The sequence below is a fragment of the Triticum urartu genome, chromosome 1 (assembly GCF_003073215.2).
Source record: "Triticum urartu cultivar G1812 chromosome 1, Tu2.1, whole genome shotgun sequence".
Taxonomy (NCBI): domain Eukaryota; kingdom Viridiplantae; phylum Streptophyta; class Magnoliopsida; order Poales; family Poaceae; genus Triticum; species Triticum urartu.
Genome location: NC_053022.1, coordinates 190,849,594 through 190,921,682, shown reverse-complemented (window position 1 = coordinate 190,921,682; position 72,089 = coordinate 190,849,594). Strand labels below are relative to the sequence as shown.

At 46.8% G+C, this 72,089-nt stretch overlaps 2 long non-coding RNA genes across 3 annotated transcripts; both read right to left on the bottom strand.

Annotated features, from left to right (window-relative positions):
* Positions 1 to 56,839: 56,839 nt before the first annotated feature.
* Positions 56,840 to 62,063, bottom strand: LOC125553751. Its single transcript, XR_007304182.1, has 3 exons — positions 60,532 to 62,063; positions 59,916 to 60,038; positions 56,840 to 59,032 (listed from the first exon to the last, which is right to left on the bottom strand). It is a non-coding gene; the product is annotated as an uncharacterized LOC125553751 (long non-coding RNA).
* A 170-nt stretch (positions 62,064 to 62,233) lies between these two features.
* LOC125522435 lies at positions 62,234 to 67,146 on the bottom strand. 2 transcript variants are annotated; one of them, XR_007289771.1, is made up of 5 exons: positions 66,639 to 67,146; positions 66,099 to 66,221; positions 65,124 to 65,220; positions 63,490 to 63,592; positions 62,234 to 62,398 (listed from the first exon to the last, which is right to left on the bottom strand). It is a non-coding gene; the product is annotated as an uncharacterized LOC125522435 (long non-coding RNA). The 2 variants fall into 2 exon arrangements; XR_007289783.1 differs by lacking the exon at positions 63,490 to 63,592.
* Positions 67,147 to 72,089: the final 4,943 nt, after the last annotated feature.

The following is a 72,089-nucleotide window of genomic DNA, read 5'->3' as shown; positions in this document are numbered from 1 at the left end:
CAAAGGCCCTGCCCATCTGTATAAGGAAGCAAGTGAAGGCAAGTTCAAAAGTAAGCATGAGAACACATGATAACTGAGCTAATATGTTCACTGACCGTTGTTTTTTAGAAGGGGATGACCCTGGCCTCTGCATAAGTGATGCACACAGCAAGTATTGACTGATGCATACCAAAACATTTTGTGGCTTCACATCCCTATGACAGACTCCAGGAACAGTAATGAATGTACACGAGCCCCCTGAATAGACACCACCAATGTAGAATTGACTTAGAATAGTTGCACAATGGAAGACACAAATTTCACATTTATTCATTGACAATTCACAAACCTGATAGGTGTAGAGCTTGATGTAGATAAGTGACATCCCCTGTTTGGCATTACTGTAGTTCTTAAGCCCGCGGTAGAGCGTCTCCGGGACATACTCCATGACAAGGTTCAGAAACAGCTCACTTCACTTGTGGTTGAGAAGAAGCAGTTCTTGAGGGAGACAACATTGGAATGGTTAATCGAACGCATAAGCTGCAGCTCCCGACAGTACCTTCTTAGTGGCCACCGTCTCCCCAGTTTCCAAGCATTTAGCCTACACATGCAACCATTTCGCTAAACATCAGGCTGGTGATGGACAACACAAACAGAGAAACAAATATTGGCTAGAGCAATCACGTGAAAGACGGCACCAAACGAACCAGTGCCCAAAATGTGCTCTGCCATGTAGCTTTTGCGTTCCATCTGGTTTCATCCTTTATAGGTCCGAATTTTGAGCAGGCAAATAAACTCGTCTCATGGAGCAACAACTGCCAAATCCACCTTCTTTTGGCACTCTGGTTTTCCATCACATGGCTTCTTTATCCAGTGATTTTCAGGAAGGTGGCAATCTCCCAACATACTTCTCATAACAACTAACAGGCAATGCCGTTCCTACCAGTGTGACCACCAGCAGAACCCATTCGGGCTTCCATGGCCTTATCCTCTATTATATATTTATATGAAGACTGGTTAGTGAAATAGGCAAAGTAGTAAAGTAACTGATTTGTGCATCATAAGTACAAATTTCTGATTACTGCGAGTAATCAGTAGTAGTAGCATCTGGGACGAAATTTCAGTTTGGACTCAACAACACATCTCACTAAGGCAATACTGGCCGTAAAACTCAGGCAAAGAGACATAAGGGAAACATAAGAGACGGACATCGCACATGTCACCGGCCTGAGCTCGACCGCATGTTGTCCTCATTTCCTCCAACTCGAGGGCGGCGTGCGGAAGCAGGGGAGGAGTCGCCGCTGGCGAGCAAGAGGGATAGGAAGAGGGCAAATCAGGCGGAGCAAAAGGGTGGAAGGAAGACCAACGAAGGCTACGACGGCGTCCTTCCCTGCCTCGTACCCTCCCCAGATCGGGCCCCGAAACAGCCGCCACCGTCTCCATTGTCTCGTGCCCGAGTGGCACCTCATCGCAGCTCGACGCCGCCACCACCGCTCCTCTCGCGCCGCCGCTGATGTATCCGCCGCTCCCCCGCCTTGAGCCAGTCCGCCGCCATGGAGCCTTAGCGGGAGGAGGAGAAACATGAAGGGGAGGAGGCGGAGGGGGTGACACGGGGCTCGAGAGCGGAGGGATTAATTGGTGGCTGGAAGACGCGAGGGGAGGCCCCAGATCGAGCGGAGCAGCGGCGATGGAGGGAGAGGAGGCCGCCGGAGTTGGGGTTTTGTGGTTGGGGCGTGTGCCCCCACCCTCTACCGCCCGTCAGCTCTGCAGGCCGCGCCCCGCGCCACCCGCGCAAGCCCGCTGCTGCTTCTGGGCGCCACCCGCGTGCGCTGCTGCTCGCCCCGCCTGACCGCCCCGTGCGCGGCTCGTTTGCGCACCGCACGCGTCGGCCACGCCCTGTCCCGCGCCCTTTAGCGCTACCCCGCGCACGCCCGGCGCTGCTCGCTTCCGCTGCGCCCTTCCGCAGCCGCCGCGGCCCGACCGCGTCTGCTTCCCTTCACCGCCCGCCTACGCCTGCCGCTGCACGCCCAGCGTTGCTTGCTTCTGCTGCGCCCTTCGGCAGCCGCCACGCCTGCCGCCGCCGCGGCCCGACCGCATCTGCCTCCCTTCATCTCCCGCCTACGCCTGCCGCTGCCTCCCGCTTCGCCGCTGCGCGCCCACAGCCGCGGCGACTACAGATGGAGGATGGGGAGGCGTCGTGGGAAGAAAGAGATGAGCGGCGATGGTGACAACGCGCTGGGCCTTCGAGAGGAGGAGGAGAGAAGTGGAGGGGAGGAGGAGGCGGCGCAGCGAGGAGGGGACGCGGAGGATTGTCCCGAGAGCGCTAGGTTTCCGGGAGAGGACTGTCCTGGCTCTTGTCGAGGATCTCGTTTTCGGGAGTGGATTGCTCTGCCTTGTTCACGCAGGCTCTAGGAAACCCTGCTTCTGCTCGATGGATCCATAGGCTCGTGACCACACCCGTCATCCTCTTTTGAAGCAGTCATGAAGGTTAAAAAAAGTGGATGGCTGACCAGACGCCAGCAGCCAAAAAATACACTGTTGCATTTCGAGCAACCCAATCTTGCGGCCGAACGCGTCGCGCGTGCGCAATGCCCCCGGATGGGCGGGTACTCTAGCAAGGTTTATATGTTCAATCTCGTTTTCGGGAGTGGATTGCTCTGCCTTGTTCACACAAGCTCTAGGAAATCCTCCCTCTGCTCGATGGACCCATAGGCTCGCGACCCCACCCGTCATCCTCTTCTGAAGCAGTCATGAAGGTTAAAAAAGTGGATGGCTGACCAGACGCCAGCAGCCAAAAAATACACTGTTGCACTTCGAGCAACCCAATCCTGCGGCCGAACGCGTCGCGCGTGCGCAATGCCCCCGGATGGGCGGGTACTCTAGCAAGGTTTATATGTTCAATGCCATGTATTCATGTTACTACAGAGTGATCCATGCTTCTTTTGAGTATGTACAGTAAGGATGATTTTGAGATATGGTTATGCTATATCCATCCATGTCCCTATTTGCATTTATGGAGTGTCCTAGCATGACTCAATCTTGCTCTACTTTTTGCTATAAAATGTTTCTGGCAGATTGTTTACGTGTTAATCAATTTTGCCAAGGTCGTTGTAGTTGATCCATGCATGCTATGAACTTGTTCTTGCTTTGGTTAGCTTCATGATCATGTCTTCTTTCTGGTAGTATGCTTATCTTGTCATGCAATGCCTAGTGTTGAGTGAATCAAGCTCCCAAACATGCCTTCATAATTCTGTTTATGCCATGTCCAGTTTTCTGCAAAGTCTGAATCTGTTAACGAAACTTGCTATGTTTACATGGGTGCTATCATATCTTCTAATCCTTTTTGGCTTATGGTCAGTAAGGGACTTTTTTTATATGCTTTGAGTAGATTCATGCCATGCCTTGTATTGCTATGTTATGTTCCTGTAGCATGTTCTTATCTTGCTCTAAACATTGCTTCCTGATGTTAATTCCTGACATGTTAGTATTTTCACTAAGTCTGTCATGCTGATATCTTTTGCCCTTTTGCCATGCTTGTTTGAACATGCTCTTGTGTGATTTAGCCGTAGCTCAGTGTTCATATTTTGTCAAGCATCTTGAGTAGATCACTGCCATGTGCTTTTTTGCTATGTTGGAGTGCAGTAGCTTAGTTTCTTGTTGCATTCTAGATGGCATTGTGTTGTTAATCGCAGAATTGTGCCATTCTTGTTTTGCTTACCATTTCCAAACCGTGCATCCGATTCCGGTGATTTTTATATCAATTTTGACCGAAATCAACTCATCTTTCCAGAGGCGCACTTGGGTTGCCAAGTTGATGCCTGGTTCAATATTTTCCTTCCGGAGCATGCATATGCATTGCATATCACATCCCGCATATCATGCCATGTTTTGCATCATGTTGCTTGCGCATTGCACCGTGGTTGATTGTGGTTCCCTTTGCTTGTGTTCTTGCCTTAGGGAGAGCCGGGAGACGAGTACGTGATCGAGGACCCATTGAGTACGTTTACGAGGATCAAGCTTTCGTCAACTCGGAGAACTTTGCAGGCAAGATGACCATACCCTCGAAATCACTTCTATCTTTGCTTGCTAGTTGCTCGCTCTTTTGCTATGTTGCGATACCTACCACTTGCTATATCATGCCTCCCATATTGCCATGTCAAACCTCTAACCCACCTTGTCCTAGCAAATCGTTGTTTGGCTATGTTACCGCTTTGCTCAGCCCCTCTTATAGCGTTGTTAGTTACAGGTGAAGATGGAGTTTGTTCCATGCTGGGACATGGATATTTGTTGGGATATCACAATATCTCTTATTTTAATTAATGCATCTATATACTTGGTAAAGGGTGGAAGGCTCGACCTTATGCCTGGTGTTTTGTTCCACTCTTGCCGCTCTAGTTTCCGTCATACCGGTGTTATGTTTCTTGGTTTTGCGTTCCTTACGCGGTTGGGTTATAATGGGAACCCCTTGACAGTTTGCTTTGAATAAAAATCCTCCAGTAAGGCCCAACCTTGGTTTTACATTTGCACTAACAACCTACCACCTTCCCTTGGGTTTTGCAGTCTCAAGGGTCATCTTTATTTTTAACCCTCCCGGGCCAGTGCTTCTCTAAGTGTTGGTCTGACCTGAGCGATGTCTAGCGCCCCCTGGGAAACCAAGGTTCTGCAGTCTCAAGGGTCATCTTTATTTTTAACCCTCCCGGGCCAGTGCTTCTCTAAGTGTTGGTCTGACCTGAGCGATGTCTAGCCCCCCCTGGGAAACCAAGGTCTATGCCAACCCGACGTCTTGCTCATCCGGTGTGCCCTTAGAACGAGATATGTGCAGCTCCTATCGGGATTTGTCGGCACATTCGGGCGGCTTTGCTAGTCTTGTTTTACCATTATCGAAATGTCTTGTAACTGGGATTCCGAGTCTGATCGGGTCTTCCTGGGAGAAGGAATATCCTTCGTTGACCGTGAGAGCTTGTGATGGGCTAAGTTGGGACACCCCTACAGGGTTTTGAACTTTCGAAAGCCGTGCCTGCGGTTATGGCGCACCAGACAGGGAGTGCGCCACTACTGAAATTTTTTTTATTCTTTTTTTTGCAAAAATACTAATGGCGCACCGCCTCACAGTGCGCCATTACTAGTTTAAACTACTAATGGCGCACCCTGTAGAAGTGCGCCCTTAGTATATATTTTGATATCATGAATATTTTTAAATTTCATGGGCACTTTTTGATATCATGAATATTTTTAAATTTCATGGGCACTTTTTGAATTCACGAATATTTTTTCAAATTTGATGATATTTTTTCATATTCAATATGATAAAATATTGAATATTCATGAGGACACTCGATCTCGATCCCCCTCCATCTTGATCTCGATTCCCCCTCCATCTCGATCTCGATCCCACCCGCGCCTCCTCTCCCCTCTTCATTTTAAAAAAATATATAATAAAAAAGTGTAGACTACAATTGTTGTTAAACAACAATTATTACTGTTTTTATAAAAAAATATTATTGTTTCATATTCATATTCATTTTCTAAAAAATTATTACATGCAACAAAAAAAATTACTTATGGCGCACCTCTGGCTGGTGTGCCATTGCTATATATAAAAAAAATTACTAATGGCGCACCTCTGCCTGGTGCGCCATTGCTATGTAAAAAAAAAGATTACTAATGGCGCACCTCTGCATGGTGCGCCATTGCTATGTAAAAAAAGATTACTAATGGCGCACCGACCGCAGGTGCGCCATTAGTAAGATTCCCCGTAGCTAATTCCCTCCCTCTCGCCAGATCTCCTTCATCCCTCTCCCTTGCCCCTAGCTAATTCCCCCCGCTGCCCCGACCCACGCCGCCGCCGCCGACCCCCCGCACCCTCCCCCGCTCCACCGCCGCCGCCGACCCCCCGCACCCTCCCCCGCTCCACCGTCACAAATGAATGCAACTAAAAATCCAAAAAAAAACAAATTTGTTTATATTTTCAAATAACAAATTTGATGATATTTTCAAATAATAAATTTGATGATATTTTTTCGATTCATAAATATTTTCAAATAACAAATTTCATGATATTTTTTTAAAAATATTACTGTTTTTATAAAAATTTATTACTGTTTCATATTCATATTCATTTTCATATTCATATTCATTTTCATATTCATATTCATATTAATTTTCTATTAAATTATTAGATGCAACAAAATAACAATAAAAAAAATCTTACTTATGGCGCACGGCTGGCTGGTGCGCCATTGCTATCTAAAAAAAGAATACTAATGGCGCACCGTCTCGGGGGTGCACCATTGCTATAAAAAAACATACTAATGGCGCACCGCCAGGGGGTGCGCCATTAGTAATATTCCCCCCTAGTCGCCCGATCCCTTCGTCCCTCCCGCTCGCCAGATTCACTCCCCCCTCGCCAGATTCATTCCCCCCTATTCCTCACCGCCGACGGCCTGCCCCGCTCCGTCCCTCCACTCCTCAATCGCCCTCTCGGTCCTCGCCGCTGACGGCCTGCCCCGCTCCTTCCCTCCACCCCGAGCGCCGCCTCCGCGCGTCACCGCGGCCACCGACCGCCCCGTCCTCCGTCGTCGTGCCTAGGAGCTGCGCCAGGAGGAACACCATCATCACCTTCATCGCCTACATCCACGGATTGGAGCCGGGTCATCAAGGATCGAGCGCATCGGCCTCTTCTTCCTCATCACCGACCACTGCTTCTCGGCGTCGATCCGCGCTGCCCCGACCACCCTCGGCCTCGCCGTCTCCTTCCCCAGCTCTGCGGTGAGCGTCTCCATCGATTCCCCTCTTTTTCTCCTTGTTTAGTCACCGTTTGTGCATGCGGGCTCGTGCTCACCGCGCCGGCCGTGCTCACCGAGCGTCTCCATACTGCTTATATTGCAAGAAAGTTTAAAATTCAATCTATGCATCACATGTTATAGTCTGAGGAAAAGTTCACTGAAATTGTTGTAGTTTAAAAAACAGTTAACTGAAACTGTTGTAGTCTGAAACTGTCAGGAGTTGGTAATTATCGGACTAAGTGATCTGGGGGTCTTGATATATAGCAATGAAGATGGCAATTTAGCATCCTGCTTGCTAATACTTGTTACTGACCTTCTGCAGATCCATTATTAGTTAGTACTGTTATAGAGTATCCGAGGGTGCTAGCCTTTAACTGTACCGATTTTATGGTGAGAAGATAACTTTTTCAACTAGTTTGTTTACTCTATTTTTGGGACAAAGGCAGACAGGCGCTCTACTGATTTCATTAAGAGAAAGGGTAGCAGGCTCAATATTTGTAGAAAATTCTTTCTCTTGCTGCTTTCTGGGTTTCAGAGTCTTGTGGACACATATCAACATGATTCGTTTTAAGTTTGATTCAAGACATAAATGACATTAATGTTTAGCTCATAGTATCTAAAGTGTTAGGAATTCTGTGTTGTTTCTAAAAGCTCTACAATATCCAGATTTTATGATATTTGTACATCCACAAGACTTAGCCTGAAATCTGTGTTGTTTCTGAATATTCGTAGTGAATAGTTTCAGTATTACTTTTTTTAAACATGTCAGTATTGCTTTGCATAATGCATAATGTTTTGTTCAAGCTTAGGTACAGCAGTACAGTCCATATGAGGCTGTTTATTCAGTTTGTTGTGCTCTGGTGATTGGTTGCAAAAAATTGCCCCTGTTCATTCAGTTTTGCTTGCATGATGGAAGGGGAAAAATGCTAAAAGTGTCCTCCAATACCCCGGTCCATGCATCAAATCCTTTTGGATGTTTTGGATGTTTTGTCTCCGACCATTGTGTCGTGATGAATTTGCAGGTACCCCGAGAGGCCCTTGAGTTTGCCGGAATGTCGATTAACTTCCGCTACGGCAAATTCGGGTACTCCATATGTCCTATTTTCAGGAAAGGTCATGCTGAAATTTTTCGTGAATTTTAGCATGACTTTGCTAAAAATAGGACATATGGAGTACTTGCGACTAATGCATGGGCCGGGGTATCTTAGTACTTAGTTAAGTAGGATCAACTGCCCCGCCATTCTTGCTGCATTAAACCATAGGTGGCAATAGAGCCAAGTGATTAGGCCCAACTTAGAATTCTCGTTAGCATCGATAAACCCTAGATGATAAACCCAACATAGGTGGCAATAGAGCCAAGTGATTAGTGCCAAGTGATTAGGCCCAACCTAGGGTGCCTCGGCATCGATAAACCTTAAATGATGAAAACTTAACTTCGCTTCTATAGGGTGCCTCGGTGTCGATGATAACCTAAATGATGTACGCTTAGGCTTTAGGGTGCCTCGGCGTCGACAAAACCTAAATGATGAAAGCTTAGGCTTTTAGGGTGCCTCGACATCGACAAACCCTAAATGATAAAACCTTGGCTTTTAGGGTGCCTCGGTGTCGACAAGAACCTAAATGATGAAAGCTTAGGCTTTTAGGGTGCCTCAGCGTCGAAAAACCCTAAATGATAAAAGCTTAGCTTTTAGGATGCCTCGGTGTCGACAAACCCTCAATCAAACTCCGCAACATTATGGTAAATACGTGCCACTAGTGCATGTGTTCAACTACGGTAACTACCATGGAGATACCCTGGTAAGATTTTTACTATTGCGACATTCGTGCATCTTTTGCATACTTCTAAAACTAGTACATCATTGCTAACTATGAAGTTATTACTATGTTTTTCAACAGATAATCCCAGAGAATTGTGTGCCTCATATGATGTATCAGAAAGGTAGTGTTAATGTGTTGAACATACAGCCAGGTCATCCTACGAATCTCAACTGTCCATACGAGATTTCTAAAAGAAGTGGAGACATGAAAATCAAAGGATGGAAAAATGTATGGACAGTCGTAAGGAGCTTCTTGGAAGCAAAAGGAAGCGAAGCGCGAGAATTGGAGACAGGATGTTCTCCATTCTCCATAATGGAGAGTCAGGGTCTATATTGTTTTATGCTATTTTAGCTTAAATAGGGTATTTAGGTCTTGCCTAATACTGATGATCATGTGCTAAGAACAATTAAGTAGGGTTGGTTCGATGACTATCAAGATGATGATCGTATGACTTGTTATGAATAACGAGTAGAAGTTGTATGATGATGATTAGTAGGACTTGTTAGGATTAGTATTACTTCCGACAAACTCGATACTCGCGGTCTCGAGACTTGTAATGTTTTATCTTTGTTCGGTCTTTTGAATTCAGAGACTAATATGATGAATTGTATTCGGAGACTAATTTTCTATTGTATTCGATGAATCTGCTGTTGCTGTGTGCTACTGTCTATATTCTGTCAAATAATATATTTTGTAACATGTGCAAAAATCAGAAAAGTAAAAAAAAAAACCTAATATTCATACTAATGGCGCATCACTACAGAGTGTGCCATTAGTATGCCAAGTATACTAATGGTGCATCCATCCGCAGTGCGCCATTAGTGTGCCAAAGCACATGGTTAAATATGGCCCCTGGGAGGCACACTAATGGCGCATGGTGTTATATACTAATGGCGCACTGGGTGGTGCGCCATTAGTATACTAGATACTAATGGCGCACCAGTGGTGCGCCATTAGTAAAAGTTACTAGTGGCGTGCTACTAATGGCGCACCAGTGATGCGCCATTAGTAGGCAAAACTGGTGCGCCATTAGTAGGCCTTTTCCTAGTAGTGCTCCCACGTGTCGGGGCATGACTTAGAGGCATAAACGCATGGTAGGCATGCCGCAAGAGGGGTAATCTTTACACATCCCATGTACTGAATAAGAAAGGGATAAAGAGTTGGCTTACAATTGCCACTTCACACAAATACAAGTTAAACATACACCATCCAGAATACAATCAAGGTCTGACTACAGAACCAAAATAAAAGAAGAAAATCCCAAATGCTAGATCCCCGATCGTCCCAACTAGGCTCCACTACTGATCAACAGGAAACGAAACAACACAACGAACACGATCTTCATCGAGCTCCCACTTGAGCTCAGTTGCGTCATATGCACTGGTATCATCGACACCTGCAACTGTTTGGAAGTATCCGTGAGCCACGAGGACTCATCAATCTCACACCCGCGAGATCAAGACTATTTAAGCTTATGGGTAGGAAAGGGATAATGAGGTGTGTAAGTGCATCTAGTGCCACCCCTAGTTGGTTTTGGAGTATTAACGACAAACCTAGTCGAGGGAGTAATGTGTTTGTGAGAATTGCAGGATAACACAGGTAGAAGTTCCTCATTGATTCGGTTTTCCTACCAGAGATGAACCCTAAAAATGTATGAAGACATTGAAGTCAAAGGTGGTATATGAAGATATTCACATTGAAGACTATGACAAGAGAAGACACCACATGAAGCCTATGGAGCTCGAAGACTTAGATCTTTCGTAGTTCTTTTTCTTTTGTGTTGAGTCATAGGAACCACCGTACTGTTAAGTGGGGTCCAAGAGAACCAGTCTGACTGACTGAAGTGATGCCTAACCAAAAACCTATGTCTTCGAGTGAAGACTATGAGAGCGAATCTTGTCCAGAGTTGGACAAGTCAGCTTTGCTTGTAGCCCAAGTAAAGTTGCCGTGTGAGTTTGAAATCTGACCGTTGGAACACGCGTCAGTTCCTTAGTGACCCAGGGTCATTTCGGACAAATCAGGTCGGGTTGCCAAGTGGCTATAAATAGCCCACCCCCTACAACCATAAATGGTTGGCTGCTCAGATTGAGAGTACGGCTTTTGTCGTTTGAGAGCAACCCACCTCGAAGCCTTTGAGAGAGAATTCCTTGCGAGGATAAAGCCCTAACCACCCAGAGCCAGAGAGAATTGGGCATCACTTAAGTCTTCTTGTCTGTGTGATCTGAAGACTTATTACACTTGAGGACTGTGCATCCTCCAGCCGGTTAGGCGTCGCGTTCTGAGCATCCAAGAGACATTGTGGATTGCCAGTGAACGAAGTCTGTGAAGGTTTGGTAGTCTACCTTGAAGACTTACCAGGGTGATTGGGCGAGGTCTGTGTGACCTTAGCTCAAGGGGAATACGGTGAGGACTGGGTGTCCTGAGCTGCGTGTTCAGGACTGGGTGTCCGGGACTGTGTGTCCTAAGATTTAAATACCTAGCCGCCCCAACCAGAAATACAGTTGTCACAGCAACTGGAACTGGTCCAACAAATCATTGTCTTCAACGAGTCACTGGTTTCATCTTCCCTTCCCTTTACTTACTGTTGCTCCTTGTGAAGTCATTGTATGTTTGCACTATCTTTTGTCTTCACTGAGTGACTGCATGCTTTGTATGGCTTCATAATATCTTCCTACCTGAGCCTTACTACATTGCTGCTATTAAGTCATTGTGCTTTCACTTCATTGAACACTTGACTATGGCTTGCCTAGTGTAGTCTACCTTCCGCTGCATGGCAATAGGTTTATTTCTATCATTTGTCTTCATAACTTCCACGTTTTGAAGACTTTCATAAAAATCGCCTATTCACCCCCCTCTAGTCGATATAACGCACTTTCAAGGTGGAGCTACAACAAGCACTAAGCATATATGGTGGCTAACATACGCAAATAAGAGCGAGAAGAGAAGCAACGCACGGTCATGAACTAGAAGTAATCAAGAAGTGATCCTGAAACTACTTACGTTCAAGCATAACACAAGAACCGTGTTCACTTCCCGGACTCTGCCAAAGGACAGTATGGCCGTGTGAGTGCTTTGAAGACATCTAAGCTGGTCTGGGACTAGCTCTCCAAGGTCAATGAAGGCATCTCAACCCAGAGAGATCATAGAATCAGTGTCCTTCGCAACCTCTTCAACCGCTTCAAGCGAAATGACAATGAGAATGTCCAGCACACTTTTGACCGACTCACTGACATCACAAATGAGCTTCAAGCCCTCGACGCTACTGAGATCACCAAACATGAAGTCGTCAAGACACTACTGAGATCACTTGATAGTTCGTTTGACATCCTAGCCCTGATGATTCAAGAACGTCCTGATTTCAAGACACTCGATCCATCTGACATACTTGAGAGGCTCAACACACATGAGTTTCAGCTTTCTGAGAAAAGAGATATCTACGGTCCAAACTATGGGCGCACTCGTGCCTTGAAGGCAAAAGTTGTCTCCTCATCTGAAGAAGAATCTGACAGCAGTTCTGATGATCCTGAAGACATTGGAAGATAACTTGCTATGCTTGTGAAGAAGTTCCAAAAATACACCAAGAAGAAAGGCTTCAGAAAGTCTTCCCGATCAAGCTCAAGGAATGATGAAGCTTCTGCTCACGACTACAAGAAGAAAACATGTCACAAGTGCAAGAAACCTAGCCACTTCATCTCTGAGTGTCCACAGTGGGACAATGAGAAAAAAAAGAAGAAGAAGAGCAAGGAATATGACTCTGACGACAAGAAGAAGAAGAAATACTCAAAGTCTTCGTCCAAGTCTTCCTCAAAGTCTTCATCACAGAAGAAGAGCTCATGTGGCAAGGCACGTGCGTTTGTTGGCAAGGAAATGGACTCAGAGGAGGAGTCCGCTTCTGAGGAGGCGGAGGTGGAGTTTGAGGAGGAGTCCGATTCAGCCGTCGCAAGTCTGGCTACAGCATACGTTGCCAAGTCCATCTTCAATACTGAAGACAATGACCTCGTCACCGACACCGATGCAATTGACAAGGACTACTCCGCTTCTACCTACTGCTTCATGGCATGCAGTGCCAAGGTAAACACATGCACTACTCACTATCAAACATCTAGTGACGATGACTCTGATTGTGATTCAAAACCCAGCTACAAAACACTTGCTAAAATTGCAACTGAACAGCAGAAAGCTATGGAACATATTCAAAAACTGTTAGACAGAAGCGATGATCTGTTAGGTGCTGAAATGACTCGATCTGAATCCTTAATTGAAGACATAAAAAATCTTCACGTTAAGTATCAGGAACTTGAAAGTCGTCATGAAACTCTCTCAACAGCTCATGAAAAGCTTTCCTATGATTATCTTCAAAGGAAGCAAGATCTTGAGAAATTGAGAGCGGTTCATGAAGATCTTCAAAAGGAAAACGAGTCACTTCACTCCAAACAGATCAGTCCCGCTTAGGAAGGATTTGAACCACCATGTCTTAAATGCATTGAGCGTGATAATGCTACTTCTGTTGCTGAATGTTCTACTGCTACTACTGTTGCAATATCTTCAACTGTTGATGTGGTAACTAACCCCTCTGCTGAGGATACCACTGCTATTGCTGTTGAGAATGCTAGGTTGAAGACATTGCTTGAAACAGGGATGTACAAAAGTCTTAAAGGGCATCGGACACTATGTGATGTCCTCAAAAAGCAAATACTGAACCGAAACCCAAGGAAAGAGGGTGTTGGGTTCGTAAGGAAAATGAATGCTGATGGCTCTTACTAGAAACCTGAGCAGTACCCCAAAACCATGTGGGTTGCTGCAAAGGAACCTTCAGCAGACCCATCCAATCTATCTGGCTTCACTTGTGCTAACCCCATTATCATTGATGAATCCTTTGATGCAAACTATATACTGTTTAAGGATCAGAATGGTGAAGTGTTTTCCAGGTACATTGGTACTAACTGCAGGAATGGACCGCCTATGAAGAAGATCTGGGTTCCGAAAAGGTGTCTGGAGAATCTTCCTGTGAATGTCATCATGACACCTCCCGTGAAGAAGACAAACCTCAGACCAAAGGCTTCATACGGTCCAAAGGCTTCATACAGACAGAGAACTCACCTGAGTCGCACTAACGCAAATGTTTTGCAGGGAAACCATACCCAGGCATATGAATATGAGAGCGGTTCATCAAACCGCCATATTCATAAGACCAAGAACTATTCTGCTTATTCTTATGAGTACTATTGTCCGCCTGCAAGACTGTTTGCTAGGGCTCCAAAGCCAAAATTCTCAGATGCTGCACTTAGACTTATTGCTTCTCAGCCACCCTTGAAGATGGGTGGCTAAGAAAGCTTAACTCTCTTTTGCAGGGAAAGGTCTCCAGCAGAAAACCAAAATCGTCTGACGCCATTGCTGGGGACCTTAAACATCTTGTAGGGCACAAGATCAAATGCCCGAATGGTCTTACTATGTACTTCGTTCCTGAATCGCTTGCTACTCTCCCTATTAGTCCTAATCTGGATCTAAGCTTTCATAACCCATTGGTTCGTCAAATGTTTTTGCTTCACAATGCTCTTGGTGAAGCCTATCCCACTAACTGCACTGTAGGGTACGACACCAGCGTCTTCAGAATGGATTATTGATAGTGGGTGTACAAATCACATGACTGGCAAAAGAAGTCTTCTTATGGACTCAACCTTACGTCCATCCGACAAGAGCCACATCACATTTGCTGACACTGGTAAAAGTAAGTTATTGGGTCTAGGTAGAGTTGCAATCTCAAGGGATCAACACATGGACAAAGTCATGTTTGTTGAATCCCTTGGCTTCAACTTAATGTCTGTCTCAATGCTTTGCGATTTGAACATGATCATAATATTTGTCGTTGCCTTGTACTAATGGAATCTGACAAGTCTCTAGTGTTTGAAGGGTATCAAAAAGATGATCTGTACGTAGTATATTTCTCAGCAGGACCACAACTTGCCATAGTCTTCTAGCAAAAGCTTCAGAATGCTGGCTCTGGCATCGGAGGCTTGGGCATGCTGGCATGAGGAACCTCCACACCCTTGCGAAGAAGAAGCATGTCATAGGCATCGAGGGCGTCAAGTTCAAGAAAGACCACTTATGCGGTGCCTGTGAGGCAGGGAAGATGACAAGGGCCAAACATCCCTTGAAGACAATCATGACCACTACTCGACCCTTCGAACTGCTTCACATGGATCTTTTCGGTCCCACTCATTACTCAACTCTTACTACTACTGCATGCCTCTATGGCTTCGTTATTGTTGATGATTACTCTAGATACACTTGGGTGCACATAATCCTTTACAAGACTGAAGTGCAGGATGTCTTCAGTCGCTTCGCCAATCGAGCTATGAACAATTATGGCGCCAAGATAAAGCACATCAGAAGTGACAATGGCACTAAATTCAAGAACACTGGCCTTGATACATATCTTGATACCTTGGGCATCACACATGAATTCTCAGTCCCGTACATGCCACAGCAGAATGGCGTCGTCGAACGCAAGAACAGAACACTCATTGAGATGGCCAGAACGATGCTAGATGAATACAAGACCCCAAGAAAATTCTGGCCTGAAGCCATTGATACTACATGCCATACAATCAATCGTGTTTATCTTCACAAGCTTCTGAACAAGAGATCTTATGAGCTCCTTACTGGCAAGAAGCCAAATGTCAGTTACTTCAGAGTATTTGGCGCAAGGTGCTGGATCAAGGACCCACATCACACCTCAAAGTTTGCACCAAAAGCACATGAGGGTTTTATGCTTGGATATGGAAAGGATTCGCACTCCTACAGAGTCTTCAATCTCTTTCATTACAAAGTGGTTGAAACAGTGGATGTGCGGTTTGATGAGACCAATGGTTCACAAAGAGAGCAACTTCCAAATATGCTAGATGAAGTTGCATCCAGTGAATCAATCAAGCTAATGGGAACTGGAGAAATTATACCTTCAGAAGCTCATCCTGAAGAAGAACTTATCATCTCAGCACCTGATCAACATGAAGACAATGCTCAGCCTGAAGACATTCCTTCTAACAACGACAATGATCAGCAAGAGCAAAGTCTTCGCCCTGTACATCCTCGCATTGCCAATGAAGTGCAGATTGAAAGAATAATTGATAGCATCAATGCACCTGGTCCACTCACTCGTTCAAGGGCAACTCAGATAGCAAATTCCTGTGGGCACTTCGCATTCGCCTCAATAACAGAACCCAAGAAAGTTGAAGAAGCCTTCATGGAACCTGAATGGATTCAAGCTATGCAAGAAGAGCTTCAACAGTTTGAGCTGAATAATGTATGGGAACTAGTTAAGCGTCCTGATCCACGGAAGCACAATATAATAGGCACCAAATGGATATACCACAAAAAGCAAGATGAGCATGGTCAAGTTGTCAGAAACAAAGCTCGTCTCGTTGCTCAAGTATATACTTAAGTGGAAGGCATTGACTTCGATGAAACATTTGCTCCTGTGGATAGACTTGAAGCCATACGCATACTGCTGGCCTATGCAAATCATCACAACATACTTCTGTATCAAATGGATGTGAAGAGTGCTTTTATCAGTGGCAAGGTTGAAGAAGAAGTGTATGTTGCACAACCGCCTGGCTTTGAAGATCCAAAACATCCTGACATGGTATACAAGCTCAATAAGGCATTGTATGGCCTCAAACAAGCCCCTCGGGCCTGGTATGACACACTCAAATACTTCCTGAAGAGCAAAGGCTTCATACCTGGTTCCCTAGACCCCACTCTCTTCACGAAGACATATGATGGTGAACTGTTTGTGTGCCAAATATATGTGGATGACATTATCTTCGGCTGCACCAATTAGAAGTACAATGAAGAGTTTGGATATATGATGCAAGAGCAATATCAGATGTCCATGATGGGAGAGCTGAAGTTCTTCCTCGGTCTTCAAATACGACAACAACGCAACGACATCTTCATATCTCAAGAGAAGTATCTCAAAGATTGCCTGAAGAAGTTCGGTATGCAAGACTGCAAAGGCTTCACAACACCAATGCCAGCCAAACATCATCTGGGTCCCGACGACAATGGTAAAGAGTTCGATCAAAAGGTATACTGCCCCATGATTGGTTCTTTACTTTATCTATGTGCATCTAGGCCAGATATTATGCTTAGTGTTTGCATGTGTGCTCGATTTCAAGTGGCACCAAAGGAGTCGCATCACTTAGCTGTGAAGCGAATTCTTCGATATTTGGCTCACACCCCAACTCTAGGATTATGGTATCCAAAGGGCTTAGAGTTTGATCTGGTTGGATTCTCGGATGCTGATTATGCTGGTGACAAAGTTGATCGCAAGTCTACATCAGGCACATGTCACTTTCTGGGACGATCACTTGTATGTTGGTCTTCAAAGAAGCAGAACTGTGTATCTCTCTCCACTGCTGAATCTGAATACATTGCTGCTGGATCTTGCTGCGCTCAGCTTCTGTGGATGAAGCAAACACTCAAGGACTATGGCATTCATCTGAAGCAAGTGCCACTTTACTGCGAGAACGAAAGCGCCATCAAGATCGCCAACAACCCAGTTCAGCACTCGAAGACAAAGCACATTGAAATTTGTCATCACTTTCTCAGAGATCATGTTGTGAAGGAAGATATTGATATCATACACGTCAACACTGAAGAGCAATTGGCAGATATCTTCACCAAGCCCTTGGATGAGAAGAGATTTTGCAAGTTACGGTGTGAGCTAAATATCCTGGAATCCTCAAATGTCCTGTGATCAGGCACACATCCTAACCCTTATGCATATTGATGACTTAGATGTGCAACACACGAAGTAAAGTATATCTTCAATCAATGAAGACATACATTCTAAGTGTGAATACATTAATGTGGAATTTGACTTCGGAGCGCCATGATAATTGTGCGCCGTGTCTGGGTCTAATACTTCCTATACGGTGGGTAACGCCACCACCAAATGTTCTATTCTGAAGTGTTTCACTCATGGCGTTACCTTGCAATGTCTTCACATTTGGTTTGGCTTCGATCTCAACATATCTTCATGATTATCTTCACTATGTTGATTATATATATATATATTAGTGTTCTGTCCTCTACAGCATTCACTTATAGGTATGCCTTCATTGTTGAATCTTTTGAACTAAGTGAATGTGATCGGACCCTAACCTCTCTATGCTTTCTATCTCAAATTCTATCTCTCCAAATCATATGCATTCTATTGAAACTGTCGAATGTCTTCTCTGCGTCCTTCAGCAGAAGATACAGAGACAACCATTAAGTCCATTTTCAATACTCATTCCTCCACATGAAACCCGGAGAAGTAGGAACGACCACCCGACAATCCAGGCGTGCGTGGGACGTGGAACAAACCCCAAAATTCCGTATAATGGCCACGTGTTCCTCAGATGCGAATCGCCAGGGGCACCTGTGTAATAGCGCAGTGCCGCCCATGTACCTATAAATACACACTTCACAGCGGTCATTATCTCTTCTTCCACTCTCGCACGAACCCTAGTGCCACCGCTAGCCCTCGACAACGCCGGCGACGAAGCGCTTCGCTGCCGCAACCTCTCCGACGCCGTCTTCACGCCGACCGCGGACATCGTCCTCTCCGCCGTTGCCGTAGGTGTGCTCTGTCGCCAAGTTAGGGCACGGAAGATCGAACTGCTCGGCCTCATCTTCCACTTCGTCTAGCAGTTCTTAGTGTGGTAAATAAAACTTCCTTTTTACAGCACCGTTGATCCTATGGATTTGTCACTTTCTACCACAAGCAGTTTCTATTCACACAACTTAGATCTCTCTCATACTGCATCTCATAACATGCCTAGTATATTCACTTATGCTTCACAAAGTAGTTAGATTCCTCACTTGTTCTGATTTGTGGATTCGTACAAATCTGGAACCAACTCCTTATCTATGAGTGAATGTCTTCGCAAAATGAGGTCAATGTCTTCTAAACTGATTTATCTTCAAAATCTTCTGAGAATGCATATGACCTCTTCCCCTTCCCTCGCACCTTAATGCTGTCACAGGTACATGTCCGTGGGAGAATCCTTTGGTTCTCATAGTCTGCATTCATTTGCAGAATTCTTACAGCATCACATTAATTCTCCCGAAGCCAGTTCCTGTTGGTCCAGCAAGCGAAAACCTTTGAAGCCTTTGAACGTGTTGAAGCCTTTCAAGTTAAAGTTTATGGCTTCAGAGAAAGCAGCAAGGAAGGGTGGCAGAAAGCGTCGTGGAGAAACATCCAGAGATCTGCCAGATGAACTCTCAGAACTGTACAAGACAGATCCTGAAGAGGATTACAATCAGCGCAAGACCCGAATCCAATGGATTCGAAGATATTGGGCAGAACAATGGTTCAAATACCGATTTGTAACACAAGAATATGCTGAGAAAAATGCCATCAAGAGATCGTGGGGTGACATCCAATACAAGAATCTTCTACCCAGGTCCAGAGATGAAGCCATTGCTCAAGGCTTCTATCCCTGCATGGTCCGTGGGCCACAGCCAGCTGATGCACACCCATCGTCACTACTATGGTGTCGTGACGACAATCTGTTCAAGCGCAACTTCCAGTTTGCCCAGAACTCAGCGAAGCAGAATAAGAAGACTTTGGGGCTAGACTTCAACCCTGGTCCCTCAGCACCAAGGGCAGATGGCACACGAGATGCAGAACCCAATGTCATCGGTCCTTTCTCCAACCTTGAAGGCCTCATCACCCGCATCTTAGTTCAAGGGACTGCAGTGAATGAGCCTGCAGTTGACGCTGAATCAGAAGAAGCTCCTGCAGCGCCGAAGACAAAGAAGATGAAGAAGCCTAAAGCTTCAAAGCCTGCCCCCTCACCAAAAATCTCAAGGGCGAAGCCACTAGCAACTGCACCTCCTGAAGACAGTGTGCAGTCCGAAGACTTATCTCGCATCTCCAAGCCCCAGAAAGTCAAGATGCCTCTGCCTCACACCGGACAAGAGCTAACTGCTGCTGCCATTCTGCGCAATGACGACATTGATCTGTCAAGTGATGAAGATCTAGTAGATGACGCTCTTGAGCAACTCATCAAGAGCAAAGAAGAAGCAGAAATCTTCAATGATCTGCCTCTCTTTGATGTGACCATCATCCACAACTTCATTGACGAGTGGTTTGACATGCCAAACATCAGCTTTGAAGATCTGCAGCTACCAATTGGCCTCAGTGTCGCCTTCCAAGGCGCCATTCCTTCAGAACTCGCTATTGCCCAACGCATTGTTGAACTGAAGCAAAAGATTGACTATGAAAAGGCTCAGTTCAAGAAGCATATGGCCAAGCTCAGCGTGCAGGAAGTGAAGAACTTCAAGAGTATGATGCACGAGCTCAAGGAAGCCTTTGTAAAGAAACGTGCAGAAGCTCAGGGTTCGCGTGAGCGCATGAAGACTCTGGCTGACAGATGTGTGCAAGCCTACAATGAGGCTGAGAAGCGCAAGGCCCTTGGGCGTCCTGGCATCGACCCCAGGATGGCTGCAAAGAAGAAGAAGAAGCCTGCTACGGCTGAACCTGACGCGCCAAGGCAGGAAGCAGTTCCTATTGTCTTCCCAACTAAAATGACTGGCTCGAAGCCAAAAAGCCGGTCAACAGCTTCAGAGCTCAAGAAGACAAGGACTGCTGAGGCTGAAGCCTGGAAGAGGAAACATTCTGAAGCCTCTCCAACTGCCCCCTCCAAGAAGAAGAGGAAGACCAAGAAAGATCGGGCTGCTTCCACAGAGCCCTTGATAGTTGAACCCATTTCTATGGTCTATCCTGAAGCTGAACGCCAACTGACCATCCATGAGCCTGCTTCCACAGAGGCTCATGAAGCTGAAGGCTTTCCAGCAGCTGATCCCATCGCTGATGAAGACATTGGTCAACATGACAATGTAGAAGATGGTGCAGTCCTTCCTCAGAACAGCGAACTCATCAGCATTGGTCGTCCACTGACGCCAATTGCACAGGATGCTTCATGGGCAGATCGCCCACAAGAGGAAGAAGACTTTGAGGCCCAGCCCACTCCAACTCCACAGGCGTCGCCCGCGTTGCGCAGGCTTTGCAAAGGTCCAAGGCCTCAAGTCTCTGCTGAAGACAATCCGGCTGCATCAGCCGCGAAAGAAGAAGTCCCACAAGTTCCCACTCCCCTGTCCCAACAAGAAGCAGTTCTCAAGGAGAACGTGCCTGTGACCGACCCTCCAGCTCGTCAAGTGGAGGATGAAAATCTTGCGGCTGCCACAACCACCACTGAAGCTAATGTGGAGCCCTCCCCAACGGAAGAAGAAGACAGCGAAGCCACTGATCCCGTCACTTCTGTTCCTGAGTCTGCTGCCGGTCCCCAGTTTGACTATCATGTTGAGCACAGGCCTCAGGTACAGAAGCCAATCCCAAGATTGCCAAGGTTCCCAGGTCCTGCATCAGCACCTGGCTCCTTCAATATCAATGGCTTCAGGGCAGACGACACATTCTTCGATAGCTCCAGGAACCCCTACTCAAGGGAAAGGATATCATCTGATCGGTTCTGGAGCTATCCTCAGCGAAGCTATTACTCATGCATTCTTTACAACCAAGGTCGCATCTTCCCACACAAGCGCCTTGACATTGAAGCCATAGCTGGTCTGCCCTGTCTGGAAGAAGCTTTGGATTGCTTCAAGGAAGTTGGACTGCTGCCGTTCGTTACTGACCAAGAGCATTGGAATGAAGAGCTGCTGCTCCAATTCTATGCCACACTTCACATCCGCGGGTACAGCAGAGATCCGAAGACTTGGGTCCTGGAGTGGATGACCGGAAATGTTTGTCATGAAGCCAATGCATTTGACATCATTGAGCTCACTGGTTTGCCCACTCCTAGCGATCTCTACGAGCATGGCTGTCAGCTGCATAGTGAAGCTATTGAGAGCATCTTTAAGAGGCCGGAACCTGATATGAGTCAGATGCTCAGCATGATGAAGCCATTGCCCCAAGATGCTGCTTATCCAACAGAGTTCTTCGTTGAAGACCTTGAGTATCTGCCACGAACCATCTATCACAGCATCAGGCGAACTCTCTGGCCCATCAAAGGGCACTCTCCAAATGCCAAGCTTGAGGGTGCAATGAAGACTTTGGTCTTCTATATTCTTCATGGAAAATGCTTCAATGCACAGGACTTATTCATCCGCCAACTTGCTGCATCGGGCTCTGATCTGTTTGGCTTGAAGTTCTACGCCTCATGGGTAATGCGGCTAATTAAACTTCACTCCAATATCTCATATCAGCCATCTGCTCGCAATCATAGGATTTTTCTACCTGATGTGGATATCTCTACTGAAGCCATCTATCCTAAGCCCGCAAAGGAACCTCTAAGTCTTCAGAATGCAGAGCATCAGAGTTTCTCACAGAACATTGAAGGAATTGAAGCAGTCACTCGGGTGTATCCTTTGGCTGGCACTACACGTGCACCACACCCTGCGTCTACTGAAGCCACTGATAGTACAACTGCTCCAAGACCCAAGAAGCGCACTCGTGTTCTCAACGACCGAGAGCTTCTTGTGGCTCTTCATCAGAAACAGGATAGGCATCATGACTGGCTGAAGCGTCAGATGAAAAGCCTCTTGGTGGAAGTTAATCGCATTCGCAATCTTGCCACCAAGAATGCTTTCGTTGCCCATGAAACCTGTCGCCGTACATGGAAAGGGCTAACGATGATGTGTTCTGAAGATGATCTCCAAGAGGATGGCTTCACTGAGAGATTCAAGTTTGACTCCACACCTCCTCGAAGAGCTGTGCTGCTAGGAACTCCACCCCTTGAAGACTCTAAGTTCTCTTCATCTGCTGCAACAGTGACTGCCAGAGTTATCGAGGATGAAGATGATGCTACTTCACCACCACCTCCTTCAGCACGCGTCAACTCCGCTCCAAGCTCTTCAGCACCGCCAAACACCACCAGCGACCCTGCTACTTCACTTACTCCGCATGGGAACGAGTAGATGCTCTATGTCTTCAAACCTTTTTGGTCCTTACTGACAAAAGGGGGAGAAGCATATGAGGTTGATAGTCTTCAAACGGGTCCATATGGGTGGGTGCTTTATATTTTGCTTCGTGCTTACAACTCTCGTTTTGCTACATTTGGTTCTTTGAGTTGTAACACTTAAACTCGATGGTCGTATGCTACTTATCTGCCACTTTGTTTTGCGATGATAAATTCCGCATGTGCGACAATAAATTCCGCACTTAGATCATTCTGCAGACATCCATTTTCCATTATGCATGTCATTATCTTCATATACTTTCACATGCATAGTGGATTGTCATCATAAGTTGAAGTGGATCTCCACAAGTACAACCTGCCATGTGCATTTGCATTCCAAAAGCAAATTACCTATATGTACATCTTCAGGGGGAGCCCTTGCAACTTATGAAGACAATTCCTTATCCTTTACAATTTCACGGATTATATTCCCCGTTGAAAACTTCAACTAGTTTGTCATCAATCACCAAAAAGGGGGAGATTGTAAGTGCATTTAGTGCCATCCCTAGTTGGTTTTGGAGTATTGACGACAAACCTAGTTGAGGGACTAATGTGTTTGTGAGAATTGCAGGATAACACAGGTAGAAGTCCCTCATTGATTCGGTTTTCCTACCAGAGATGACCCCTAAAAATGTATGAAGACATTGGAGTCAAAGGTGGTATATGAAGATATTCACATTGAAGACTATGACAAGAGAAGACACCACACGAAGCCTATGGAGCTCGAAGACTTAGATCTTTCGTAGTTCTTTTTCTTTTGTGTTGAGTCATAGGAACCACCGTACTGTTAAGTGGTGTCCAAGAGAACCAGTCAGACTAACTGAAGTGATGCCTAACCAAAAACCTATGTCTTCGAGTGAAGACTATGAGAGCGAATCTTGTCCAGAGTCGGACAAGTCAGCTTTGCTTGTAGCCCAAGTAAAGTTGCCGTGTGAGTTTGGAATCTGAACGTTGGAACACGGGTCAGTTCCTTAGTGACCCAGGGTCATTTCGGACAAATCAGGTCGGGTTGCCAAGTGGCTATAAATAGCCCACCCCCTACAACCATAAACGGTTGGCTGCTCAGATTGAGAGTACGGCTTTTGTCGTTTGAGAGCAACCCACCTCGAAGCCTTTGAGAGAGAATTCCTTGCGAGGATAAAGCCCTAACAACCCAGAGCCAGAGAGAATTGGGCATCACTTAAGTCTTCTTGTCTGTGTGATCTGAAGACTTATTACACTTGAGGACTGTGCATCCTCCAGCCGGTTAGCGTCGCGTTCTGAGCATCCAAGAGACATTGTGGATTGCCGGTGAACGAAGTCTGTGAAGGTTTGGTAGTCTACCTTGAAGACTTACCAGGGTGATTGGGCGAGGTCTGTGTGACCTTAGCTCAAGGGGAATACGGTGAGGACTGGGTGTCCTAAGCTGCGTGTTCAGGACTGGGTGTCCGGGACTGTGTGTCCTAAGGTTTAAATACCTAGCCGCCCCAACCAGACGTATAGTTGTCACAGCAACTGGAACTGGTCCAACAAATCATTGTCTTCAACGAGTCACTGGTTTCATCTTCCCTTCCCTTTACTTACTGTTGCTCCTTGTGAAGTCATTGTATGTTTGCACTATCTTTTGTCTTCACTGAGTGACTGCATGCTTTGTATGGCTTCATAATATCTTCCTACCTGATCCTTACTACATTGCTGCTATTAAGTCATTGTGCTTTCACTTCATTGAACACTTGACTATGGCTTGCCTAGTGTAGTCTACCTTCCGCTGCATGGTAATAGGTTTATTTCTATCGTTTGTCTTCATAACTTCCACGTTTTGAAGACTTTCATAAAAATCGCCTATTCACCCCCCCTCTAGTCGATATAACGCACTTTCAAGGTGGAGCTACAACAAGCACTAAGCATATATGGTGGCTAACATACGCAAATAAGAGCGAGAAGAGAAGCAACGCATGGTCGTGAACTAGAAGTAATCAAGAAGTGATCCTGAAACTACTTACGTTCAAGCATAACACAAGAACCGTGTTCACTTCCCGGACTCTGCCGAAAAGAGACCATCTTGGCTACACACGCGGTTGATGCATTTTAATTAAGTTAAGTGTCAAGTTCTCTACAACCGGACATTAACAATTTCCCATCTGCCCATAACCGCGGGCACGGCTTTCGAAAGTTGAAAACCCTGCAGGGGTGTCCTAACTTAGCCCATCACAAGCTCTCACGGTCAACGAAGGATATTCCTTCTCCCGGGAAGACCTGATCAGTCTCGGAATCCTGGTTACAAGGCATTTTGACAATGGTAAAACAAGACCAGCAAAGCCGCCCGATGTGTCGACATCCCGATAGGAGTCGCACGTATCTCGTTCTTAGGACACACCGGATAGGTCAAGCTATGAGTAAAACCAGCCCTCAAGTTGCCCCGAGGTGGCCCCGCAGGTTGCCCGGTTTGGACCAACACTTAGACAAGCACTGGCCCGGGGGTGTAAGGGCATATTTATCCCTACGGTGTTTTGGTGATTGATGACAATGCATTTGCGGACTAATCGGGTGCTTTGAGTTCTTTCAGATATTCATCCTTTGACACGAAACGATTATTTCCCCTCGGCGCTCTACTCAAGACGGTGTAGCTTCCTTCGTGACTTTGTTGGTGGACTAAGTTTCGTAGTAGTCACCGTACTATCAAGAGGGGATCTGCTTCGGTATGGTTTGGGTGGAATCAACACGTACACGTTCTTCTCTCACCCACCGTTTCTTTCCGTCTCTCTGGTGCTCCTCTTCTCTCCTCTCTGCATGGTTTCCTGGACCCAGCGGTAGTACCGCTGAGACTCACTAAGCGGCAGTACCGCTCCTCGGAGTGGTAGTACCGCTTTGTGGCCTCAACAGCAGTACCGCTGCGGCTCCGTGTTCCTACCGCCTTGACTCGAGTGCGCATTTTCTCGTGTCGGGTTTTACGGCACTAGCTGCAGTATAGCGGTAGTACGGCTGAAGCTCAGCAAGCGGTAGTACCGCGCCTCCGAGTGGTAGTACCGCTGGTGGCCTCAGCCGCAGTACCGCTGTGGCTCCGTGCTCCTACCGCCTCGACTCTAGTGCGCATTTTCTCGTGTCGGGTTTTACGGTACTAGCTGCAGTAGTAGTGGCGGTAGTGCTGCTTGCGAGCGGTAGTACCGCCCTGCCTCCGCGGTAGTACCGCTTGTTGGGGAATGTAGCATAAATTCAAAATTTTCCTACGTATCACCAAGATCTATCTATGGAGAAACCAGCAACGAGGGGAAGGATAGTGCATCTACATACCCTTGTAGATCGCTAAGCGGAAGCGTTCAAGTGAACGGGGTTGATGGAGTCGTACTCGTCGTGATTCAAATCACCGATGATCAAGTGCCGAACGGACGGCACCTCCGCGTTCAACACACGTACGGAGCGGAGACGTCTCCCATGCCTTGATCCAGCAAGGAGGAGGGAGAGGTTGATGGAGATCCAGCAGCACGACGGCGTGGTGGAAGTAGCGGGATTCCAACAGGGCTTCGCTAAGCGCTGCGGGAGGAGGTAGATGTGTCACGGGAGGGAGAGGGAGGCGCCAGGGCTCAGGTATGTTTGCTCCTCCTTTTCCCCACTATATATAGGGCCAAGGGAGAGGGGGAGGCGCAGCCCTTGCCCCTTCCTCCAAGGAAGGGTGCGGCCAAGGGTGGGGAGGAGTCCATCCTCCCCAAGGCACCCCGGAGGTGCCTTCCCCTTTTAGGACTCTCCCCTTTTTCCCATCTCTTGGCGCATGGGCCTCTTGGGGCTGGTGCCCTTGGCCCATATAGGCCAAGGCACACCCCCTACAGCCCATGTGGCCCCCCGGGGCAGGTGGCCCCACCCGGTGGACCCCCGGGACCCTTCCGGTGGTCCCGGTACAATACCGATAACCCCGAAACTTGTCCCGATGGCCGAAACAGCACTTCCTATATATAATTCTTTACCTCCGGACCATTCCGGAACTCCTCGTGACGTCCGGGATCTCATCCGGGACTCCGAACAACATTCGGGTTACCGCATACTAATATCTCTACAACCCTAGCGTCACCGAACCTTAAGTGTGTAGACCCTACGGGTTCGGGAGATATGCAGACATGACCGAGAGGTTCTCCGGTCAATAACCAACAGCGGGATCTGGATACCCATGATGGCTCCCACATGTTCCACGATGTTCTCATCGGATGAACCACGATGTCAAGGACTTAATCAATCCCGTATACAATTCCCTTTGTCTATCGGTATGTTACTTGCCCGAGATTCGATCGTCGGTATCCAATACCTAGTTCAATCTCGTTACCGGTAAGTCTCTTTACTCGTTCCGTAACACATCATCCCGTGATCAACTCCTTGGTCACATTGCGCATATGATGATGTCCTACCGAGTGGGCCCAGAGATACCTCTCCGCTTATACGGAGTGACAAATCCCAGTCTCGATTCGTGCCAACCCAACAGACACTTTCAGAGATACCTGTAATGCACCTTTATAGCCACCCAGTTACGTTGTGACGTTTGATACACCCAAAGCATTCCTACGGTATCCGGGAGTTGCACAATCTCATGGTCTAAGGAAATGATACTTGACATTAGAAAAGCTATAGCATATGAACTACACGATCTAGTGCTATGCTTAGGATTGGGTCTTGTCCATCACATCATTCTCCTAATGATGTGATCCCGTTATCAACGACATCCAATGTCCATGGTTAGGAAACCGTAACCATCTATTGATCAACGAGCTAGTCAACTAGAGGCTTACTAGGGACATGGTGTTGTCTATGTATCCACACATGTATCTGAGTTTCCTATCAATACAATTATAGCATGGATAATAAACGATTATCATGAACAAGGAAATATAATAATAATCAATTTATTATTGCCTCTAGGGCATATTTCCAACACCGCTCTGGGTCCCAGCCCCAGCCCCTTCTCCTCTAGCGCGGCAGTACCGCTGAGGTGGAGCGGTAGTACCGCTTAGGAGCGGTAGTACCGCCCTGCCCCCGCGGTAGTACCGCTCTCTGCGGGGCTGAGTGGGGGGTAACGGATGGATTGTTCCCCCCACTATAAAAGGATGTCTTCTTCCCCCCTTTGACCTACCTCTTCCACCATTAAAGCTCCTTTATTGCTCCAAGCTCCATTTTCGCTCGATCTCACTCCCTAGCCAACCAAACTTGTTGATTTGCTCGGGAGTGGTTGAGAAGGCCCCGATCTACACTTCCACCGAGAGATTTTTGATTCCCCCACTCATCCTTAGCGGATCTTGTTACTCTTGGGTGTTTGAGCACCCTAGACGGTTGAGGTCACCTCGGAGCCATATTCCATTGTGGTGAAGCTTCGTGGTCTTGTTGGGAGCCTCCGATTAAGTTGTGGAGTTTGCCCCAACCTTGTTTGTAAAGGTTCGGTCGCCGCCTTCAAGGGCACCAATAGTGGAATCACGGCATCTCGCATTGTGTGAGGGCGTGAGGAGAATACGGTGGCCCTAGTGGCTTCTTGGGGAGCATTGTGCCTCCACACCGCTCCAACGGAGACGTACTTCCCCTCGAAAGGAAGGAACTTCGGTAACACATCCTTGTCTTCACCGGATCCACTCTTGGTTATCTCTTACCTTTACTCGTGCAAGCTCTTTAGTGTTTGTTCCCTTGCTTGCTTGTGTGCTTGTTGTTGTTGCATCATATAGGTTGTTCACCTAGTTGCACATCTAGACAACCTACTTTGATGCAAAGATTAATTTGGTGAAGAAAAGCTAAAAATTGGTAGTTGCCTATTCACCCCCCTCTAGTCAACCATATCGATCCTTTCAATTGGTATTAGAGCCTCGTCTCTTTATTAAGGACTTTACCGTCCAAAGTGTATGGTTGATACCGTAGACGGAGCGGAGGAACACTCCGGTGTGAATCCTATCTCGTCTACGGGCGATGGGGGAACTTCGGTCTCTCGTGAGGAGTTCAATGTAGCCTTGGAGACATTGAAAACCTCCATGACGACCGAAGTTGAAAACATGTTTACTAAATTTCTTGAGGGGCTTAAACTATCCACCGCACCGTTGAAAGTGGGGGATCCCACCAACAAGGTGTCGGATGCTATCCCTGACAAGGGGGAAGCTAGTAGTGAAAAGACTCCTTCTAGTGGCAAGAATGGCACCGGCATCTTTGCCCATGTGGAACCACCACTTGTGTATGGTGGACCAGTTCCTTCTACTCATTTGAATCATGCCGGTCCTCCTCCTAAGATTGTGAAAAATGAGGATTTTGATTCAAGGATTTACCGCTTTAAACGTCATTTAAATCATGTGAACACTAACCTTTGGAGAATCATTGAAGAAGGTTTCTACCCACATGATCCAAGCAACTTCACTACTCGAGAAGCCGCGGACAATCAATTCAATGAGAATGCTCTCTTCATCATTCAAGATGCAATTCCACCCGAAGACCTACCTCATCTTCGTCCCTACGCCTTGGCCAAAGATGCATGGCATTGTGTCATGTCTCTCTACCGGGGAAGCGCAAGCATTCAACGCTCCAACTATGAAGTGGTACAAGATGAGGCCGATGAGTTTGCAATGAAGGAAGATGAAGAACCTCGTGAGCTTTATCGGAGAGTCACCAAACTCGCGGTCTCACTACGAGATCACGGGAGCAAGGACACGGATGACAATTGGATCAAGCGCAAATTCCTCAAGGCAATGATGCCCTACCACAAGGCCATGTCCTCCGTCATTCGCCAAAGACCGGACTTCCACACTTTGACCTCAAGCGAGGTGTTGGATGAGTTTGTGGCTATGAACATTTTGGACAAGACCTCCGACAATGCGGTGCTCCATTCTCAACGGGGAAAGAAGCCTAACCTTGCTTTGAAGGCCAAGCTCATCGTGGAAGAAGAAGAAGAGGAAGAGGAGGAGAGCAACCCCGAAGATACAAAGTATGCATATCATGAACACATGGCACTTGCTTCAAGGCAATTTTGGAGCAAGAAGAACTCGAGGAACAACTTTAGCAAAAACACCTCGAGTGGCATGAGGGGCAAGCAACGTGTAAGGACTTGCTAAAGTTGCGGCAACGTAAGTCATTTCGTTGCGGAATGCCCGTATGAGAAGAGGGAAGACAATGGTGGCAAACTCATCCGAAAGGACAAGGCCAAGTCGTTCCCCAACAAGAACAACTTCACCAAGAAGACTCCTTCCAAGGCCTTGGTTGTGCAAGAAGAGTACAATGAGGATGATGACGATGATGAAGATGATGAGTCGGTTGCCATGGCCTTCGTCGCCATTGCCACAACATCACGAGTGTCTCTCTTCGACTCACCTAACGAGAGCATCAACGCCAAGTGCCTCATGGCGAAAGCCACCAACAAGGTAACCTCCAACATCAAAACTACCATCATTAATCATCCTTCCCAATCGGAGAACATTAATGAAGTTGAGGGAGCTAATGTGGAGGCTAACGAGTTTGAGGCCTTTATGGGCAAACTCAAGGGAAAATCCAAGAAGCACTTTGTTGCTCTCGTGGAACAACTTGGTGAGGCCAATGACATGATCGAGGCACACGAAGACACCATCTCAAAGATGGAAGGTCATAGTCGTGACTATGCCGATGAGATTTCGGATCTTTCCAATGCTCTTGAGGAAGAGCGTGGTCTTCGTTTGGCTCTTGAGGAGTCATACAACGTTGATCATGCTAAGTTAGAGAAAGATTATGATCATGCCCTCGTTGTTTCTCGTGTGCTAAATTCTGAGAAGGCCAAACTCGGAGTTGATCTTGCTAGACTCAAAGAGGAGTTTGATATACTTGACAAGGCCCACAAGGCCTTGAAGGGTATTCACGCTAGTCTCAAGGAGTCTCATGATCAACTCCAAGTGAAGCTAACTAAGGAGAAAGCAACTTTTCCTCATATGGTTTTAATTGATAACGCAAATGCTACTAACCCATGTTGTGAGCATATACATCTTGTTGAGGAAAATGCTAAGTTGAAGGAGCAACTTGAGAGAGGCCTTGCGACTTGCATACAAGGCAAGAAGAACCTCAATGATCTCTTGATCAACCAAAAGGGAGGTGTGGCGAAGGAAGGGGTTGGGTACGTCCCCGACTCCAAAAATAAGAAGAAGAATGACAAGACCTAACGTCCTCCTCCCCTCATGCAAACCTTTGTGAGGGCGGGAGAAAGTGTCCCCGAGGATAAGAAGAAGAATAAAGTCAAGAAGGGCAATGTCACCTCACCCAACAAAGCCGGCGACTTTAATCCTTCTTATGTGTTGTGCCGTGCTAGTGATGGGCATGTTTATGCCAAATTTGTTGGTTCTCTTCATGAGCACATTGAATGGTCTATTTGGGTTCCTAAGACCCTTGTTACTAACATCAAAGGACCCATTACAAAATGGGTACCTAAAACCAAGCATTGATCTCTTGTAGGTGTTTGCTTCCGGTGGTGGATCATGGTTGCTCGATAGCGGAGCTACAAATCATATGACCGGAAGCAAGGACTTGGTGGTGGACGTGCACAAGGTTCCATCTATGCCCACCAATGTCGAGTGGGGTGACGCCTCATCTTCTAAGGTATTGGGACTTGGCAAGGTGGTCATCTCTCATGATCTCACGATCGAGAAGGTCATGCTTGTTGAGTCCCTTGCATACAATTTACTTTCCGTACGTCAACTTGCAATCATGGGCTTTGCCACTTTATTTGATATCGATACCGTGGCCCTCTTGTGGAGCAAGACTCTTAAAGTAGTCTTTGTTGGGCATGTCGAGAACGGTCTATATGTGATTAACATTTCGGAGCGACCCACTAAGACCGCGACATGCCTAATGGGTAAAGTTGATGTGGGATGGCTTTGGCATCGCCATTTAGCCCATGTCAATATGAGATCTTTGCAAAGTCTCCTAAAGGGGGACCATGTCCGTGGACTAACGAATGTTAGTTTTGCTAAAGATCGTGCTTGTAGTGCCTGTATCGAAGGAAAGCTACATGAGAAGGCTCACCCTCCCATGACCATCATTTATTCAAAGAGGCCTTTGGAGCTCCTTCACATGGATCTCTTTGGGCCTCCATCCTTCGATAGTCTTGGAGGTAGAAAGTATTGCTTGGTGATTGTGGATGACTACTCAAGGTACACGTGGGTGTATTTCTTCAAGAGGAAGAGCGAGACCCAACAAACCGTCATTGACTTTGCCAATGAAGCACAATGTCAACACAATGCAAAGATCTTGACAATAAGAAGTGACAACGGCACCGAGTTCAAGAACTACACCTTGGATGAATTTCTTAGTGATGAGGGAATCAAGCATCAATATTCCGCACCATACACCCCTCAACAAAACAGTGTTGCGGAGAGGAAGAACCGGACGTTGATGGATGCGGCAAGGACCATGATGGCGGAGTTCAAGTCTCCATACAACTTTTGGGCCGAAGCCATCAACACCGCGTGTCATGCATCAAATCGGCTCTACCTCCGCAAGGGTTTGAACAAGACCCCTTATGAGATACTCACCGGTAACAAGCCCAACCTCAAGTACTTCCGGGTATTCGGGTGTAAGTGTTTCATTCTCAAGAAAGGTGTTCGGTTGTCTAAATTTGAGGCTAGAGCTTATGAGGGCATATTTGTTGGTTATGCTACAAACTCTCATGCTTACCGTGTCCTCAATAAATCCCGGGACTTATTGAGGAGATGTGTAACGTGGAGTTTGATGAGAATAACGGCTCCCAAGTGGAGCAAAGTGGCACTTGTGATGTAGGTGATGAAATTCCTCCTCAAGCCATAAGAAGAATGGGTGTTGGTTTCATCCTACCCATTGAGGAACCCCTTGTGGCCGAAGGAGAAGGACAATGCTCCACTCAAGTGGAGCCATCACCAACCCAAGGCCCACACGCTTCCGAAGAACAAAGTGAAGGCCCTCAACCTCATGAACAAGACCTAGGGCAAGATCATACTCAAGACGGTGTTGACACACCAACTGATGCCCAAGGTCAAGTTCTCTCCCCCGAGCAAGTTCAAGACCAAGAACAAGTTCATGACGACGCTCAAGATGATCAAGTAACCGCTCCTCAACTCACCACCGAGGAGGAATTAGAGCGTCGTGCCGCCAAAGTTGCCTCCAAGCTCTCCACCAAGGATCATCTCATGACGAATGTGCTTGGAAGCTTAAGAAAGGGGGTAAGCACTCGTAGACAATTAGCATAACGAGTTTTTCTCTTGTGTGGAACCTGACAAGGTCTATGAGGCGCTCGAAGATCCGGACTGGCTCAATGCCATGCATGAAGAACTCAACAACTTCGAGCACAACAAAGTGTGGAGATTGGTGCCAAGGCCAACGGGGAACCACAATGTCATTGGAACCAAGTGGATATTCAAGAACAAGCAAGATGCCCATGGGATTATCATTCGCAACAAGGCTCGTTTAGTAGCACAAGGCTACTCCCAAGTCGAGGGTATCGACTACGGTGAAACCTTTGCTCCCATTGCTCGTCTTGAATCCATTCGCATGTTGATTGCATATGCCTCTCATCATAACTTTAAGTTACATCAAATGGATGTGAAGAGTGCTTTTCTTAATGGTCCCATTAATGAATTGGTGTACGTCAAGCAGCCCCCCGGGTTCGAGGATCCCTACTTTCCCGATCATGTGTATCAACTCGATAAGGCACTCTATGGCCTTAAACAAGCCCCACGTGCGTGGTATGACCACCTTACCGAGTTGTTACAAGACCGTGGGTTTGAAGTTGGGATAATCGACCCCACTCTTTTTACTAAGAAGGTCAAAGGGGAGTTGTTTGTGTGCCAATTATATGTTGATGATATTATCTTTGGTTCTCCTAACAAAGCTTTCAATGAGGAATTTGCCGCACTCATGACCTCAAAGTTCGAGATGTCCTCCATGGGGGAGTTGAAGTTCTTTCTAGGGTTCGAAGTGAAGCAAAGAAGAGAAGGAACCTTCATCAATCAATCCAAATACACTCAAGACATGCTCAAGAGATTCAAGCTAAGTGACGTCAAGCCGGCTTCCACCCCAATGCCCACCAAGTGCCAACATGATCTAGATCCCAATGGTAAAGTGGTGGATCAAAAGGTATACCGTTCCATGATTGGATCCTTGCTTTACCTTTGTGCATCTAGACCGGACATCATGTTGAGTGTGGGAATTTGTGCACGGTTTCAAGCCGCACCTAAGGAAAGTCACTATGTGGCCGTCAAACGAATCTTTCGATATTTGGCTCATACCCCAAACTTTGGCTTATGGTACCCAAGAGGATCAAACTTCAAGCTTGTAGGGTACTCGGATTCCGATTGGGCGGGAGACAAAGTGGATCGGAAGTCCACTTCCGGAGGATGCCAATTCCTTGGTTGCTCGTTGGTAAGTTGGTCTTCCAAAAAGCAAAGTTGTGTGTCTCTCTCGTCCACCGAAGCGGAGTATGTTGCGGCCGGTAGTTGTTGTGCACAACTCTTATGGATGAGGCAAACTTTAAAGGATTATGGTGTCACTTGTGACAAAGTGCCTCTTTGGTGTGACAATGAAAGTGCCATCAAGATTTCTCTCAACCCGGTGCAACACTTCAAGACGAAGTATATTGAGATTCGGTATCACTTCATCCGGGATCACATTAGGCGAGGAGAGATCGAGCTCAACTACGTCAACACTCATGACAACCTTGCAGATATTTTCACGAAGCCCTTGGATGAAGCAAGATTTCGCGAGTTAAGGCATGAGCTAAATATCATTGATTCGAGCAATGTTGCTTGAACCCGTGCACACTCCACCACGCTCCATGTGTTGTCTAGTTTAGGTGTAGGCATGGACATAGGGGGAGTGTTGTTCTCTCAATGAACTCTCTCTCCCCCCATTATGCATAAATTGATCAAGTCTTTCACTTTAGCCATTGTTGATGGCACGTGTGCTCAAAAGACGAGTTTTGGTCATGGGCCCAAGGTTAAAATCTTCGCGGCGCCATACCTCTTGACTCAAACATAGGTGGCTTCGGCCACCGCCCTCTCTTGAAGAGAGGTTTCTTGGCCTGTTGCTGGTGTGTTCTTTTGCTTTTCGTTGCGGGTTTTCTGTTTTTTTGAGCTAAGCCATGTAGTCTAGTTGCCGCGGTGTGCTGGGCGGTACTGCCGCTGCTGGCGAGCGGTACTACCGCTGATAAGTGGTACTACTGCTGGTGATGGACGGTACTACCGTGGTAAGCGGTACTACCGCCACACCAGTGCGGAACTACCGCTTATGAGCGGTACTACCGCTCACCAGCGCGGTACTACCGTTGCGGGGCGGGGCCAGGGGGTTGTTTATCGGGGCAGGGGGAGGTTTCTTCCCCCCCATACCCATTCGCTCGCCCCCTCGTGCCTCTCCCTCTCTCCAGCACCGTTCCGCTGCGGAAGGGCTCCGGTGGATCTCCTCCTCCGGGGCGTTCCTCTCCATTTCCCTCGGTGGAGTCAATCCCCACCTCGTCCTCTTGCCATGGATGCCGGTATTGCCCCCGTTCCTTCTCTCTTTTGGTCTTGCTTTTAGATCTTGTGCTTAGGGGCAATGGTGGTTGCATCTCTAGATTTTTGGCTAAATCTAGGCTTGAGTTGGTTGGAGAAGGCAACTAGATCACCTAGATTGATGTTTGGTGGGAATTTTTTTGAATTTGGTAGGCCGGTAGTGCCGGATCTGTCCATGGTAGTAGGAAACCACTGTTTCACCGCCTCGCGCTTTGAAACTGCTGTGTATCCGCCTCAAGCCGTACTACCGCTCCCTTTGGAGCGGTACTACCGCTTGGCCTAGGGCGGTACTACCGCTCCCTTTGGGGAGGTACTACCGCTTAGGGCGGTACTACCACGGGCTGGTCACGGTACTACTGCTGCATGCCAAATTTCCATCATTCTCCTACCTTCCCTTGATCTTTTGTTGTGTTGGTTGGCTTATGCTCGTTTCTTCTGGTTGCTTTGCCTCCTTTTGTGTTTGGCTCCAGGTGATGACATTTCCGAGCAACAAGGTCGCCGTATCAACCCCGGGCGTGCCACCTCCAAGCGCTACCGGACCTCAGAGCCTGCCGGTGGTTCCTCGAGCACCCAACCGCCTCCAGCAAGTGCTTCTGCAACTGTTCCTCCACCTCCTCAGCAATCGAAGCGAGCCGCCTCCAAGCCAAAAGGGAAGGCTGTGACTGAGATGAACAGCAAGGAGTTTTGGGAGAAGCGTCGCCGCAACCCCTATACGGTGGACCAAGAACCCACTTTGGTCAACCGTCCGTTCTGGAACCGTTTTCAGTTTTCCATCTACTTTGATGTGATCAAGGCCAAGAAGAATCTCTATGTTGATGTTCGCTCCATTGACACCGATGCTATGGAGAAGGATCCAGAGTACTTTGGAGAAGCCTTTCAGATGTGCACTCAGCTGAACATTCTCAGGATCATGCAGTTCAACAAGGATTTCGATGCGGGTTTGTTGGCTCAATTCTATGCCACCGTTCATCTTGGAACAGATAGCAACAGGACTCTGACTTGGATGACCAATGGCAAGCGGCTTTCTGTCAAGTGGCAGGCGTTCATGGAGTTACTTGATGTGGTGGACAACGAGCTTGAGACTCCTGTCGGTTTCCGTCCTCACCGCCATGTTACTTCCACCCACAAGCAAGCCCTTTGGCCCTACTACACTGTGAAGGTTCACCCTGTCACTGAGAAGAAGACCTATGAGCTGTGTCCGTATCTGGACATTCTACATCGCATATTCCGTGAGACTCTCTTCCCTCGCATTGGGAATCTGGATCAGGTTCACTCCTACCTTGTGGACATGCTTCTTTTCTGTCAGCATGAGAAGGAAGCAAACACTGGAGAGAGCCTGGATATCTCTCATGTCATGTGGTCTGAACTTGTATCTGCCGTGTCTGAGCGCAAGTGTCCTATCTATGGTCCCTTCATCATGAGGCTCATTGAGAGGGCCTGGGCACAGACTTATCCCAGAGTGCTGCTAGAAACTGGAGAGTTAGTGTCACATGAGATCAAGCGTCTGAGGAAGAAGGATAACTGGTCAGCGCCTCACACAGGGGGTCCTTCTGCTACTGCTGCCACGGGAGGCCCGTCTGCTGCTGCTGCTGCCATGGGAACTGAGGGTGAGGCTGCTCCTGATGCCCACGATGAGGACGTTAGCCACTCCAGTGCAGAACCATCTTGGGCCCAGAAGCTCAAGCGCAAGATGAAGAAGCTCTTCTGCATGGAGTCCCATGGTCAGTACATGACTCATGTGGCGGAGAAGAATGCCAGGACGCGCCACAAGGAGATCATGCGTCAGTTGGGAGCCACAGTTGTCAGTGGGTCTGAGGGACAGATCACTGAAGAGGAGGACTGGATTCATCAGAACTGTCACTGGACCGACTCCGATGCCGAGCACTTCTCCACCCACGATGAAGATGCAGAGATGTGATGTTCAGGACCTTCCTCGCTCATCACCTGGAGTCGTAGTGTCCCTCTCTGCCCTTTTTGGTGTCTCAATGCCAAAGGGGGAGAGAGTTTAGGGATTTGTGTTTGCGAGTGTGTCTTTGTGTCGTTCGTTTGCTTTGCTTTCTCGTTGTTGGTTTTGTTTGGTTTTGTGCTTGTGAGACCTAAGTTCCAGACATATGGTGTAAGACATATCCTACCTTTGTTATCTTATCTATGTGTTATGCCCCTCGGTATCTTATAGCTTGCATGCTTATCCTATCATATATGTTGTTCTCATACATCTTGCTTAGGTTGTTGGTCTCTAAAATATAGGGGGGCCGTGATCCTAGTATGTGTGCCGTGCAGTCCAAAGCACTTATCTAGTGTGCACAACATCTAGGGGGAGCCTGTCTATTTTTTAGAGGCGTGGGTTCTCTTGCATTCTATGTCATTACTCTTTTCTGTGAAAATCCCGTATTTTCATCAATCCACCAAAAAGGGGGAGATTGTAAGGGCATATTTATCCCTACGGTGTTTTGGTGATTGATGACAATGCATTTGCGGACTAATCGGGTGCTTTGAGTTCTTTCAGATATTCATCCTTCGGCACGAAACGATTATTTCCCCTCGGCGCTCTACTCAAGATGGTGTAGCTTCCTTCGTGACTTTGTTGGTGGACTAAGTTTCGTAGTAGTCACCGTACTATCAAGAGGGGATCTGCTTCGGTATGGTTTGGGTGGAATCAACACGTACACGTTCTTCTCTCACCCACCGTTTCTTTCCGTCTCTCTGGTGCTCCTCTTCTCTCCTCTCTGCATGGTTTCCTCGACCCAGCGGTAGTACCGCGGGCCACAGCGGTAGTACCGCGGGCCACAGCGGTAGTATCGCTGAGACTCACTAAGCGGCAGTACCGCTGCGGCTCCGTGTTCCTACCGCCTCGACTCGAGTGCGCATTTTCTCGTGTCAGGTTTTACGGCACTAGCTGCAGTATAGCGGTAGTACGGCTGAAGCTCAGCAAGCGGTAGTACCGCGCCTCCGAGCGGTAGTACCGCTGGTGGCCTCAGCCGCAGTACCGCTGTGGCTCCGTGCTCCTACCGCCTCGACTCTAGTGCGCATTTTCTCGTGTTGGGTTTTACGGTACTAGCTGCAGTAGTAGTGGCGGTAGTGCTGCTTGCGAGCGGTAGTACCGCCCTGCCTCCGCGGTAGTACCGCTCTGGGTCCCAGCACCAGCCCCTTCTCCTCTAGCGCGGTAGTACCGCTGAGGTGGAGCGGTAGTACCGCTTAGGAGCGGTAGTACCGCCCTGCCCCCGCGGTAGTACCGCTCTCTGCGGGGCTGAGTGGGGGGTAACGGGTGGATTGTTCCCCCCACTATAAAAGGATGTCTTCTTCCCCCCTTTGACCTACCTCTTCCACCATTAAAGCTCCTTTATTGCTCCAAGCTCCATTTTCGCCCGATCTCACTCCCTAGCCAACCAAACTTGTTGATTTGCTCGGGAGTGGTTGAGAAGGCCCCGATCTACACTTCCACCGAGATATTTTTGATTCCCCCACTCATCCTTAGCGGATCTTGTTACTCTTGGGTGTTTGAGCACCCTAGACGGTTGAGGTCACCTCGGAGCCATATTCCATTGTGTTGAAGCTTCGTGGTCTTGTTGGGAGCCTCCGATTAAGTTGTGGAGTTTGCCCCAACCTTGTTTGTAAAGGTTCGGTCGCCGTCTTCAAGGGCACCAATAGTGGAATCACGGCATCTCGCATTGTGTGAGGGCGTGAGGAGAATACGGTGGCCCTAGTGGCTTCTTGGGGAGCATTGTGCCTCCACACCGCTCCAATGGAGACATACTTCCCCTCGAAAGGAAGGAACTTCGGTAACACATCCTCGTCTTCACCGAATCCACTCTTGGTTATCTCTTACCTTTACTCGTGCAAGCTCTTTAGTGTTTGTTCCCTTGCTTGCTTGTGTGCTTGTTGTTGTTGCATCATATAGGTTGTTCACCTAGTTGCACATCTAGACAACCTACTTTGATTCAAAGATTAATTTGGTGAAGAAAAGCTAAAAATTGGTAGTTGCCTATTCACCCCCCCCTCTAGTCAACCATATCGATCCTTTCAGGGGGGTTAAAAATAAAGATGACCCTCGGGAGCGCGACTCCCAAGGGAAAAGTAGGTGGTGGTGAGGCAAATGGTAAAACCAAGGTTGGGCTTTGCTGGAGGAGTTTTATTCAAAGCGAACTGTCAAGGGGTCCCCATAACACCCAACCATGTAAGGAACGCAAAATCCAGGAACATAACACCGGTATGACGGAAACTAGGGTGGCAAGAGTGGAACAAAACACTAGGCATAAGGCTGAGCCTTCCACCCTTTACCAAGTATATAGATGCATTAATTAAATAAGAGATATTGTGATATCCCAACATATCCATGTTCCAACATGGAACAAACTTCAGCTTCACCTTCAACTAGCAACGCTATAACAGGGGCTGAGAAAAAGCGGTAACATAGCCAAAAAACGGTTTGCTAGGAATGGTGGGTTAGAGGCTTGACATGGCAATATGGGAGGCATGATATAGCAAGTGGTAGGTATCGCGCCATAGCAATAGATCAAGCAACTAGCAAGCAAAGATAGAAGTGATTTCGAGGGTATGGTCATCTTGTCTGAGATCCCGCAAGGAAGAAGAATGAGTCCATGAAGAAGACAAACAGATGTAGTCAAACGGATTCTCACAAACGCGACGTTATCGGAACTAACCCGAAGAAGCAACACCGGAAAGAATCAAACAACATAGTAACCAACCATCACATCAACATGGCCTGATGCACAACCAAGTATGATGCATGTCCGGTTTAATGAAGCATGGCAAGAGGTGAAGCATAAGGAAACTAGCTATCTAGTCAAAATTAAATGAGGCTGGAAATAACAAACAACAATTTCGGTAAATCCCCACATGTAATATATTAGGTTTGGTTCTTTTCTGCCCTATACACAATTTTAGAGTTGTTTAACATGCAAAGTAGGGCTACCATGTTAAACTATGCATTTTTCTACCCCATTTACATATAAAGTTTGTTAGGTTTGGATCTACGGTTATTTAGTTATGAATTAAATCATTTTAATATGGCATTTGAGCAAATTAATGCAAACAACAATTTAAACATCTCAAACATACATGAAAGTTGGATGTTGTGAAACTAGATGAAATTCTAGTCATGTTCCATATATAAAACATTTTAATACGATGCACGGTTAATGAGTTATTATATGCACGAAGCTTAGGGGTTTTTCTACAAATCTGTAAAACCTGGGATAAAAGATTAAATGCGCCCAAAGGAAAAAAAACACTAACCAGGCCGAATCTGGCTGCCCAATAGTGCTAGGGGGCTCGGGTGCTGCCTCACCCATGGGCCTTGGCCCGGCCGGATCTGGAGGTGGGCCTCAAAGGGGGCATGCGCCACGGTCCACGCGATGGAGCAGAGGAGGCGATGCGAGCAACGGGTCAACAGGCACGAGTGAGCGTTCTGCTTGGCCAAAACGAAGCAGGCGGCAGCGGGTGAAGCAGGGGACTTGGCGGGCGGCGCAGGCGCATGGGCTTGATGCAGGATGGCGACGCGGGAACTTGGGGCTCCGGCAGCACCGGGAACACGAAGACGGGTGGATCCGGCCAGCTAGCGCCGGATCCGAGCAAACAACAGCGCGGACGGAGGAGCTTGGGCGCGGCGGCGTTGGTTGAAGGTGGCGACAGATGAGGAGCCTCTCAGGCGATGGCTCTGCTGGTGGTGGGGAACTCCGGCGATGACGAACTGCAGAAGGCGGGCCTTGTAGCGCTGGAGCTCGAGGCGAGGGGCATCTCCTCGAGGAGGAGGAAGAAGCAGGGCGCGGCGGTGGTCCTGGAGGTCACTATCGAGGCGGTTGGCCGCACTAGAAGACGAGGACGGCGGGGTTCGGACCTGCACTCGCAGGTGTGCTCGGGAGGACGGGGCCTCGAGTGCTCGCGGACGAAGGCAACTGCAGGGCCGAAGACCGACGGGGATGCATGCGCTGGTGCTGCTCGCGGTGGCGCGCGGGAAGCAGGAGAGGATGCAGGGGTTGCGGCTCCTGCTTGCTGCGCGGGGAAGCACTGACGAGAAGGAGATGCTCGGGGAAGAACGAGCAGAGGAGGGCGGCCGTGGATGGAGGAGGAGGAGATGTGGCGCTGGTCGATTGGATCGATCCGATCTGGGAGGATCCCGAGGTGGATGCGGGAGTGTGGCGGCGGCTGGTGAGGGAAAAAATGGGACAACTTGCCTAAAATTTATGGTTAGACCGAATATATATAGCTAGTGGATTTTTGGTAGGGGCTAGCTCGTCCCTCCGATCGAAATCAGACGAGTCCCAAAAGAAAACGGAGATGTTTTGTAGATGTTTGGAGATGATCCGGACACAACGGTAGCAACAGTCCAAGTCGGGTTCGGGACAGCTTTCGGACACGCGCGCGAGGAGGGCCGTAGGCTGATGAGATAGGTTAGGTTGGACCTGGCGGTAGGTAGTGGACTGTGTAGACAGTCTAGAGAGGAAAGGGAGGGAAATCCCAGCAACAGTTTTCGGGGTTCGAAAACGTCCGACGATTTAACCGACTATATTGTCGCTATAGTTATCTGTTGGGCTATCAAACGAACTCCGAATGCGATGAAACTTGGCAGGAGGCCTATCTACACTATAATAAGACCGCACGCCAACTTTCAACCCATTCCGAGAACATTTTCCAGCCACTTATAAAATAATATTACGGACGTGCCGCGGGTGCGTGCAAGTGTGACTGGGCTCAGAACGGACAACGGACGGAACTGGGGAACCCGGACGAATGCAAGTTTTGAAAACATGATGATGCAATGTGGATGATGACATGGCAAGATGGGACACGCAAGCAAAAGACAAGGCAACAACAGCGAACAACTGGGAGACACCTGGCGCAATGGTCTCGGGGCGTTACAACACTCCACCACTACGAGTGGATCTCGTCCCAAGATCTAGGATGGCACCGGAGAGAAACGGAAGATGAAGAGGTAAAACAAAGTTGCTTCTTTGACAAACAAGTGAAACCAAAGAACCTTGTGAGGTTGAACAAATTGAAAGAAATAATACAACGAAGATGAACAAAGTTGAAAACACCCCGTTAGAAAAGAGGAACAAAGAACATTACTAGAACCTTGTAGGTTGAAAGACATAAGAAAAGTGTCACCAAGGACAAGAAGTACATGCAAGCACTCCAGATGAAATGAGATGTACAAGGAACGATAAAGATCAATTGCGACAACACTCTGGTTGGAAGTGGAAGGCAATAATATGAACTTGGCAAAATGAAAGCACTTGGATGAGACTCCGGTAAGAAGAGGAATGGTAGACACAACACTCCGGTTAAAACAAGATAAAGACGGAATAAGAATGATATAATTTGGACAGCACTCCGACTATAAATGGAAGGAATCGAACATGATCTTGGGAAGATTGGATGATACTTGATGAAATCAACAACACACTACCTTCGCAATGAAAGAATAGAAGTTGGATCATTGGAAAGGAAAGAATTAAGAGGAAAATGACATCTTCTACCACAATTGAATTTAAAAAGCATCCTTAAAAAGAAGGATTGAACGGAGTTGTTGGGAAATCAACAACGAAAAGAACAGGCTTGTTAAGGGCTTATGGAAAACATCTCAAAACTGAGGTGAAATTCTGCCATCGAAAGCAATGATTGATCGGGAACAAAGAAGAGATGAAAACTTCTTCGACCAAGATGATAGAGAGATAACTTGAATAATTGATAAGCACCACAATAACAACATTCCTTAGGGAAGGCTTTAGGTGAAATCTATACCAAGATAACTCCAAGGAAGAAAATGATGGGTTTAAATATCTCATTCCTGACAACTTTTGAATCATGAAACATGGATGGAAATTGTCAAGAAAGACATAACACCACCTGAAAAGATAAGGTAGAAGGAATTTCACTTCGGAATGCAAGATGAAGAATACTTGAGCTCCTCTGAAAAGAATCTCGATGAACACTTAGAGAAGGAATTAAATCCTTGATGAACCACCATGTAGAACCTACATGAAGAACTCCGGTAATAAAGAATGATCAAAAGAAGTGAAGGATGAAAATAATAAGATTGAGGCCTAGTAATGATTTAGATGAAACTTCGTGGTGATATAATTTAGAGAGCTTGGAACTCCGGAAAGAAAGATGAACAAATGAAATCAAGAATTTTGATGAGCCTCCGGAATAAGGAATTAATCATTTAGGTGAAACAAGAATGAGAATTTATTTATGCTCATCCTTCACCCATTAAATTGATGACAAGCAACGGATTTGGCGTACTATTTATTCTCGTGCAAAGGATTAAGATAGATGTAGCGCCAACTTGGGAAAATCTTCAACGAACCACTGGTAGGATTGAAACAACGAATGGATTAATATGATAACCATGGAATAGAATCTTGAGCAAACCACCGTAAGAATTGAAAATGAAAGTAGCAAAGGCATAATACACGGGGAAGAATTGGAAAACGAAAGATGATACTTGAGGGAATTTAGATACATGAGAACAAAGAGATCACGAACTTATGAGAGAATACTTGAATGATGCACCGGTAAGATTTGGAGAACAAGAGCTGAAAGTTGGAATGAATAATCCGAAATGATGGCCTTCGGAGAATCAAACTGAAAAGACTCCTGAATTGCTTCGGATAGGTGAAAAGAATTCTCACAATCAAAAACAATTATGAGAGGATGGCATAAAGCTAGCACCAAGAATCTTCAAGAGAACGGATATGATTGCAGAGAAACTCTTCTTCGGTCTTCAAATGTTGAGAATGATGACGTGAACCACCAATGAGAATTTTTGAGGCACTCCGAAATGAAAATTGGAACGGTTGAGCCAACGATGAAAAGAATTTGAAAGATCATGGAGAAATACATATGACTGATGATAATTTATTCTTACGACAAACTTTGAAGAGGATTTGAGAATCACTCCGGAAAGATTAGAAGAGTCAGGTAAGATCCTGGAAAAAGACCTGTGGGTTAGGGCCCACTCAGAAGAAACAACATTGACGATTTAAAAGAGATAAAGCACCAGTTGAATTAAAAGGCTTGAATAAGGTAAGACCTCAAAATAGCTTGACAGGATTACGAATAGAAACTTGAATCTTCTGGGATATCTTCAGCACTTCGGACATGAATAGAGAGAGGTGAGCGATTAAGAGGTGCAACGTCATGGGAAAGCATTTGGAACGAGGAAAATGATATGATCAACAAAGCTTGAATTGAATCCACCGGAGAAGAAAAGAATGATGAATGATGAACTTGAAGCTTCATTAGTATCTTCCTGAGAATCACCGGATAAGAATATTGACAAAAAAGAATGGAGAGGTTTACCATCAATAAGATGAATACTTGATTAAGGATCCTGAGTCCTTGAAGAAAAAGGGTGGGATGGGGGCGGGAAAACAAAGGTAACTTGGAGCAGATGAAATGAAAACCGTTGAGAGAACTTAGAATTGAACTTGCGGATGTTTAAAATGATCGGATCCACTTGAAAAAGAAGCACACCGGTTGGAAAGAAATGAAAAGACAACCTTGATGATCAAGAAGGATTATCATCCACATAGAAATATGAGGGCATCACTTAGGAAAGGTATGGAAACACATTTGACATTGAAGCAACTCGAATACCACAACTGAAAAACAAAACAAAGGATTGGCTTGCAAAATAAGCCGGAAACAAACATATGATAGATCCCATATCGTATCATGTGTTTGTTGGAAATAATTCCTACGTGATACTTGAAATCCCACTTATAAACTCCCGAAACTTTTTGGTTATGCAATCAAGTGTTGAGGATACAGGGGAAGCATAATATCTCACCCAAACTAACAATTCCTACATCCAGCTGTATCCATCCTTCAACACATAACCAAGAAACCTTCGGAAATCGTTTACTTCAACCTTCGAAAAGCATCCGTTATACGAGTTATGGCAATACTCCCAAACTCCCGCCCCAGTACTAGGTGGCGTCGAGGTTATCTCACCAACAACTGTATAAAAGAGATTTTCAATGTCGGCGAACTCAGGTATTCCAGAACTGCAACGATAAAATTGTGACGACAACACCTCGGAGCTCAACTCGCCGGAACACTGCCACAACCCCTAAATGTCAGGAGGCACCAAGAACAATGTTCTAATCACAAAACCATCAGAACGATTCCAAGATACCCACGTGATCCTAAAAAAAATTAGTGAAATTTGAGGAGAGAAGAGTCAAAACTTCTACGTCAGGAGGCCTCACCAGAGCGACGAAGGGACCGAGGAGTAAAAAGAATCCTACTCTCCGATATATATAATCCTAAGACTAAAAACATTTTGTTCTAAACTCAACAACGTCAGCGATTCGATCAAGCAGGGGGCTACTAAGTCAGGGATGGCTCTGATTACCAACTTGGTATCACCCACGATGCAGCTATATCTCCCACGTGTCGGGGCACGACTTAGAGGCATAACCACATGGTAGGCATGTCGCAAGAGGGGTAATCTTTACACATCCCATATACTGAATAAGAAAGGGATAAAGAGTTGGCTTACAATCGCCACTTCACACAAATACAAGTTAAACATACACCATCCAGAATACAATCAAGGTCCGACTACGGAACCAAAATAAAAGAAGAAATCCCCAAATGCTAGATCCCCGATCGTCCCAACTAGGCTCCACTACTGATCAATAGGAAACGAAACAACACAACAAACACGATCTTCATCGAGCTCCCACTTGAGCTCAGTTGCGTCATCTGCACTGGTATCATCGGCACCTGCAACTGTTTGGAAGTATCTGTGAGTCACGAGGACTCAGCAATCTCACACCCGTGAGATCAAGACTATTTAAGCTTATGGGTAGGAAAGGGGTAATGAGGTGGAGCTGCAGCAAGCACTAAGCATATATGGTGGCTAACATACGCAAATAAGAACGAGAAGAGAAGTAACGCACGGTCGTGAACTAGAAGTAATCAAGAAGTGATCCTGAAACTACTTACATTCAAGCATAACACAAGAACCGTGTTCACTTCCCAGACTCCGCCGAAAAGAGACCATCACGGCTTCACACGCAGTTGATGCATTTTAATTAAGTTAAGTGTCAAGTTCTCTACAACCAGACATTAACAAATTCCCATCTGCCCATAACCGCAGGCACGGCTTTCGAAAGTTCAAAACCCTGCAGGGGTGTCCTAACTTAGCCCATCACAAACTCTCATGGTCAATGAAGGGGAAGACCCGATCAGTCTCGGAATCCCGGTTACAAGACATTTTGACAATGGTAAAACAAGACCAGCAAAGCCGCCCGATGTGTCAACATCCCGATAGGAGTCGCACGTATCTCGTTCTTAGGACACACCGAATAGGTCAAGCTACGAGTAAAACCAGCCCTCAAGTTGCCCCGAGGTGGCCCCGCAGGTTGCCCGGTTCGGACCAACACTTAGACAAGCACTGGCCCGGGGGGTTAAAAATAAAGATGACCCTCGAGAGCATGACTCCCAAGGGAAAAATAGGTGGTGGTGAGGTTGGTAAAACCAAGGTTGGGCTTTGCTGGAGGAGTTTTATTCAAAGCGAACTATCAAGGGGTCCCCATAACACCCAACAGTGTAAGGAACGCAAAATCAAGGAACATAAAACCGGTATGATGGAAACTAGGGCGGCAAGAGTGGAACAAAACACCAGGTGAGCCTTCCACCCTTTACCAAGTATATAGATGCATTAATTAAATAAGAGATATCATGATATCCCAACATATCCATGTTCCAACATGGAACAAACTTCAACTTCACCTGCAACTAGCAACGCTATAAGAGGGGCTGAGCAAAAGCGGTAACATAGCCAAACAACGATTTGTTAGGAATGGTGGGTTAGAGACTTGACATGGCAATATGGGAGGCATGATATAGCAAGTGGTAAGTATCGCGGCATAACAATAGATCGAGCAACTAGCAAGCAAAGATATAAGTGATTTCGAGGGTATGGTCATCTTGCCTAAGATCCCACAAGGAAGAAGAATGAGTCCATGAAGAAGACAAACAGATGTAGTCAAACGGGTCCTCACAAATGCGACGTTATAGGAACTAACCCGAAGAAGCAACACCGGAAAGAAGCAAACAACATAGTAAACAACCATCACTTCAACATGGCCTGATGCACAACCAATTATGATGCATGTCCGGTTTAATGAAGCATGGCAAGAGGTGAAGCATAAGGAAACTAGCTATCTAGTCAAAATTAAATGAGGCTGGAAATAACAAACAACAATTCCGGTAAATCCCCACATGTAATATATTAGGTTTGGTTCTTTTCTGCCCTATACACAATTTTAGAGTTATTTAACATGCAAAGTAGGGCTACCATGTTAAACTATGCATTTTTCTACCCTATTTACATATAAAGTTCGTTAGGTTTGGAGCTACGGTTATTTAGTTATGAATTAAATCATTTTAATATGGCATTTAAGAAAATTAATGCAAACAACAATTTAAACATCTCAAACATACATGAAAGTTGGATATTGTGAAACTAGATGAAATTCTAGTCATGTTCCATATATAAAACAAATTAATACGATGCACGGCTAATGAGTTATTAAACACTAATCGGGCCGAATCTGGCAGCCCAACAGTGCAAGGGGGGCTCGGGTGCTGCCTCACCCATGGGCCTTGGCCCGGCCGGATCTGGAGGTGGGCCTCAAAGGGGGCATGCGCCACGGTCCACGCGATGGAGCAAAGGAGGCGATGCGGGCAACGGGTCAACAGGCACGGGTGAGCGTTCTGCTTGACCAAAACGAAGCAGGAGGCAGCGGGTGAAGCAGGGGACTTGGCGGGCGGCGCAGGCGCATGGGCTTGATGCAGGATGGCGACGCGGGAACTTGGGGCTCCGGCAGCGCCGGGAACATGAAGACGGGTGGATCCGGTCAGCTGGCGCCGGATCCGGGCAGACGGCAGCGCGGACGGAGGAGCTTGGGTGCGGCGGCGTTGGTTGAAGGTGGCGGCGGATGAGGAGCCTCTCAGGCGACGGCTCTGTTGGTGGTGGGGAACTCCGGCGACGATGAACTGCAGAAGGTGGGCCTTGTAGCGCTGGAGCTCGAGGCGAGGGGCATCTCCTCGAGGAGGAGGAAGAAGCAGGGCGCGGCGGTGGTCCTGGAGGTCGCTGTCGAGGCGGTTGGCCGCGGGAGAAGATGAGGACGGCGGGGTTCGGACCTGCACTCGCAGGTGTGCTCGGGAGGACGAGGCCTCGAGTGCTCGCGAATGAAGGCAGCTGCATGGCCGAAGGCCGACGGGGATGCAGGCGCTGGTGCTGCTCGCGGCGGCGCGCGGGAAGCACGACAGGATGCAGGGGTTGCGGCTCCTGCTTGCTGCATGGGGAAGCACTGACGAGAAGGAGATGCTTAGGGAAGAACGAGCAGAGGAGGGCGGCTGTAGATGGAGGAGGAGGCGATGTGGCACTGGTCGATTGTGTCGGTGTTCTGGGAACGGGGGTCCACAGACTTGCCTGCCTGCGGCCTGTGGCGTGGCTCAAAAGGGGGCCCAGCGCGGCCCATCTTCACCAACACAAACCCAAGACCCTCACGAGGGGCCAAGCCTCGCGGGGCGGATGACGCGGAGCTTCCTCAGGCACGGCCTCGTCAGGCTGGCTCACGAGGAGGCGGAGAGATCAAAGCGGGGTACCTCACGAGGTGCCCGTGACGCAATCCATGACGACCAAGGGCGCCAGGCGGGTGCCAACCCGCGCAGTTTCCTCCCTTCCTCTTTGGCGCAAAGGGGGCAAGCGCAGCCGCGGAGTACCGAGGCGTCAGGCAAAGGTTGCCATTTCGATGCAACGAGACCAAGACCAGGAGGACTACGAGACGAAGGTCACCGTGGAGCCCAAGACGGCGTCATCACCAGAGCTTTGCGCAGGCGAAGACTACTTTTGTCAGGATAGCTGATACTAGCTGTCCCCCTTCAAATTAGCCCGCCATTGTTGGCTCCCTCCCTGCTCGATATTTGGGAAGAGGACCAGGGCCTCTATAAATAGGACCAGCCACCCACAGAGCAAGGGGGTTCGGAGGAGAGAAAAAGAAAGGATCAGAGAGAGAGAGAGAAGTGTGACTGAACTCCTCCCCACAGTTCATCACCCCAGCCAAGAACAGACCCTCGCGAGGCTGTTCTTACTTGTATTGTTCGTCATCATCAGCCGAAGAGGCAATCCACCACACCACACACTGGAGTAGGGTATTACACCACAACGGTGGCCCGAACCAATATAAACTCTGTGTCTCTTGTGTTGTTCTTTCCACAGTTTAGATCTTAGTGAGGCGGAGGGGTGCAGGTAGGTAGGAGGCGAAATCTCCGCGCACACCCCAGTGTTCGAACCTCAAGGGTCAGCCAGAACCCGAAATCCGACATTTGGCGCGCCAGGTAGGGGTGCACCGGAGTTTTCTCTTCCGCCACCGCCACGGCCCGCCTCGCGATGGGTAGCGCGTCTCCCGCTCCGGCCGGCGGCGCCAGCGTGGGGGCCAGGGGGCTCCGAGCCCTGGCCCAGCCCTGCAACGGGCACGGTGGCCGGACAAGCTCAAGCCAACGACGCCGTCGCGCTACGGCGGCACGACAGATCCGCTGGCCTTCTTGCTGGCGAGCGAGGAGGCCCTCCTCGAAGCCGGAGGTGACGATAGGGTCGTGGCCAACTGGCTCCCCATGGTCCTCACCGGCGCCCCGCGCACATGGCCGCTCCACCCGCCGGCAGCCTTCGTGGCTTCTCGGGAAGAGCCCCGCAACCTCTTCCCCACCCATCGCGCTGCACCAACACCCCTGGTCGTCGTGGCCCTCTTGGTCGGCTCACAGGCGCCGCCTACAAGTCACCACGTCAAGCCGTTCACCCGCCGGGTCAGCACCGCTTCCACGCGGCAGGGGGCTCCCCTGGACCGGGCGGCGCCCGAGACCGGCCTGAACTTCAGCTCGGAGGACCACCCCTCCAACTCGGCCTGCTCGGGTGCGCTCCCCATGCTGTGCACCCCCACCATCTGCCAGGTGGCCTTCACCAGAACCCTCATTGATGGCGGCGCGGGCCTCAGCATGCTCTCGGTCGAGGCCTTCAACCTCCTCTGCATACCCCTGGAACGGCTGCAACCCAGCTGGCCCTTCTCAGGCGTTGGGGGCGAGTCGTCCAGCTCCTTGGGACAGATCCGGCTCCCAGTAACCTTCGGCACCTATGACAACTTCCGCACGGAGCTGGTCGACTTCGACATCGCCCCCATCGGCCTCCCCTACAACGCCATCCTTGGCTACCCAGCGCTGGCCCAGTTCATGGCCGCGACGCACCCGGCGTACAACCTCATGAAGATGCCCGGGAGCAGCGGTGTCCTCACTGTGCACGGGGACACCGGGGACGCGCTGCAGGTGCTCAAGCTCGCCTTCAAGACGGCGGCGCCGGCACAGCCCGCCGACTTGGAGACCCCTGAGCCCAAGGGGGCTGCACCCGCCAAGAAGAAACAGTTGTTCACCCAAGACAAGGCAGAAACCAAGCAGATACCCGTCGATGAGGACGGGTCCACCAACACCACTTTCACCATAGGCGCCCACCTCAAACCCGAGCAGGAGAAGGCCCTGGTCGGGTTCCTGCGCGCAAACAAGAAGGTATTCGCTTGGGAGCCTGACCAGTTGACAGGGATCCTTAGGAGTGTAATCAAGCATCACCTCAACGTGTGCCCCAACGTGCGCCCTGTGAAGCAGAAGGCCAGGCGGCAGTCCACAGAAAAGCAGGCCTTCATCGTCCAAGAGACCGGCAAATTAGAAGCCGCTGGGGTCATTCGCGAGGTCCGATACCCGGATTGGTTAGCCAACCCTGTCGTTGTGCCGAAGAAGGGAGGGAAGGAGCGCATGTGTGTCGACTTCACCAACCTCAACAAAGCATGCCCGCAAGATCCGTTCCCGCTCCCCCGCATCGACCAGATCGTCGATTCCACTGCGGAATGCGACCTATTATGCTTCTTGGATGCCTTCTCTGGGTATCACCAGATCAAGATGGCGGTAGAAGACGTCGAGAAGACAGCCTTCCTAACCCCGTGTGGGATGTACTGCTACACATGCATGCCATTCGGGCTGCGTAACACAGGGGCGACCTTTCAGCGGCTGATGCACATCACCTTGGGCCCGCAGCTCGGGAAGAATGTTGAAGCTTACGTCGATGACATTGTGGTAAAGTCTCGGGAGGCCAGGACCTTCATACAAGACCTGGAGGAAACCTTCGCGAGCCTCAATGTACTGAACCTACAGCTCAACCCAGAGAAGTGTGTGTTCGCAGTCCCCTCGGGAAAGATCTTGGGTTTCCTCGTGTCCCACCGAGGCATCGAGGCTAACCCGGAGAAGGTCAAGGCGGTGGAAGACATGAGCCCGCCAAAGACCCTCAGAGAAATGCAGAAGCTCACGGGGCGCGTGACCGCGCTAGGGCGCTTCATCTCCAAGTTGGGGGAACGAGCGCTACCCTTCTTCCAGCTAATGAAGAAAAAGGGGCCCTTCGAGTGGACTGAAGAGGCCGACAAGGCGTTCCAGGATCTCAAGAGATACCTGACCAGCCCACCGGTCATGGTGGCTCCGCGCCCTCAAGAGCCCCTGGTGCTTTAACTTGCCACCACTCCCTACTCCGCCAGCGCAGCCTTGATGGCAGTCAGAGAGGAGCACCGAATCAAAACCACGGCAGCAGCCCGGGACAAGGCAGAACAGGGACAAGGAAGGCCCACATAAACTGCCACCACGGCTGAGGAGGATCAGCCGCCGCAGAGGGGCGCACCGGAGGCGGAAGAGGCCCCTCTCCCAGATGGCCAGTATCAGGAGGTCTCATTGCCTCAAGAGGCGCCATGGTCTCCGAAGGGAGCCACCAGCACTGATGCACTCCACCTCATTGAGCACCCAGTGTACTTCGTCAGCACGGTGTTGCGGGATGCAAGGGCACAGTACCCCATGCCTCAGAAACTCCTCCTCGCGCTACTGGTGGCCTCGCGCAAGCTGCGGCACTATTTTCAGGGTCACCCCATCAAGGTCGTCTCGTCATACCCCCTGGAGAGAGTGCTCAGGACCCCTAATTCAGCTAGAAGGGTCGCTGAGTGGAATATAGAACTGCAAGTGTTTTAGCTCGAATTCAGCACGACCAGAGTAATCAAGGGAGCAACGTTGGCGGATTTTGTCGCAGAATGGACGGAGGCGCCAGGCCTCAAGGCCGATGAGGATCGGTCCCTGTCCCCGGGAAGCGAGGCGCCAGAAGGCTGGGTCATGTACTTCGATGGGGCGTTCTCCAGGCATGGCGCGGGGGCTGGGGCGGTGCTTATATCGCCCACTCAGGACAAGCTCTATTACGCCGTGCAGCTCTGTTTCCAGCAAGGTGAAAAGGTCTCCAACAACATAGTGGAGTATGAAGGTTTAATAGCGGGCTTGAAGGCCGCGGCTGCCCTGGGGGTGAAACGCCTCACCATCAAGGGCGATTCGCAGCTCTTTGTCAATTTCTCCAACAAGGTGTACGAGCCGAAGGATGAGCACATGGAAGCCTACCTAGCGGAGGTCCGAAGGATGGAGAAGCAGTTCTGGGGGTTGGAGTTGCAGCATGTGCCCCGTGGCACCAATCAGGAGGCCGACGACATCGCCAAACGGGCGTCTAGGCGGTTACCTCAGGAGCCTGGCATTTTCGAGGAGCGGCTCTTCAAGCCCTCAGCCCTTCCGTCATTATCGAACACGGCTTAGCCCCGGGAGGAGCTCCCCTAGCCACCTGCCTCAGGGGCTCCGGCCTGTGGCCCGGCCTCAGGAGCACGCCTGTTCCTGACAATGGAACCTCAGGAGGGATGTTGGATCGCGGAGCTCCGGAGTTACCTAATGCAAGGGACCCTGCCGGAGAAGGAGGAGGAAGCGGAGCGAGTGGCACGCCAGGCCACGGCATACTACATCAAGGATGGAGAGCTCTACCGGAAGCGGCCAAACGATGTATCCCTGCGCTGCATCTCCAGGGAGTAAGGGAAGGAACTGCTGGAAGATATACACGGCGGAGACTGTGGACATCATTCATCATCATGGACCCTCGTCGGCAAGGTGTTCCGCAGTGGGTTTTATTGGCCCACCGCGCTCAATGACGCCGTCAAACTAGTGAAAACTTGTGAGGCCTGTCAGTTCCACGCCAAGTAGATCCATCAGCCAGCAGGAGGCTTGCAGACTATCCCCCTTTCGTGGCCATTCGCAGTCTAGGGGCTGGACATCTTAGGCCCGTTTCCTCGGGCGCCCGGGGGCTACCGCTACCTCTACGTCGCCGTGGACAAGTTCACCAAGTGGGCTGAAGTGGACGCTATCCGCACCATTCCCGTGGGTTCCGCGGTCAAGTTCATCAAGGGTATCGTGAGCCGGTTCGGGGTGCCGAATCGCATCATCACGGACAACGGTTCACAGTTCACTAGTAACCTCTTCAAAACATACTGTGCTAACCTTGAAATGCAGATATGCTACGCTTCGGTGGCGCACCCCCGAAGCAACCGCCAGGCCGAGCGAGCCAACGCGGAGGTCCCGAGGGGCCTCAAGACCAGGACGTTCAAGAAGAAGTTGGAGGCTTGCGGCAGAGGTTGGTACGACGAGCTTCAGTCCGTGTTGTGGTCCATCCGCACAACCGCGACCAAGCCGACTGGAGAGACCCCGTTCTTCCTGGTCTACGGAGCCGAAGCGGTCCTCCCTCACGAGGTCAGACGTCGCTCCGCGCGGGTCCTAGCGTTCGACAAGGCGCAGCAGGACGCCATGCGGGGGATGGACCTCGTGCCGGGGGAGGAACGTCGCCGAGAAGCCGCGCTACGAGCGGCGAGGTACCGACAAGCACTGCGGCGATATCACTACCGCAACATCCGCCCCAGAACTCTCGAGGTATGAGACCTCATGCTCAGGCGGGTTCTCTCCAGGGAGGGGCTACACAAGCTCTCTCCCATGTGGGAGGGCCCGTTCAAAGTTGTTCATGTTTCCAGGCTCGGCTCCGCGCGCTTGGAGACTCAGAAGGGGGTGCCAGTCCAGAACGCATGGAACATCCAGCACATCTAGAGGTTCTACCCCTAAAAAGGCCCAGAGCCTGTGAAGAAGGCGAATGCCTGTGAAGCTATCGCGTTTTGGAAAAGGCCCGGAGCCTGTGAAGAAGGCGAATGCCTGTGAAGCTATCGCGTTTTGGAAAAGGCCCAGAGCCTGTGAAGAAGGCGAATGCCTGTGAAGCTATCGCGTTTTGAAAAAGGCCCGGAGCCTGTGAAGAAGACCAACGCCTGTGAAGCTCGCCACCCGTGACACTCTCACGTAATAATGAGTTGGGGCTGTACACGCCCCGGAGTCTCAGGAGCGCCGGCCTCAGGCCCTGGGGCTCCCTCCCACGCCCAGTGGCAGCACTTAGCTCCGCGCTGGTGAGAAGATGTCGAAGACTAGATTAGGTGCCGGACGCGGCTTTTCATTTGCTTTCCGCAGTTGGCTTGTTCCTTCTTATTCGAAGTTTTATTGAAGTTGTTGCCGTCTTTGGCTTGTGGTTCTTCGACTTTTCACTCTCCTGCCTCGATTTCTCTTGTGCAAGGCCTCGCGAGGGGGGGGGGAGCCGAGCGCCCTCGCGAGTGTTCCTATCCTAGTCATTCAAAGGGTTCGCGACCTGGGCCCATTACAGGAGCACCCCTCCAGTCCGTGCCCCACAGGCACCGCGACACGAACAAAGGGCCTGGGTTGGTCGCCCCCCACGGCCGGGGCCGGGAACTATCCACGCGCGGGCACGTAGCCGGAAGGTACGATAACGAAAAAAAAATGATGATTAACAGCAATAACCCAAACATGCCCCCGCAGGGCTCCACACTACTGTCTTTGTTATGCAGGAAAAAGGAGAAGCAAGGGGGGATGAACTGGAAGGGCGCGCTGGTCCGTACTTATAGCTGGCGAGGGCCAACCAACGGCCCCCACGATCACAGGTAATTATGACCCGCTTTGCATGCAGGGACTTGCCAATCCGTGTAGTTGCCGAGGCGCCATGGGGAAGTGGAGGCGCCCACGTCCAATCAACCGCCACGCGGCGCCCAAGGCCGCAGGCTGTTAGGGCCCGCGGCGCTTCGCTCTTGCCCTTCCGCCTCCTCGCACGGCCAAGTCCGGGCGCGCCTTGGGCCCGGGGGCTACTGTCGGCGTTCTGGAAACGGGGGTCCCCAGAGTTGCCTGCCAGCGGCATGCGGCGTGGCTCAAAAGGGGGCCCAGCGCGGCCCATCTTCACCAACACAAACCCAAGACCCTCGCGAGGGGCCAAGCCTCGCGGGGCGGACGACGCGGAGCTTCCTCAGGCACGGCCTCGTCAGGCTGGCTCACGAGGAGGTGGAGAGATCAAGGCGGGGTACCTCACGAGGTGCCCGTGACGCAAGCCATGACGACCAAGGGCGCCAGGCGGGTGCCAGCCCGCGCAGTGTCCTCCCTTTCTCTTTGACGCAAAGGGGGCAAGCGCAGCCACGGAGTACCGAGGCGTCAGGCAAAGGTTGCCATTTCGGTGCAACGAGACCAAGACCAGGAGGACTACGAGACGGAGGTCACCGTGGAGTCCAAGACGGCGTCATCACCAGAGCTTTGCGTAGGCGAAGACTAGTTTTGTCAGGATAGCTGATACTAGCTATCCCCCTGCAAATTAGCCCGCCATTGTTGGCTCCCTCCCCGCTCGATATTTGGGAAGAGGACCAAGGCCTCTATAAATAGGACCAGCCACCCACAGAGCAAGGGGGTTCGGAGGAGAGAAAAAGAAAGGATCAGAGAAAGAGAGAAGTGTGACTGAACTCCTCCCCGCAGTTCATCGCCCCAGCCAAGAACAGACCCTCGCGAGGCTGTTCTTCCTTGTATTGTTCGTCATCATCAGCCGAAGAGGCAATCCACCACACCACACACTGGAGTAGGGTATTACACCACAACGGTGGCCCGAACCAGTATAAACCCTGTGTCTCTTGTGTTGTTCTTTCCACAGTTTAGATCTTAGCGAGGCGGAGGGGTGCAGGTAGGTAGGAGGCAAAATCTCCGCGCGCACCCCAGTGTTCGAACCTCAAGGGTCAGCCGGAACCCGAAATCCGACAGATTGGATCGATCCGATCTGGGAGGATCCCGAGGTGGATGCGGGAGTGTGGCAGCGACAAGTGAGGGAAAGATGGGACAACTCGCCTAAAATATAGGGTTGGACCGAATATATATATATATAGCCAATGGATTTTTGGTAGGGGCTAGCTCGTCCCTCCGATCGAAATCGGACGTTCGAGAAAAAATAGGTAGGGAGTCCAAAAAGAAAAATGGAGATGTTTTGTAGATATTTGGGGATGATCCGAACACAACGGTAGGGACAGTCCGAGTCGGGTACGGGACAACTTTCAGACGCACCGGCGAGGAGGGCCGCGGGCTGACGAGAGAGGTTAGGTTTGACCTGGCGATAGGTAGTGGACTTTGTAGACGGTCTAGAGAGGAAAGAGAGGAAACGACTGACAACAGTTTTCGGAGACCAAAAACGTTCGACAATTTGGCCGACTATATTGTCGCTGTAGTTATCTGTTGGGCTATCAAACGAACTCCGAATGAGATGAAACTTGGCAGGCGGCCTAGCTACACTATAATAAGACCACACGCCAACTTTCAACCCATTCCAAAAACATTTTCCGGCCACTTATAAAATAATATTTCGGACGTGCAGTGGACGTGTGCAAGTGTGACTGGGCTCAGAACGAACAACAGACGAAACTGGGAACCCGGACGAATTCAAGTTTTGAAAACATGATGATGCAATGTGGATGATGACATGACAAGATGCGACACGCAAGAAAAAGAAAAGGAAACAACAGCGAACAACTGTCAGACACCTGGCGCAACGGTCTCGAGGCGTCACAACGCCCAAGAAGCCAAAACTTTTTTCCATGTACTACAACACAAGTGAGATCGGGCACGATCCATATCATGCTCCACGTGAGACTAAACACCATGACAAAGTGTGATGGATGCAAAAAGGGCATGATTGGACGGCATCCGAGAGCATGGCAAACACCACACCAAAGTGCAATGGATGCAATCAGGGTAGGATCGGACTGTGTTGAAGAGCATCATGATGGACAAAGTACATCCAGAAGTTCGCTCCATAGATATAGGGCTGCTTTTTGCGAGAGATCCAGGAAGCAAAATCTGCCCGACAAGTAGACCACCTACAATATAGAAATCTGCCGATGCCGTGATGAAACAAACAATGCAACGCAAATCAGCCAAAACTGTGACAGAACATGTCTCAACGCCAGCCAAACCTTCTGAGTTGCCGCCACAATGAAACAACCGCTGCAACGCAAATCAACCAAAACTATGACAGATGTCACAACGACAGGCAAACCTTCTGAGTTGCTATATCTCCTGAATAATCAAGGTTCCTAAATATTATTTAGTGAATTCACTTACTGAGGATAAAATCTATGAGATATTATCAATTGACAAACAATTTTCAAATGGTTTTGCAGCCAAAGCACCATGGCGTGTAAGAATCTTAGTGCCTTAACAATGATAGGACAAACGACACTCAAGTGAAAGTACGAGAATATATATTCAATCAATCCTCCGACTGATGAGCATATGAGCTTCGATGGATGAAAATGTTTATATATTTACTCCCCCCGTTTCTAAGTATAATCCTTTTAGATATTTCAATACGGACTACATACGGATGTATATAGACATATTTTAGAGTGTAGATTCACCCCTTTTGCTCCGTATGTAGAACATATTAGAATATCTAGAAGGTATTATATTTAGGAACAGAGGGAGTATATATTTACATGCTGATTGTTCTATTGTTTTGAACCACAAGTGCTAATATATTGTAAATGTTTGACAGGGCCAAGCAATGCATTTTACTATGACCCTAAAAGATCATGATACTATAAATGTGGAGGAGGTTGATACACAATTGTTGATCAAAGATAAAAGATAATTATGTTTATGCATTTACCATTTTAAAGTTGTGAAAGCAACAAAGTATCACCATTCGACCAATGAAATACAAAGGTAAGGATCATCAGAATGTTTTCCTGATTACTACTTCGAGTTTGCTTCCAAGGAAACTGTACAAGAACATGCCGGGAAAGATAAGCAATGCTCAGGTTTACCTATACTATATAGTTCCAAATAAGACTCAACTAACTAATCTTTCTAGCTATGGAGTAATTAATCACCAATTTTACACATGCTATTTTGGACTACTCGCCCAAATGAAGCATGTGGAATCAAGATGACAGGTCTGCACAGAAAATAGAAGAATAAAAATAAAAATGCTGATTTGGCATATTGGTGATGTGGAAGGCTGCATGTTGAGAGAATTGGGTGTATGGGCGATGAACTATTTAGGTATATACGCTGACAGAGTAAGTGTATAATAACAAAGACTTTAATTTGACTTCCATCATTGCATTAACATTAACTTTTCCAGCTTAAACTCTCCATGAGTGATAAAATCAGAGTTACACTATGGGGAAATTCTACTTATCTTTTGAATGAGAATGTAGTCGACAGCCAAACTATCCTTATTATGACATCAACAATGGTGGAGTTTAGCAGTAAGTCCAATAAAGTCACAACATCTTCTATTACTTTTAAAAAAGTTTTTCATGGTTAAATAGGACAGTGCCCAAAGTCAACCACTGCTGCAAGTATATACAGATCTAGATATATCTGCAACTCACAAACTTCTTGGCAGGTATGGAACACTATCTTTTATTATTTATGAACTAATGAAGCATGACTCATTTTTATTAACCAATGTAAAGTAATAGTTATACTTGACTAACTCCATATATGGAGACACTCACTAGAAGAAACTTCGCCAAAAATGACCGAGATAGATAGAAAAGTATGCAAGGTACACCAGAAGAACAAATGTTTTACCGAACTTACTGGAATGGCGCATGGAAACTACGCAAATTAGGTAAGGCATCAGACTTCTTCTAAGATATGATATCACCACTTTTCGAGAACAACAAGACTCTAAGACCTGTACGAACAATTGAGTTATATTAGTTATAACCTTATGGAGCCAACTTCGACTTAGTAATGTGTCTGAACTTCTTCAGATTTCTAACTTTAATTTTTTGCGTAACTTATTTAGGATTTTGCATGCATGCCAATATCTACAATAGATATGTTACAAAAATATATTTGATGTTGGTATATGTCATGTGGTGATAGTTTTCTGCACAAAATATAATTGTGTGGTAGGCATAGTATTCAACTCCAAATTAGTGGTTGTACAACTACTACAAGCTGCAATTTCTTTAATGAGGGTGATAAAAGAATCTTAATACATTTGTCTTGAACTTGATGAACTCATTGGATGGGAAATCCGAAGAAGCGCGGAAGATTATATGTTAATTATGTTGAAAGTAAGTAGTAAGACATACTATTTGTATTTACTGACATAGAGTAGGAATACTTGGCATCCATTAATATAAGGAAGACTTATTAGATAACAGTGGTATATTTATTTATTTATTTTCGAAAGCGGAGGCCAAAGGCCTCAATCAATTAATCAAGAAGAAGAGAATTGCCAAGTTAATCAGCAGAAAACTGGGCCAAAACTGTGATAACAGTAGTAACATAAGCACTATTAGACGCATGCCACATTGTAATTATTTGAATACATTGGGACATGCACTTTCATGAGTTTTATGTTCCTGGTAACAGTTCACCTCTCCCACGGTTTTTTCAGGTCAACAGAACAATGAGGAAAGCTAGCTCCAACATTATAGCCAGCACATGTGAAAAATCCATTGCATGAACCCATATTTCAGTTAGTACATGTAAGCCATCTTTCTTGGACTTAATACACATATAAGTAATATAACTTGCTAATACATGGCAATAAGAAATAAAAATACCTGTAGACAATCAGCAGCTATGTAGGACATAGGAATGATTCAAATCCGTAGCACCTTACATAGCTGGAAGCCGACAACACCAACAATGAGGAAGCCCATAGCTTGCCTCCACCTGCATACTCTCTATAGAAGAAAAGAGACTAATCACAAATGCATATTACTACTTTCTAAAACTGCTTTCATGTGTATATATGATTATATGGTAATAATCACAAAAAAGACTTACAATATTGGAATTATACATAGTAGATGGATATAATGAGTATGTTTTTGCTATATGAAGTTTCATATAATAATTATGGAAGTGTTGAAGAGACAATAATCAAAATCTAGGTAGAATGCCAACAGAACAATTTCCTAGAAAAATACAAGGGACATCCATAGCAAGTCAAGTAACTATAATCTTTATTGTATAACTAATCCTTACAAGAAAACAAAATGTACGAGGTTATCTCCTAAATTATAATTTAGCAGAACAAAAGAGCATATCATCCATATCTCTTTATTAATTTCAGTGTCAAATATGTAAAAGAAATTTACAAAGTACATATATACTGCCAGGCAAGAGGAGAACGCAGAGAGTATTGGGATAGTAGTAAGAGATTCATAGCCTCACATTCTGCTCCGCTCAGATGACGACAGAGAAAATGGTCGTCCAGCCCGACGACACATCTCTCACTCTTGGTGCCACGAGTAGGAGAGCAGATCACTGAGGAAGCTAACTAGTAGTTATCGCTCATATTCTCCCGTGGCCTCCCCGGTGGCCGGTCTGCCTCACTGGATCCAAACCGGCAAGATGCGACCACGCCGGTGGGCGGCGCAAGATGGGCGGCTTGAACGCCCGTCCCCTCCTCGCTCAGAGCTGGCCTAGCATCTCCTCCAAAGCTTCGGTGCTGGGCATGCCACCGATTTGGTATATAGCCAAACTTCCAAGACTACCACGATAGAGCACAGAAAGGGAAAGAGGATCTATTTTCCCTTTTAGAACAGAAGATGTAGAGACGGGAAGCAAGTTGACCAATTAGCCTCCGTTTCCAAATGAAGTTGACCAATTAACCCATTGTGACTTGTGGGGAGCGACCGAAAACAAATAATCTGGAGTGTAATATTTTGTAAAAGAAAATACTTACAACACTAGGTCGTGGGTCTGTTATATTACTGGACAATTTGATATCAGACTGATAGAGCATATAATGGAGCCAGGAATAAGATATAAATAATTTTTCCAATATAAACATATTTATATAATTTGGTTGTGCATTTGGGTACACAACGGTGATGACAAGTGTTCATGAAATATGATTTGTTTTTGAAAAATCGTAACAAACATTAATCAACAGTTACATTTTATTTTAGAAGCAAAATAGTAGGGGCTGTTGTCATGGTACGATAAAATATGAGCCTAATTTTGAGTGCATGCTAATTAAACCCAGACGATGGGCAAGATATTTGGATGCCATGTGATGCAATTTTTAAGTCCCCTTGGTCCGGCTTACTTTATCGTTAATAATTACATTGCCATAGATGATAAAGTGAAATAGGACCATTACGACCAAAAATAACGAACTCTAATGATTGTGATGTGGGTGAATGTTTTAGCAAAAAAGAAATTGCAAGCGACAAACCATTTAGATACGTAGTAAGACATTTTGGTTGTGCTCAAGATTATAATTCATATTATAACAACATGTGTGTATGAATTTGAAGTAATCACAATATACCGAACAATAAACACAAGCACAATGTTCGTAAAAAAACATAAGAACAGTATACCAACCAGGACAACGAAGGACGCGATGTGTAAGTATGAAAGATAAAGATCTAACATGAAAGACCATCATTTTAAACACCGAGATGACGACCCAAATAGTAAAATTTTCTTTACTTTTGTTGTTGCTACTCACCATCAACCCAATGATATTTATCAAAATATCTCGACCAGCATACAATTGAGTGTCAATATGTTGTGTATTTGAATTACATTGTAAGATAGTTAACCGTGTAATCAGATATATTTAGAAAGGAAATATAACACATAATAATCTAGCCGCGCAAATGCGCGGGTGACCCTTCTAGTTAACATATATGACGCTTGGCTAAACAACATGGCATTGCATAATTCACATATATAATGCCTTGCAACAAGATAGCATTGCATAATTCACATATATAATGTCTTGCAAAAGATGGCATTGCATAATTCACATATGTGGTAATTAGACACTAAACATGTGACATTCACACAAAGCATGTCTAAACTAAGCAAATGACATAGCAATGCAAGATACCATACGCATGATATGAGCAACATAACCCTGCCAAGTTAGAGCATGCACCTAGGGGGGATACGACTGGTCATCTGTCTCTGAATCCTCCTCTGAGGAGCTATCCGTAACCCGTAAGACATGTGCTTCGTCATATAGCATTGTCTGCTCTAAAGACCTTGTTTCCACTCCAGATTTTTCCATAACCGTGCTGAATGGCTGATGCACAGGAAGAGTAATTGAATGTACTAAAATTGTTGACAAATTTAATACGTAATAAAAAAATGATGGCATGATATAATTCACATATAAGATGACTGGCTAACCATGGTGGCATTGCAAAATTCACATATATGATGTCTGGCTAAACAAGATGGCATTGCATGATTCACATATACGATAAATAAACTAAACATATGGCATTCACATAAAGCATTTCTAAACTAAGCAAATGACATATCTATTATATAATTAAGACAAAAGGCAAACAAGCCATCACATTAATCCACATAGATTAAATTATCTCCACCGTTATTTTTTAAGGTAACGGATGAGATTTAAAGATATTATAAGTTACATACAACTATTGTAGGTACTAATATTTTGTTTGTCACGCACCACTGACACGCCTGTCATCCTGAACATGCCAGCCTTTTTAATGTGTCCGAGACAACCACAAATACCCGCCACACAAAAAGTATAGGTGTATGATATAGTAGTTGTCAAAGAAGAGTATACTATATGAAATCTACTGTTCACAATTCCAAATCTACACACAGACTCAACCAAAGAACTCCACGCGTGGTTGGAATTCCAAATCTATACACACGGACTCAACCAAAGAACTCCACTCGGGGTCGGCTAACACGAACAAATAAAGACACCCAGCTGGCCACGTCCAGCAATGCCCAAGAAGCCAAAACTTTTTTTCCAGGTACTACAACACAAGTGAGATTGGGCACGATCCATATCATGCTCCACGTGAGGCAAAACACCATGACAAAGTGTGATGGATGCACAAAGGGCGTGATTGGACGACATCCGAGAGCATGGCAAACACCACACCAAAGTGCAATGGATGCAATCAGGGTAGGACCGTACTGTGCTGGAGAGCATCATGATGGACAAAGTACATCCAGAAGTTCGCTCCATAGATATAGGGCTGCTTTTTGCGAGAGATCCAGGAAGCAAAATCTGCTCGACAAACAGACCACCTACAATATAGAAATCTACCGATGCCGTGATGAAACAAACAATGCGACACAAATCAGCCAAAACTGTGACAGAACATGTCTCAACGCCAGCCAAACCTTCTGAGTTGCCGCCATGATGAAACAAATGATGCAACGCAAATCAGCCAAAACTATGACAGATGTCATGATGCCAGGCAAACCTTCTGAGTTGCTGCCTCTGCTGAATAATCAAGGTTCGTAAATATTATTTAGTGAATTCACTTACTGAGGATAAAATCTATGAGATATTATCAATTGACAAACAATTTTCAAACGGTTTTGCAGCCAAAGCACCATGGCGTGTAAGAATCTTAGTGCCTTAACAATGATAGGACAAATGACACTCAAGTGATAGTGGCGAGAATATATATTCAATCAATCCTCTGACCGATGAGCATATGAGCTTCATGGATGAAAATGTTTATATATTTACTCCCTCCGTTTCTAAGTATAATCCTTTTAGATATTTCAATACGGACTACATACGGATGTATATAGACATATTTTAGAGTGTAGATTCACTCCTTTTGCTCCGTATGTAGAACATATTAGAATCTCTAGAAGGTATTATATTTAGGAACAGAGGGAGTATATATTTACATGCTGATTGTTCTATTGTTTTGAACCACAAGTGCTAATATATTGTAACTATTTGACAGGGCCAAGTAATGCATTTTACTGTGACCACTAAAAGATCATGATACTATAAATGTGGAGGAGGTTGATACACAATTGTTGATCAAAGATAAAAGAGAATTATGTCTATGCATTTACCATTTTAAAGTTGTGAAAGCAACAAAGTATCACCAGTCAACCAATGAAATACAAAGGGAAGGATCATCAGAATGTTTTCCTGATTACTACTTCGAGTTTTCTTCCAAGGAAACTGTACAAGAACATGCCGGGAAAGATAAGCAGTGCTCAGGTTTACCTATACTATATAGTTCCAAATAAGACTCAAATAACTAATCTTTCTAGCTATGGAGTAATTAATCACCAGTTTTACACATGCCATTTTGGACTACTCGCCCAAATGAAGCATGTGGAATCAAGACGATAGGTCTGCACAAAAAATAGAAGAATAAAAATAAAAATGCTGATTTGGCATATTGGTGATGTGGAAGGCTGCATGTTGAGAGAATTGGGTGTATGGGAGATGAACTATTTAGGCGACACTGACAGAGTAAGTGTATAATAACAAAGACTTTAATTTGACTTCCATCATTGCATTAACATTATCTTTTCCAGCTTAAACTCTTCATGAGTGATAAACTCAGAGTTACACTATGGGGAAATTCTACTTATCTTTTGAATGAGGATGTAGTCGACAGCCAAACTATCCTTATTGTGACATCCACAATGGTGGAGTTTAGCAGTAAGCCCAATAAAGTCACAACATCTTCTGTTACTTTTTAAAAAGTTTTTCATGGTTAAATAGGATATTGCCCAAAGTCAACCACTGCTGCAAGTATATACAGATCTAGATATATCTGCAACTCACAAACTTCTTGGCAGGTATGGAACACTATCTTTTATTATTTATGAACTAATGAAGCATGAATCATTTTTATTAACCAATGTAAAATAATAGTTATACTTGACTAACTCCATATATGGAGACACTCAGCAGAAGAAACTTCGCTAAAAATGACCGAGATAGATAGAAAAGTATGCAAGGTACACCAGAAGAACAAATGTTTTAACGAACTTACTGGAATGGCGCATGGAAACCAAGCAAATCAGGTAAGGCATCAGACTTCTTCTAAGATATGATATCACCACTTTTCGAGAACAACAAGACTCTAAGACCTGTACGAACAATTGAGTTATATCAGTTATAACCTTATGGAGCCATATTCGACTTAGTAATGTGTCTGAACTTCTTCAGATTGCTAACTTCAATTTTTTGCGTAACTTACTCAGGATTTTGCATCCGTGCCAATATCTACAATAGATATGTTACAAAAATATATTTGATGTTGGTATATGCCATGTGGTGATAGTTTTTTGCACAAAATATAATTGTATGGTAGGCATAGTATTCAACTCCAAATTAGTGGTTGTACAACTACTACAAGCTGCAATTTCTTTAATGAGGGTGATAAAAGAATCTTAATACATTTGTCTTGAACTTGATGAACTCATTGGATGTGAAATCTGAAGAAGCGCGGAAGATTATATCTTAATTATGTTGAAAGTAAGTAGGAAGACATACTATTTGTATTTACTTATATAGAGTAGGAATACTTGGCATCCATTAATATAAGGAAGACTTATTAGATAACAGTGGTATATTTATTTATTTTCGAAAGCGGAGGCCAAAGGCCTCAATCAATTAATCAAGCAGAAGAGAATTGCCAAGTTAATCAGCAGAAAACTAGGCCAAAACTGTGATAACAGCAGTAACATAAGCACTATTAGACGCATGCCACATTGTATTTATTTAAATACATTGGGACATGCACTTTCATGAGTTTTATGTTCCTCGTAACAGTTCACCTCTCCCACGGTTTTTTCAGGTCAACAGAACCATGAGGAAAGCTAGCTCCCACATATAGCCAGCACATGTGAAAAATCCATTGCATGAACCCATATTTGAGTTAGTACATGTAAGCCGTCTTTCTTGGACTTAATACACATATAAGTAATATAACTTGCTAATATATGGTAAAAAGAAATAAAAATACCTGTAGACAATCAGCCGCTATGGAGGAAGTAGGAATGATTCAAATCCGTAGCACCTTACATAGCTGGAAGCCGACAACACCAACAATGAGGAAGCCCATAGCTCGCCTCCACATGCAGACTCTCTATAGAAGCAAAGAGACTAATCACAAATGCATATTACTACATTCTAAAACTGCTTTCATGTGTATATATGATTATATGGTAATAATCACAAAAAAGACTTACAATATTGGAATTATACATAGTAGATGGATATAGTGAGTATGTTTGTGCTATATGAAGTTTCATATAATAATTATGGAAGTGTTGAAGAGACAATAATCAAAATCTAGGTAGAATGCCAACAGAACAATTTCCTAGAAAAATACAAGGGACATCCATAGCAAGTCAAGTAACTATAATCTTTATTGTATAACTAATCCTTACAAGAAAACAAAATGTACGAGGTTATCTCCTAAATTATAATTTAGCAGAACAAAAGAGTATATCATCCATAACTCTTTATTAATTTAAGTGTCAAATATGTAAAAGCAACTTACAAAGTACAGATATACTGCCAGGCAAGAGGAGAATGCAGAGTGTATTGGGAGAGTAGTAAGAGATTCATAGCCGCACATTCTGCTCCGCTCAGACGACGACAGAGAAAATGGTCGTCCAGCCCGACGACACATATCTCACTCCTGGTGCCACGAGTAGGAGAGCAGAGCACTGAGGAAGCTAACAAGTAGTTATCGCTCATATTCTCCTGTGGCCTCCTTGGTGGCCGGTCTGCCTCACCGAATCCAAACCGGCAAGATGCGACCTCGCCGGTGGGCGGCGCAAGATGGGCGGCTTGAACGCCCGTCCCCTCCTCGCTCAGAGCTGGCCTAGCATCTCCTCGAAAGCTTCGGTGCAGGGCATGCCACCGATTTGGTATACAGCCAAACTTCCAAGACTACCACGATAGAGCATAGAAAGGGAAAGGGGATCTATTTTCCCTTTTAGAACAGAAGATGTAGAGACGGGAAGCAAGTTGACCAATTAGCCTCCATTTCCAAATGAAGTTAACTAATTAACCCATTGTGACTTGTGGGGAGCGACCGAAAACAAATACTCTGGAGTATAGTATTTTGTAAAAGAAAATACTTACAACAATAGGTCGTTGGTCTATTATATTAGTGGACAATTTGATATCAGCCTGATAGAGCATATAATGGAGCCAGGAATAAGATATAAATGATTTTTCCAATATAAACATATATTAATATAATTTGGTTGTGCATTTGGGTACACAACGGTGATGACAAGTGTTCATGAAATACAATTTGTTTTTGAAAAATCGTAACAAACATTAATCCACGGTTACATTTTATTTTAGAAGCAAAATTGTAGGGGCTGTCGTCATGGTACGATAAAATATGAGCCTAATTTTGAGTGCATGCTAATTAAACCCAGACGATGGGCAAGTATTTGGTCGCCATGTGATACAAATTTTAAGTCCCCTTGGTCCGGCTTACTTTATCATCAATAATTACATTGCCATAGATGATAAAGTGAAATAGGACCATTACGATCAAAAATAACGAACTCTAATGATTGTGATGTGGGTAAATGTTTTAGCAAAAAAGAAATTGCAAGCAACAAACCATTTAGATACGTATTAAGACATTTTGGTTGTGCTCGAGAATATAATTCATATTAAAACAACATGTGTGTAGAATTTGAAGTAATCACAATATACCGGACAATAAACACAAGCACAATGTTCGTAAAAAAAACATAAGAACAATATACCAACCAGGACAACGAAGGACGCGATGTGTAAGTATGAAAGATAAAGATCTAACATGAAAGACCATCATTTTAAACACCGAGACGACGACCCAAATAATAAAATTTTCTTTATTTTTGTTGTTGCTACTCACCATCAACCCAATAATATTTATCAAAATATCTTGACCAGCATACAATCGAGTGTCAATGTGTTGTGTATTTGAATTACATTGTAAGATAGTTAACTGTGTAATCAGATATATTTAGAAAGGAAATATAACACATAATAATCTAGCCACGCAAATGCGCGGGTGACCCTTCTAGTTTGATGTATAAAGTAAGTAATGCAAGGCACCATATGCATGATCTTACCAACATCAGCATGCCAAGTTAGAGTGAAGACCTTAGGGGGTAAATAGGAGTGGTCTTCTCCTTCCGAATCCCCCTCAGAATAGTTATCTTCCTCTTGATTACAATCCGAAATGGGTGGAGGGAGGCTTCCTTTGCACCCACCATGGAGCGACGTCTGTATGAAATTTTATTGCCACGCAAGGCTTGTCTCTTTTGCTCGACATGTTCAGTTCCATTGTGTACAATAACTGACATGCATATGAGTAAAACATAGTGAGATTATGTAAGGAGGGCATGCACAAATCCAGAGTGATGGTAGCAAACTATGGATATACCCAAAACCAATGATAGCAGGCAGATAATAGCTTTAGTTAAAAATACAGATAATTGCTCCTTTAATGTTTGTTTGCACCCAACATGAAACTCATAGTAGACACTCGAGATTAACCAGATAGTAGACAGATAGTACTGATTTCTGCCCCAATATGAACCCCACAACCATTTAAGAACTCAAGTTTCAACATTAGTTTGGACCTGGCTCGGAGTCTAATAGGTGAACACGACGATAAAGTAGCATGTCACCATATTAAGTGATGGATAACGTAAGCAGACACGGAAGAGTGCGACCTCTCTTGCGGACCCGTGTACTCCTCAAGGTCATCTGCTCAGTTGATGATGGTAATGCAGTTGTCGTGGCTGCCGGTGGCGGGGAAGAAGATCTGAGGCGGTGAAAGACAGTCTGGAGAGCGGATCCCTGCTGTGGTGAACCCCTCTGTCGTTGAAGCAGTTGAGCTGGGGTGGAACACAGCGCAACAGGAGCTGGACAAACCACACAAGGTTTTCTTTAACACATATCTGTAACAGAAGTAATTGTGTAAGGGCTTGTTTGAATTCGAGGATTCTAACAATGCAGGGATAGGAAATATACAGGAATGCACGAGCAAAACAAAGAATTTAAAAAACACATGATTTCTGCCAATCTGGGTGTTTGGTTCACAAGAATTGGAAGATCACAAGATGCAAAGAAGCATGGTGATATTAAGTCAAACCACAAGAAAATGTACGGTTATAATGCTATGATGCTAGTATCTCTTAGTCTTGTGCTTCATGAATAGGAATTTGAAAAGGAGGAAAAGTGGATATTAAAATTTCTACTGTTTTTCTTTCAAGGAGACACTAAAGGAACAAATCCTACAGTTTTTCTCTGCTCCATTCCTTTGAACCAAATGCATGAATAGTAGTACCATAGGAAACTTTCCAACTACTATGTTTTTCCTTCACTTTTCCTTTCAAGCACTGGCGATTCTAGTAGGCAGGCTTGAGCATGGGAAAGCCTACACTCAAAAAATGTTTTTGTGCTACTTCTACAACTTTGGACCCATGCCACTGCCCTACTAGCTCAACTCCCAGGCCCATCGACAAATGCATAGCTCAAACACGCAGAGATAAATAATGATGGCGTTGAAGAGAGTCCATCACGGATAGCTAAGTTGCCTGGTACCTCAGTACTTATCATATAGTAGGATAAAATAATCGTTTTTCACATTACTACGTGTGCTCAGTGGACAATATATATACCATGTAGAGTAAAAAGAGATGCAACAAGTGTACAACCTCTTTGGCGAAGCCATGTCGGTCTTAGCGTGACTGGGTTGGTTGGTGAGGATGCTCCAGCTGACTTGGCTGTCGGAGGAGGGGAAGAAGATCTTAGGCATCTGGAGATGGAGCCCGGGGTACTGCTCTGCTGTGATGGAGGGTTTCATCGTTGGAGCACTCCGGTGAGTTGTACGATGCCAAGGCTGACGCAGGACAAGAGAGACAACGTTAACCTGAGTGGAATTCTAATAGCATCTCCAATAGATGACGTAAAATACATAACCACACAAGTTCTAGATGTAAAATACATCAGCCGCTCATCTCCGAACTTAACTGTCGAAAGTGAATTTAACTTTCAAAATTGAATTTTGCTGTCGAAACTGAATTTTACTGTCGAAACTTAACACACTAGTAGCAGAAAAGCAGTAGCAGCAGCAGCGCCCGGAGCAGTAGTGCGTGCGACAGCCGGGGCAGCTGGTCGTGTAGCAGCATCAGGGTGAGGCTACACGTCAGTCACTGACTTTTTCATCTCTCGTCAGTCGATTTTGTAGCCGTTGGATACGAAATCAAGGGCCTGCAGTTCATCTTCAACCTCCACCCCCTGAGCCGCCGGCCACCACTGGCCAAACCGCCGCCCCCGCCGCCCTCGGCCGGCGGTGCACCGCCCCACCCACCCCGAAACCACTCCCCACCGCTGATCCGCCACCGCCCCAGCCATCACTCTAGGCCCCCCGTGCCGAGTTTTTTCTCCGGCAATCCCCACACCACGGCCCCACCACCGCTGGCGACCACTGCCCCACCCTGAACCCTAAGATAGATAGTGGGGTACCTCTCCGGCGAGTCCCCCTCCCCACTGTGTCTGGTTCTTCCTTAACTCCGGCAAGCCCTCCACCCCCTGAAAATTGACTAACCCAGAAGTCGATTCAGTCGACTGAAGTGTAGCTAAATCGGAGCAACATCACAAGCAAGAGCAAGAGCGAGAGCAGCAGCGCGAGCAAGAGCAAGAGCAATAGCAAGAGCAGACCAGGTAGGGGACCAAGAGTAAGAGCAGAGCAGCAGCGCGAGTGAGAGCTAAAGCAGCAGCAACTTCTACTGATGTGGACGTCGCCGCCGTGGAGGAAGTGGCCTACGATGCCGCTATGGATGGAGCCGCGCCATGTTGGCTCGGGACCGAGCGCCGGCAGCACCATGAGATCGAATCAAGAAGAAAATGCGGCGATTAGTGTACAACCACTTTGGTGGCGCCAATTAGGCCTCAGCTTCATTTGAGAAAACGGTGATGATGCTTCTTTTCCAGTGGTGCAGGTGAAGAGGACAGTGTAGGAATGGAGGTGGCGTGAAAGATGAGGGGAACGTCGGGGAAGCTCCTTGGAGGTGGTGGACGGGGTGGCTGAACCGGTGAGACGACGAGATCGACGACGGATCCTCATCCGATACGGTGGATGAGGGACGTCGAGGTGTTGTTGTGGACGACGTCGTCGGGGAAGAGGCTCCGGCTGGGTGGCGGACGGAGGAGGGTGTGGGCTTCGCGGGATTTCGCGGCCTCGGTGTATGAATGGGTGGGCGGATGAGATGGGAGTGGGGAACCATGGCTTAGGGACGCGCTTGTCTGAAATGTGGGGTAAGTTACAAAAGTACCCCAACCGATTTGAGCTAGGCGGTTCTTTTGGTTCAGGGGTATTAAGGGCATTTCGCGTGTCAGGATATCGCAGGAGGTGGAGTTTTCACGCGCGTTGTAATTTTGGGATAACAAGGCGCGGGTTGAGATGGAGGTAGTTTTCGGAGCACAACGAGACAAAGATATATCTTAAATATTTCAGTGTAACAAGGTGTAGGTTGAAGAGGCGGGAGTTTCACGACACGATAGACATAGATGCTAGCTTGAAATTTCGGCATAACAAGGCACGACTTGAAATTTCAGGAGAACAAGCTTAACATGTACCAAACAAAAGACAATTCGCACCTCATCACTAGAGAGAGCCATGTCCCGTTTTACTATATTACTAGAAATGCATTCAAATATAACAACAACAAAACTAAAAAAATTGGGACAACAAACATAACGTGTACAGTACCAAAACAATTGGCACTTCCCTCAACATAACGCCTAGCATATGGATTAAATTTGAGTATAATTTCCCTATTTGAATGGGATTGTACTCGGGTTAGTTATACAACCATCTAAATATTATCTTCACAACACATGACATGAATATAGGAGAAGTAAATTCCTATATAAATACGAAATACATGTACATACGATCTCAAATTCAAATATATGTATCCATTTT